The sequence below is a fragment of the Gobio gobio genome (genome assembly GCF_949357685.1).
Source record: "Gobio gobio genome assembly, chromosome: 22".
NCBI lineage: Eukaryota > Metazoa > Chordata > Actinopteri > Cypriniformes > Gobionidae > Gobio > Gobio gobio.
Window position 1 is genome coordinate 16,967,648 of NC_137118.1, and position 72,089 is coordinate 17,039,736.

At 37.9% G+C, this 72,089-nt stretch overlaps 6 protein-coding genes across 7 annotated transcripts in view; 3 read left to right on the forward strand and 3 right to left on the reverse strand.

The window, feature by feature from the left end:
* slc5a1 (solute carrier family 5 member 1) overlaps window positions 1-1,351 on the forward strand; it is an 18,599-nt gene extending 17,248 nt beyond the window's left edge. Inside the window, exons 14-15 of the mRNA XM_079804388.1 lie at window positions 1-62; window positions 366-1,351. The exon at window positions 1-62 is cut by the window's left edge and continues 38 nt beyond it. Coding sequence (XP_079660514.1) covers window positions 1-62; window positions 366-580 — 277 coding nt within the window. The 3' untranslated portion in view covers window positions 581-1,351. The remainder of the gene's footprint in view (window positions 63-365) is intronic.
* Window positions 1,352-11,112: 9,761 nt separating this feature from the next.
* Window positions 11,113-33,333, forward strand: rnf208 (ring finger protein 208). The gene is made up of 2 exons (XM_079803971.1): window positions 11,113-11,821; window positions 29,999-33,333. Exon 2 carries the CDS (start codon window positions 31,008-31,010, stop codon window positions 31,791-31,793), a length of 786 nt encoding a protein of 261 aa, XP_079660097.1. The 5' UTR covers window positions 11,113-11,821; window positions 29,999-31,007; the 3' UTR covers window positions 31,794-33,333.
* LOC307118358 (uncharacterized protein) lies at window positions 33,262-39,911 on the reverse strand. 2 transcript variants are annotated; one of them, XM_079803970.1, is made up of 6 exons: window positions 39,138-39,911; window positions 35,476-35,637; window positions 35,141-35,300; window positions 34,960-35,030; window positions 34,433-34,533; window positions 33,262-34,318 (listed from the first exon to the last, which is right to left on the reverse strand). In XM_079803970.1, exons 1-6 carry the CDS (start codon window positions 39,702-39,704, stop codon window positions 34,249-34,251), a joined length of 1,131 nt encoding a protein of 376 aa, XP_079660096.1. In that variant the 5' UTR covers window positions 39,705-39,911; the 3' UTR covers window positions 33,262-34,248. The 2 variants fall into 2 exon arrangements, with proteins under 2 accessions (XP_079660096.1, XP_079660095.1); XM_079803969.1 differs by having other exon boundaries at window positions 33,618-34,318; window positions 35,476-35,640.
* Window positions 39,912-44,261: 4,350 nt separating this feature from the next.
* cimip2b (ciliary microtubule inner protein 2B) lies at window positions 44,262-48,134 on the forward strand (the record flags this gene model as incomplete). Its single annotated transcript, XM_079805244.1, has 6 exons — window positions 44,262-44,326; window positions 46,602-46,825; window positions 46,903-47,057; window positions 47,502-47,634; window positions 47,721-47,933; window positions 48,031-48,134. The coding sequence occupies 6 exons, from the start codon at window positions 44,262-44,264 to the stop codon at window positions 48,132-48,134; spliced, it is 894 nt and encodes a 297-aa protein (XP_079661370.1).
* A 724-nt stretch (window positions 48,135-48,858) lies between these two features.
* Window positions 48,859-58,033, reverse strand: LOC307118714 (AP-4 complex accessory subunit RUSC2). Its single transcript, XM_079804435.1, has 11 exons — window positions 57,722-58,033; window positions 55,204-56,507; window positions 54,605-55,025; window positions 53,755-54,510; window positions 53,384-53,506; window positions 52,629-52,705; window positions 50,909-51,083; window positions 50,692-50,794; window positions 50,571-50,617; window positions 49,979-50,474; window positions 48,859-49,889 (listed from the first exon to the last, which is right to left on the reverse strand). Exons 2-11 carry the CDS (start codon window positions 56,377-56,379, stop codon window positions 49,739-49,741), a joined length of 3,525 nt encoding a protein of 1,174 aa, XP_079660561.1. The 5' UTR covers window positions 56,380-56,507; window positions 57,722-58,033; the 3' UTR covers window positions 48,859-49,738.
* Window positions 58,034-61,273: 3,240 nt separating this feature from the next.
* Window positions 61,274-72,089, reverse strand: part of atp8b5b (ATPase phospholipid transporting 8B5b) — a 22,274-nt gene continuing 11,458 nt past the window's right edge. The window contains exons 14-28 of the mRNA XM_079804110.1: window positions 72,059-72,089; window positions 71,769-71,934; window positions 70,423-70,611; window positions 70,212-70,327; window positions 69,954-70,118; window positions 69,702-69,813; window positions 69,453-69,558; window positions 69,045-69,186; window positions 68,732-68,915; window positions 68,307-68,530; window positions 67,781-67,864; window positions 67,427-67,672; window positions 66,619-66,757; window positions 66,407-66,537; window positions 61,274-62,104 (exon numbers count right to left, since the gene is read on the reverse strand). The exon at window positions 72,059-72,089 is cut by the window's right edge and continues 13 nt beyond it. Of these exons, the coding sequence (XP_079660236.1) occupies window positions 61,847-62,104; window positions 66,407-66,537; window positions 66,619-66,757; window positions 67,427-67,672; window positions 67,781-67,864; window positions 68,307-68,530; window positions 68,732-68,915; window positions 69,045-69,186; window positions 69,453-69,558; window positions 69,702-69,813; window positions 69,954-70,118; window positions 70,212-70,327; window positions 70,423-70,611; window positions 71,769-71,934; window positions 72,059-72,089 (2,293 nt within the window). The 3' untranslated portion in view covers window positions 61,274-61,846. The remainder of the gene's footprint in view (window positions 62,105-66,406; window positions 66,538-66,618; window positions 66,758-67,426; window positions 67,673-67,780; window positions 67,865-68,306; window positions 68,531-68,731; window positions 68,916-69,044; window positions 69,187-69,452; window positions 69,559-69,701; window positions 69,814-69,953; window positions 70,119-70,211; window positions 70,328-70,422; window positions 70,612-71,768; window positions 71,935-72,058) is intronic.

Consider the following 72,089-nt stretch of genomic DNA (forward strand, 5'->3'; position numbering starts at 1 on the left):
GGAGAGGATAGATCTGGAATTAGATGACTGGACTGACGACCAGGATTCGATGGAAACCGATGGTACGTCTGCATAAGCCACCAAATACATAATCATTGATAGGTAGCACAGGGAACACTCACCAGTTTTGTTTGCAACGTGTATCTCATGGCTCAGTGAATGGACTGTGGGTGTCTGTGGGTGTGCCGTCTGATACTGAGACTAGGTTATTATGGCCATGATTAACTGACTAGATTGTAGTTTATTCTTGGGAAAAACAAAGTATGTTGATCCAGGCACGTCTTATTTAAATCACATTGCACATATAGCATATTAGTGTTTAACAACCAATAACAACTGTTTCGGTTTGTCTCTTGACCCTGCAGAGGTGCGTGAGGAACCAGGCTGTTGTAAGAAGGCCTACAACTGGTTCTGTGGCTTTGATCAAGGCAATGCCCCGAAACTGACTAAAGAACAGGAGGCGGAGATGAAGCTGAAGCTCACCGACACCACTGAGAAACCTCTATGGAGAAACGTGGTCAACGCTAACGCTATTATCCTCCTCACCGTCTGCGTCTTTTTCCATGGATTCTTTGGTTAAAGATCACACCAGTATCACCTCAGTTAAGGATATTAGACCTGTTTTCTGTGGACAGAATTGTTACCTTATCAGTAACATCAAGCTCAATGTGATTAATCAGATTGTAAATGGTTCCTCTTGAAACACTCAATACTTCTTTATAATATCCTCAACAAAAAAAACTTTTCTTCCTTATAGCTACCTACTGCACTTTGATTTGATGACAGGAAGTACAATACAATATATATATTTTTTCTGTACTCTTAAATTAATGTACATTGTTTTTAGCACCTAAACTGACTTTCATTGTAAACCCAATACCAAAACTGATCCTTCATATAATCATGTGCTTGTTTTTTGCTACAGTATCTAATTTAACACATGCCTGGCAGTTTTTACTGTACATTCAACAATGTTTACTTGTCCATAACCGCATGTTCTTCCTTTATATCTTATGCATATTACAGAGTAAGTTTCAACTAATAATACGAAGTTCTACTCCACTTTGTTGTATGTTTCCTGCAAAGTCTTCTGATGCATTATGATCAAATCAATGCAGTCTCTCCTCTAACAAACTCCAAAGATAAGTTTTATTTATTAAGTTATAAGTTTTTAGTCTTACTATTTGGTAAGATTAGATTTTCTTGTAAGTTAAAAAAAAATATATGTTTTAGTCCGGGGCAAGGTAAGATATTTTATTTAATAATATTAATATTGTTGCCATGGTATGTGCTCTGTAATATATTAATTTAATATTTTCTGTCTTCATTGTAATAAAAATGAATGAATTTGAGTACTTATGTGTTTATTAAGATGCACAGGTGTAAGAGGCCAGAATCATGTTCAAAATCACTGAAATTACCACTGAAAACAAAAGATATAAACACTGATATAGTAACTTGACGTGAGCAGACCCGTTCAAAGGCCTGAGCACAGGAGAAAAGTTAATATTTAATTTTGTATGAAGATTCTATCAATACATCTGAAATCAAAGTCCAGGACCATTGTGGTTTCCTTCAGCAACACAAGACACAATGAGTGATCTATTAGTGTGATTCAGTGATGAATTTCCCTGAAGATGACAAAGGAAACATTCATTTGGTGGATGAGTTTCACATTTTAGACATTTGAAAACAATTCCACAAGTGTAGCAGATATGTTGAAAATTATTTTAATATGCAAAACTGTCACCCAATCATAGCAGTGGGCGTTTACTTGCAAGTCTTGAATGCAGCACTTCTATCAAAACACTTTCAAAGAGTTTCAAACTGTTTCATTACCCTTACTTAATTTAATTGAAGAAAGTTTTTACACACATTTTGATTTAGTTCATTTAAAACAAATCAGTTTTAAATAAATTGTGTAGTTGAGTCAACACAATTTAGTTGGTTTAGGTCAAATTAATTGATTCTAGTACTCTACAACTTAACATTATTACCTTTTTTTAAATTGGTCCAATTGTATATTTTTATTAAATTAGACTGTGGGGCTGTTGAATGCTTGCATCTGATTGGTTGGCGAACGTTCTAATAACGTTTTACAGAACGTTTTTTTATGTTTACCATAGTATTTACATAATAACGTTAAAGTGTTCAAATATTGGTAACGTTAGTTCCAACTTCGCGCTCATAGTTTTGATTAAAATGCATAACATCCGATCGCATACGGTCTAGCCGCAGAAGTTCAAATATTTCAACGTATCTGAAGCTCAAATTAGAGGTCTGCAAAAAACTGATCAGTTTTCTTGCGTCGTGGGAGTACATTTCCAAATCAAAGACTGTAGCGGTCGGTAACTTGAACTTGAAGTGAATAAAACTTTCTGCAATTGTGGCGTTCACACAGTTCCCAGTTCCCTGTCCTGAACCTGGGAATATATGTTCTATGCATCCCGTCCACAAGGGAGAACATTCAGCCTTTGTGGTCGGAATTTGGAGGAGAGACGTCAATCAGCAACATTCTTGCATGGATGTTTAAATTTTTTTGCATAATTTTTTTTACAGTTTTCGTTTATTTGTATTTTTGGCTTATAATTTTTAGTGACAGATTTAGCCTATTTTTTTTCCTGAGAAATGTTTATGTTGTTGACAGTATCATGATAAGACAAAAATAACAAATAAAATTATTGTATAGCCAACATTTTATATTTGTTATCCCACTCACTCTCTTTCTTTAGGGGAAGGGGGCTGTAAGGACCTTGTAGGCTTTTATTTCAAAGGTCCTTACAGCCTACAACAGCAAGAACCAAATCCACCAGCAACACTGAACAAGCAAATAAATAATAGTAAACAACTGTATAAAAACAACCATTTTTTTCTGAGTTTTTTTGTGTGCAAAAAAAAACGTTTTATTATGTACAGAAAGCATACACTCTCTTTCTGCTCTCCCACTCAAACGCACACACATACAGGGACACACGCACGGCTCTGACGATTTCATCAGTAAATAGTGTAATGTTAGCAACTTAAAAGCTACATGACATTTCTCACTAGCGAGGTAAGGCGCTGTTCTTACAGTTTCGTATTAGTAGGTCGCTGCTGCCAAACACTGTTGAAAGAGACGCACAGACTGAGGTAATTCGCGGTATGAGGTAATCTCTCTCTCTCTCTCTCTCTCTCTCTCTCTCTCTCTCTCTCTCTCTCTCTCTCTCTCTCTCTCTCTAACCCTAACCCTACTATTCTAAAACGATGTTTTGGAATTAGCAACGGAGGCTTGACTTTGGTTTAGATGCGTAAGAAAGGACAAAACCAAAATAAATCATCCAAACAATGTTTTGGGGGTGTGGTAACCGTAGTATAAGCGGAATAATTGACTCCAGGTCATTGAATTATTCTAAAAATAATGCGTCATGACCGCATTACCACCTCGGGTCAATTATTCCTTACTTTATTCATCTTAATTCATTATACACAATATTTAAAGGTGCCCTAGAATGAGTTGAAACAATATTTTAAATTGTTCTCTGATATCTACATAGAGGGTATGTGACTTATTGAAGGGCAAAAATTGTCCAGATACGGTTTTACAGGTCCATTTACAACCCTAGAAATAGTCTCCAGAATGAAATGGTCTGTTTTTGCCTTATTTGGAAGGGTCATGAATATTAATGTTTAGTTCTGCTCTGATTGGCTGTTTCACTGCGCGGCTAATTTCAGTAGCTTTAGTGACAGAAACACATACTGTCCGTCATGACAATGGAGAGATTATGCATCCAACCTTATATGTTTGATCCTGTTTCTGACTAAGATGCAGATTTTGAGGAACAAACAATTGTTTTGAAATTGGAAATGGACGCTTCTGAGTGGTAAGTTTATTCTTTATTTTCAGTAAGACCTGCAAAACGTAACGTTAACGTCAGTACTATAATTTCAGCCTACGTTAAATGTGAACTAGCATAACATTAACAGTCACAACTTTGTTTTCAGCATTGTACAAATATTTTAATCATTGTAATGCGTCACTGTATGATTTTACAATGATAACGTTAGCTTCTTCACTTTGAGTCACGAACTCTAACGTTAAAGCTACACTGTGTAACTTTTTTAGTCTATTCTTAGCTAAAAACACTTAGTTCTTTCAAAAATATATGTGCTCATTAATGTATATTTACTTCTTTCAAGTAATAAAGTATTCTCGTAAGTTTATAATATGCCATTGAAAATACATAAGGTAATGGGATCTAACGGTGGTCGCCATGTTGCCCCTCCATCTTGAAAGTACATTAGCCAAAGAGGGACATACCCGTAAATTCAAGCTTCGCCTTTCGCGTTTTAACCGGTTTTAATACTCGATGGCACTGTACAAAATTCTCTGCCTCGCGCATGTGCGCGTCAACTTGTTCAGACTTGTCTGGTGCATGTGCAGAGAGTTTTCATCTAAGCAGCGTCCAGTAACAGAGTTATACGGAGTTTTCCTGGCTTGTTTATTCCTCAAAAGTCTGTTTTTCCTTGTGTGGTATTTCTGTGCGTTAATAACTCCGTAAGTAATAATAGTTATTGTCATTGTAGATGTGTTTCAGAGTGTGTCATCGCGTAATTCAGTTGATGTCACATCAGAAGTATTTTTGTGTCAACATACAATAGCGTAATGCTCACCTATTTGAATAATCATTCAGTTATTTTGTTATCAACAATGTTTATTCGTTTTTAGAAAATATTTGCTTGTAATGTATGTTGATGGAAATATGTATCAGGTGTGATCGGCATATTAACAATTGTTATACAGAGCGCACTGCAGTGCTAACGTTAAAGCTGCGGCACACACTTTTGTAACCGGACACCGCTTGTTAGCAGCAGCAGCGGCAGCTCCGCTCCTTTTAATGCAGCAGCATTTAGCGCCTATATATGGTACAATAAGCTCTGGTTTACGGTTACATTATACAAATGTAACTTATAAGTATAGTTATACAGTTCTTAACTGTGTATGTATATTTACCATCCTTATTTGTTCTCTCACAGAAACCACATTTATGTACATATCCACGCAAACCTGTTTATGCCTTGCAATTGGATGACTGAATAAACATTACTATCATCAAAGTTCACTCTGGATTAGCTGCAGTTCTTTCTAGCCGAATAATTAGGCCAGTTGAGTTCCAACCATCCCACTGCGCACAGAATATCCCACAGGCACCATGTCGAATGTGGACGAGGTCGAACTGGAAGCCATGTTAATCTTGGACTAAATCGGCCACCGTAGGAGTTGAAACGAAATCGGAATTGAGAAGAACAGAAACTAAAATTCACTGGATGGTCATATACCTTTTCACCACTAGATGGGGGGAAATATCACACAGTGTAGCTTTAAACAGCGAACTGGGTAACGTTAAGGTTAACGTTAGCGCGTTAATATGTTGTTTGTAGCTAACGTTACTGTACAACAAATTGACTAACTTAGATGCCTTTTCAAATGACTAAGTTATCGTTTCAACTTAAGTGGTGGAGAAGGTGACATTAGTTAGAAGGATCAAGTGAGCTAACGTTATATCTAAACTAACATAGTTAGCTCCTGAGTTATGTGTTGTTGATAGGCTAAATTATAATTATATCCGATAAAAGAAATTGCCATATGTAATCACGGTTGTATTTTGTAGATTTATATGACAACACTGGCAGGAAATTATATTAACCGTTCGATTTGACATTTGTCAATCTGTTATGTGTGCTACTTGGAGTTTCCTACTGTACTAGAATCTTGCGTTGGCTCTGCAGCACGGGATATTATCGTTAATATTGTCTCACTAAGAAACTTTCAATTCAATCAGAAATTGTTTAGACAGTCAATAAGTGGATCAAATTAACTCAACTTACTGCTCGCGGGAATATAGTTTGAATTGCCGCTTCTTCGCTGAGCGAAGCCTGTTTGATATTAGTGATGTGTCGTTCATGAACGATTCATTCGTTCATTTTGAACGAATCTTTAATATGACTCGAGAACAACGGGTTGTCTCAGAGAGCGATTCGTTCATTTTGTGTTGACTGCGCATGCGCAACATCCCATATGTTCTGTACAGGAAACAGAATTGATTAGTTCATCTCTCGAGCTCAAACCCGAAGAAGACTCGAGAGATGAATTAATATTTTCTGTTTCCGGTGACTGCATAGCCTTGCCTATGGGGCTGGGACTTAATGAACGAATGACTCAAACCCGAAGACTCGAGAGATAAACTAATCTTTTCTGTTTCCGGATGCATGTATATGAGGCTGTCACGGCCCAGATCAGACATGATGACCGAACTAACGGCTCGAACCCGAAGACACGAGAGGTGAACTAAACTTTCCTTGGAACAGACGTGAATAAATGTGAAGTGACAAAGGAAAGAACGATTTGGATCGGGAGGTGAGGTGAGCTAACAGACTGCATACATAGCCTGAAGACCCAGCTTTTAGCAAATAATAATAATCTTTCCTTTTCTCAAAGTTTGGCCATGGGTGCATTAGCTTATAGTTTATTTTTTATTCCAAAAGTACTTAATGTGTTGGAAAATGTTGCATATAACATTTTAATTAGATTCTGCTGAAATAAACGACATGACTGGAAAAAAGATTCTTTCATTTTGCTGAACGAGATTCAAAGATCCGAGTCAGTAAAATGATCCGAACTTCCCACTACTATTTGATATTGTCCCAGCCAGGTTAGAAAAATTGTCCGTGGTGAAATGGACTAACATCTTTGAATTAAATTGTTGTGGTAACCGGTTATAGATAAACATCAACCATGCCAGTTGACAGTTTTGTTCTGTGGGAAGGGTATGAAAAGTCCTCACGTCCCCTGCACAGCCTGGAACATAACATTTATTTCCATGATCTGCCATTTTCATTGTCCTCGCGTGACGCTTGTTCACAATACCTCCAGAACTTCTGATGATTCGGCTGTGCAGTTCCCCTTGGCCTTGCTGGCATATGCAAATGTTGGGGGCGTACATATTAATGATTCTGACTGTTGCGTAACAGTCGGTGTTGTGTTGAGATTCACCTATTTTTCTGTGGTGTTTTTCACAAACAAGATTTACATATGAAGGTCACTGAATGTGCTGTCCATGTACTGAACTCTTGTTATTCAACTATGCCAAGGTTAATAAAATTTTTCATTCTAGGGCACCTTTAAAATGAACACATAAGAAAAGACTGTGGCCTATACCATGAATCCGGTGGCTAGCCAGCTATATGTTTCAGTTTAGTTTGCGCCAACCCTGGGTTTTGGGTAACATAAAAGTGGTTTGGAACTTAACTTATGCTCCGTGCCATGCTGACCTGCTCTGGGGGATATAATCTTCTGGATAAGAGATAATAAACCAAAATGTAACCAATCAGCTGTGAGCAAACTGATACAACACTGTACAAAACACAACTTGAAAAAAAAGTTGAAAAGACTGATTTTGTTTAGTTGGTTCAGTAAAAATCCACACTGTAAAAATCTTGTAAAACAAAAAAAATCTTAGGACTAATTTCCCCTAGCTTTTTCTTGTTGACTCAACTTTTGTAAATAACAGTTATACAAACTGAAAATAAGTTGTCTGTGACACACAAAAAAATGTTTAGTTGAGTCAAGTTGACATTATTTGTTTTCTGGAGAGACGCAACTATTCTGTAACAAATATTTTGTAGTTGAGCCAATTCAACATTTTGTGTCAATCGGAAACAGAAGTTCTTAAGAATAAACCGGTTCAGATGTAGATTTTTTTATGGAAAATGTTCCATAAATTGGTCACCATTTTGGTGATGAGCGTTTCCTTTAGTTGGGCAGTTTGACTCTTGACATTTTATGTGAGTTTGTGGTCTTTGTAACAGTGTTTAACAAAATGCATGATTTGTTTCAAAGAAAGCCACAACCAATGATCAGGTGATCTAAATAATAGCATTATAAAGGGGAGTAGTTTATTGATCAAAAGTAATTAGTTATAAATAATATATTTCATTACCAAAAAATGTTTTATGCAATAGATTAGTCATTCTGAATTTTGATTTTTAAATACATTGTGGGAACTTTTTTTGGACACACACACACAGACATCAAGAATCAGGATATGAATCTCAACAATGGTGACATGTTTCATGCCACAATGCATGCTGGGAGCCATGACATTAATACTATGTTGGCTCCCAGCATGCATTGCGACATGAAGCATGTCACCATTGTTGAGATTCATATCCTGATTCTTGATGTCTGTGTGTGTCAAAAAAAGTTCCTATAATGTATTTAAAAATCAAAATTCATTATTAAATACTGGTCAGAAATAATATTATTGATTTATTATGATTTATAAGGCTGAAAACTTGATAATCTTGGTTTCCTCTTAGCAACAATTTATGTGTTTTGCTAAACACTATTACAAAAACCACAAAATCACACAAAGAGGCTAACTGCGCAACCAAAGGAAACACTCATCACCAAAATGGTGATGACCAAATGATTTTGAATAAAAAAGATTTTTTACAGAATAGTTGCATCTCTCCAGAAAACAAATAATGCCAAGTTGACGCAACTAAAAAGGTTTGTGTCACAGACAACTTATTTTCAGTTCATTTAACTGTAATTTACAAAAGTTGAGTAAACAAAAAAAAGTTAGGGGAAATTGGTACTAAGATTTTTTTTTGTTGAACAACCTTACATTTTTTCACACAATAAAGTCACTCCCCCTGTTTTTACTCCAAATTAAAGGTCACCACACTGCAAATGATTTTTAAAGACAAAATTGTCAGAATTTTGCCAGTGCATATTTATAATAATAATTTTGTATGATTTACATATTATTATATAAATATACCCTTAATCCAATAAACATGCACAATTTTAGTTTATCACTTATTATTAAGCACAGTTTAAATACATTTAAATATATAAAGCTAATATAAACAAGCTTAAGAATCAAAAGATAAAGCTACAACCCCAAATCAGAAAAAGTTGGGACAGTATGGAAAACGCAAAAAAAAAAAAAGAAGTGGTTTCTAAATTTACTTTGACTTGTATTTCATTGCAGACAATATGAACACAAAATATTTCATGTCTTGTCTGGTCAACTTCATGTCATTTGTAAATATACATCCTTTCCTGTCATTCGGACCTGCAACACATTTCAAAAAAAGTTGGGACAGGAGCAATTTAGGGCTAGTAATGAGATAAAATGGTTAAATAATGATGTGATTTGAAACAGGTGATGTCAACAGGTGATTGTAATTATGATTTGGTACAAAAGCAGCATCCAAGAAAGGTATAACCTTGAAATTCAAAAAACAGTACAGAAACTGACTGACATACATGAACTACTGTATAGGCCTACCAACATATTTCCCTTTACTGAAAAACACATAAAATAACAATATTAGCATTAGTAAATTAAGTTATGTCCAAATTTGAAAAACAAAACTATTTTAGGACATTTTAATTAGGCCTAATTAAACTGAACAAAAGGTAAAACCCGAGTGAGGGGGTTAAAACAGGGCAGGAAATAGTCTATTTCTTCTAAATTAGGATGATTTATGTAAAAATATTGCTGTTCATGACCCCTTTAAAATCAAATCAGAATAATGGTAATAGTGTGCAACACATTGTAAACAGCAACTGCGCGGACGTTAGTGGCCTTTTCAAGTAATCAGGTTAATAGTGATTAAATGACATTTCCTTCAAGCTGACAAGTAAAAGCATAGCATTTGTGGCAATGTTAGCTGCCTCTTATATGGTAAATAAAGCACAACTCTTTCCTCTAAATTCCCGCATATGAAATCTGTTTAATGGTGTGTGTGTGAGTGTGTGTGTTGGCACGTGCGTGCGTGTGTATGTGTGTGCACGCGCGCGTGTGCTTTTCTATCCCGGGGGGGATTTCACCTCTCTGTTATGCATAGGGTTTTGGGGTAGTTTTAGTGTAGCCTAAATGGATAGAATATACCGTTACTACAGTATAAAAACCATTATGTCTATTGAGAGTCCCCATAAACATAGTAAACCAGACGTGTGTGTGTGTGCGTGCGTGCGTGCGTGTGTGTGTGTAAAGCTGAATGGTCTGCAGAAACATTGGACTGCATGCCTACTGATGTGCTGCAGGGGGAGCAAGGCTATAGCTTGAGCTGCTATCTGCTACAAATACAGCTGCCAGAAAAACCTTGTATGAGGGGATGTTTTTATTCTGTGAAACCATATACACATGACCTTAAACTATACACATTTCTTTTGTATAACCCATTAGAAATGAATGACACCTCAAAATGTGCAGCGAGGAGAGTATTCACGTGAGTTTCACCATGTGGATGCTAAAAAGGCAAGGAAAAATATCTCATAGACTTACACTGAAGGACCCATGTTATAGCTAGAAATCAGAGACTGGGAATGAAACTAATTTGACCCAGCGCACCCTAGCGACCACCTAGCAACCTCCCAGAGCACCCTAGCAACTGCTTACGACTTAAATGTGGCATGTTTTGCACCACATGTTCTGTAGACACAAAATCTTGATGTTGTTTGTGTATGCACATATACACAATTCCCCTCTTAGTGCTGTGGATTATCTGTAGGTCAGCACAAGGACATGCGTGAAGATAAAACTGATGAAAATCTCAGTCTGTTATATAACACAATCCCCTAGTCCCAGCATCCCCCATGTTGTTCCCGCTTCACACAAATAAATAATGCACTACCGCAGACCCACTACCCTCTTCAAACATCTTACACCTTTACGTTTGCGTACCACTTTTAATGACATATTATAATCTGAGTGTCAGCCTTTCAGCGTCATCATTTGTATTGTATGTTTTTGTATTGCATCTCTCAACCTGTCACCTGGTTGTTTACAACATCTCTGTGGGCTCAAAGCGTGAGAATGATCCAGAGCGAATTCAATGACAAAACACAAATGCTCTATGACCGCACGTGTGTAGTTGCATCTGTACACTGTTTGAGGCAGAGAGTCAGAGCAAAACAAAGAGATGGATGGAGACTGAGAGAAAGAGAGCTTGCAAAGGGAGGGGAGATGAGTTGGGGTCTCTGATTGGCTGGATTTTTTTTCCTGGTGAAAACGTGATCCAGCCTGCAGAGGCACTGCAGCAGAGAGAGATAGAGAAAGAGAGAGAGTCTGTGAGATACGAGATACTCACAGAAACAGAGGCAAAGCATGCACTTGTGAGTCAGAGAGTGTGTGTGCGGGTGTGTATGAGTGTTTGTAAAAGAGAGAGAGAGCGCGAGAGAGAGAGAGAGAGAGAGGAAGACAGGGAAAGACATGTGGCTCCACTGAAAGATATTGCAGAGAAATAGTATACAAGTGAGAATTTGCAGTAAGAATAGGATGACCAGAGCGTGAGAACGTTGAAAAGGAGGAGAGTGGACGCAGAGAGCCACAAATCCTCTTACACAACTGAATGACTGGGTGAATGAATGACTGAGTGAGTGAGTGAGTGAGTGAGTGAGTGAGTGAGTGAGTGAATGACCAGGACCATCACTGGACAAAAAGAGCCCATCGTGGACAAGAAGAAGAACAGAACGGTGCTTTGTGACGCATCTGACATCTCGTCCTCCATCTTTCCCGTCCTACACCCTTCCATCCATCCTTTTTGGAGACAGGCAGGGAAGTCTTTCCTCCGTCCTCTCGCATGCAACAGGAGCATCTGATGCGATTGGCTGTGCTCAGAGGGACGAGGTAGCCTGAGACCGCAGCAGAATCACAGGAACTTTGTGTCCCCATGTGAGAAAGACGTTGAGATCTTATGAATTGACCACACCACTCGTCCAAATCCAGAGACTCGCCACTAAATACGCACTAGAGGCAACTACTTACAGGTAGGCATGCTTAAAATGTCTTTTTATTATTATAGTATGCTCAGATAAGTTTGAACCTTTGCATGAGCATATTATCGGAAATGTAATTTAAATGTTGTACATTGTAAAACAAGAATGTGCAGTGTTTCCTTGAGGTATTTCTACCTAATACCTAAAAATTCAACAACATAAAAATATGTTGGTTTAATTTTGGTGTAACCTAATACATTCACACATTATATATAGTATACATATTTAATGTATGTATTTCCCCCCCGATGTTATAGGTTTATGAATTAAAGAAAAATATATTTTAATAAATATATAATTGTTTGTGTATATATATATATATATATATATATATATATATATATATATATATATATATATATATATATATATATATATATATATATATATATATATATATATATATATAACAACAAACCTATAACATCGGGGAAAAAACATACATACATTAAATATGTATACTATATATATATATATATATATATATATATATATATATATATATATATATATATATATATATATATATATATATATATATATATATATATATATATATATATATATATATATATATATATATATATATATATATATATTATTTTACTTTAATTTAAGTAATTATATATATTCTTTTTAGATGTTAGGTTAATGAAAGTAATAATATATTCTAATATATAATCTGCCATGTATATATATCAATTGAATATTTTTATATTTATATTATTTTGCATATGTACATTTTAAATATTGTATTGTAATTCATACATAATCTAAAAATATGCATATCAGATTAATTTACATAATCTAATAATCAATATTACTCTAAAAAATCACATTGACAAATAAAGAACAAAACTACTGAACACGTTTGAAATTATAGATAAATATATTTTGAGTGCAAAGATTATGAAGGTAAAGGTGTTCTGTAGTTTTGTTATTTATTTGTCAATGTGAATTTTTTTTTTCACATAGCATGTGGGTTTGTGCATCTCTGTGCATTTGTGTGTAACAGCAGTGTGTTTATGGGTCCCACATCCTCACGCAGGACTTGCACTTCAGTTCTTGTGTGGCCGTATTGACCGTGTTGTGGAATAGGGCAGGTTGCACTTCACCATTGCATGCACACACAAACACAGATTCCATCAATGACTCACATTATCCGAGTGGGCATTTGATCACATGGGGCTACTACACACCGACACACATGCTAACCAATATGTGTGGTTAAGACAGGGAAGGACCTGTGCTTGAGAGCGTTAGTGTGTGTGTTGCAAGCACAGGCGCTGCAGTCCGTGTGCTGCGTATGCTGCTCTGGTTGCATAACCGCCGCTGCTGGCACACCCCTCCCACGACACTGCACTAAAAACTGCTAACACAGATGCACACACTCCCAGAATACTAATAAGCACCAAAAACTCAACCAAACACCCAGAAGTCCCTGTCTGCTTCCTGAAGTGTAGATTCAGCCCCGTCACAATGAAGATTCAGCAATCGATACTGTCCATCAATATCTAAAAGGAGGAAAGCAGTTAAAGATGTGTCTGTGCACCTGAGGTCATGCCCACATCAGCCGAAAATAATGGCTTTGTATTGATAAATGTTATTGGCACTTGTTGTTGGTGTCGCCATTTAGTGATGCCGGCAAATTGTTTACCCCGCTTTTTGTTTGATATTAGGATTGATTACAATTTCTGATTCCTTTAAGAACTGGCATTCCTATAACTTTTTCCTTAGAATTCCCTTGTATCCAGTAGGATATATATTTCCCCCCATTATATTAGAAATACGCCAATTATAATATAAATTCCATGGTATTCCATTTCCATATTTGCAATAATCTTACAAATTGGTGTTCCTATTTTAATTATATTAGGAAGTGGCAAATTGTGGTACAAATTCCAATGGCATCCCTTTAAGATTTAGATGGAAGAAGATATTCCATTGGTAAAATTTATATTGTCCAAATTATTCTTGAAGACAGTTGCAATCTAGCCAGTCTATACTATTATAGTTTCATCCCATTAGGATGGCTTCCAAAATATGATATAAATCATTAGCATTCATTGTTAATTTTGCATAGCTATGTGGAAAAATCCATGTTATAGCTAGTGATAAGAAAACTTAATCATTAGCCATTTTGCGATGATTAAGATTCATTTATAGCTTGTTTGTCACTTTGCTAATACTAACCTTTCGAAGCCAATTGGTTGTTGTGTTCTCACGATCGGCCAGTTTCTAAAATTGTTAGTTATGACATTTGCGACGTCCTTTGAAACGGAGTAGGTGATCTATGTCAACAGAATCTAAAAGAACAAACAGTCTCTCTCGTGAATGAACTGTGGGTAAAATGGCTGACGCCTGCTCTGAATGACAGCCATTGAATTATTAAACACTGCCTCCTCCACGCTAAAACTAGCATGACCTGCGTTCTCTACAGCAGCTCAGCACACACAAAACAGCCATTTCATTGAGGATGCTAACATAGTCTGACAAAAACATGCTTATCCTACAGTACCAGAAAAAAACAACATCCATCCAGAATTTCATCATCCAGAATCATCTCACAGCTTCATCTCCATCTTGATCTGATGTTTGCAACATGATTTCTCACAGAATTTATAATACAGCCAAAAGACTCCATTAAATGTTATTGTGATCTGATTAATATAAGTAGGTACACTGGGGTTCTAACACGTGCATTTTAATATGTAGAGTAGTTGACAGCATCTGACACATATTAACAATTTTAGGGGTGCATATGTTACAAACTCTTTAGTTTGTAGAATTCATCGGTTTATTTTAATTTACCAATTTTATGCACTAATACATTATCGACCACCATGTTCTCAACAAGTAAAAATAAGGATTATACTTTTGTTATATCAGATAAAACAGTTGTTATTCTAAAACTCAAGATCAGACAGGATTCAATTAGTTGTTGCAAGCCCTAAACAAATATGAAATATCTATATCACTGTTGCCCTTTCCATAAATTCTATCATGTAACCATTAAATTCTCTTTTTGTCTTTAATGGTTGTTAAACTCAAGATTAGAGAGGATTATTAGGGGTGTCAACCCTAAACAAATACTGAATATAATGACATATTCATATAATCCAATCATATTCTGACATTTTATTTCTAAGAAAATAGGTAAGAATGAATCTCTCTTATGTAACATTGAAATGGTCTCTGAATGCCTTTGTAAACCGTGCTTGCATTTTCAATCATGGTTGTGTTTCTTGTAGTAAAATCTGAGGGCAAGTATTTAACGATAAATTAGAACCAGACAAACATTTGTGATTTATTTTAGGTACGCTAGAGAGACTTCAAATTAGCATACTGATGGTTCCTGTGATCCCATTGGTGGATTTGGAAACCAATGGTATTTTTTATTATTTATTTGTGTATAACATTGTGCAACTATAAAATCAATACAATATTGTAAATTTTCACAAAATCTACCAATTTATTTTTATTTATTTATTTATTTATTAATGTACAGGGACAGTGCATATTAATGAACATTTCTGTCAATATGCCAGAGTTAGCCAAAAGGCTATTTTCATCTGCAGTCCCTAGTCAGGTCAACAACAAAGAGTAACTTGTACTTTTCCAGTTGTAAAATCTCAAGGTCAGACTGGATTGTTAGGGGTGTCAGCCCTAAACAGATACGGAATATAATCACATATTCATAAAATCCAATCATCATATTCTGTAATCTTATTGCTAAGAAAACAGGTAAGGATAAACCTCATTGATGCGACTGTGAAATGGCCTCGGAAAGCTTTTGTAAACTGTGCTTGCATTTTCAATCATGGTTGTGTTTCTAACTCAAAGTATTAAAATCTCAGGGCAAGTATTTAGCAATAAATTTAATGACTAGGACCAGGCAAACATTTGTGGTTTATTTTAAGTACGCTAGGGAGAGTTTAAATTCAGTTTCTTTCAGCTCTCAGATTTGCATACTAGTAATTCCTGCGATCCCATTGGTAGAATTTGAAACTAATGGTATTTTGCTATTTATTTGTGTATAACATTGAGCAATAACGAAATAAATGCAATATCGCACATTTCCATAATATCTACCACAATGTAGCCAATAATTATAAACCAGCAAATACACAACATTATTCTTTAATAGTTGTTAAACTTAAGATCAGACAGGAATGTTTTGTTGGTCAGTCCTAAACACAAATGGAATATCATCACATATCCATATATTACAAACATCGTGATCTGTAAATTTATTTCCAAGGAAACAGGTAAGGATAATCCTCATTGAGGTGAGTTTGAAATGGTCTCGGACAGCTTTTGTAAACCATAATTGCATTTTCAATCATGGTTGTGTTTCTAACTCAGTTAAAGTTTTAAAATCTTAGGGCAAGTATTTAGCGATACATGTAATGACTATAGGACCAGAAAAACATTTTTAAAGTTTATTTTAAGTACGTTAGAGAGACTTTTTAATTCAATTTATTTTACCTCAAAGTTGCATACTAGTGGTTTCTACAGTCCCATTGGTGGATTTTGAGATCAATGGTATTGTTACTATTTATTTCTGTATAAATTTAAGTGATAAATAATTGCAAGATTGTTCAATTCAATATAATTTCCCATCATGTTATCAACAACAGTAAACCAATTACTTATAACTTTTTTTTGCTTGCCTCAGCAGTTGTAAAATGTCAAGATCAGACAGAATTCATTAAGGGGTTGCAAGCCCTTAACAAATATGGAATATAATCACATATTCATCATAGAATTCAATCATCACATTCTGTAATCTTATTTCTAAGAAAACAGGTAAGGATAAACCTCACTGATGTGACTTTGAAATGGCCTCAGAAAGACTTTGTAAACTGTGCTTGCATTTCCAATCATGGTTGTGTGTCTAACTCTGTTAAAGTATTAAAATCTCAGGGCAAGTATTTAGTGATACATTTAATGACTAGGACCAAATATTTGTGAAGTTTATTTTAGGTATGCTAGAGAGACTTTAAATTCAGTTTCTTTCAGCTTTCAAATTAGCATACTGGTGGTTCCTGTGATCCCATTGGTGGAATTTGAAACCAATGGTATTTTTGCTATTTATTTGTGTATAACATTGTGCAATAACAAAATAAATGCAATATCGCACATTTCCATAAAATCTACCACAATGTAGCCAATAATTATAAAACATCAAATACACAACATTATACTTTAAAAGTAGTACAATTTTTTCAATCAGATATGATTTATAAAAGAGGTGTCAGTCAGTCCTAAACAAAAACAGAATATAATCACATTTTCATAAAATCCAGTCATCACATTCTGTAATCTTTTTCTAAGAACATACAGGTTAGGTTTAACCTTATTGATGTGACATTGGAATGGTCTTGGACAGCTTTCATAAACTGTGCTTGCATTTTCAATCATGGTTGTGTTTCTAACTCAGTTAAAGTATTAAAATCTCAGGGCAAGTTTTTAATGATACATTTAATGACTAGAACCAGACAAACATTTGTGGTTTATTTTAAGTACACTAGAGGGAGTTTAAATTCAGGTTCTTTTAGTTCTCAAATTTGCATAATAGTGGTTCCTGTGATTCCATTGGTGGATTTTGAAACCAATGGTATTTTCACTATTTATTCGTGTATAATTTTGAGCAAATATAAAACAAACACAAAACTGCACTATTTAATGTAATTTATTCCAACAATAATAACTCAATGAACAATTACATTTACTGTTTTCTTTAGTAGCTGTATAAACTCAAGATCAGACAGGATTCTTTAAGGGGTTGCAAGCCCTAAACAAATATGGCATATAATCACATATTTATCATAGAATCCAATCATCATGTTCTGTTATCTTATATCAAAGAAAACAGGTAAGGATAAACCTCACTGATGTGTTAATGAAATGGCCTCGGAAAGCTTTTGTAAACCGTGCTTGCATTTTCAATCATGGTAGTGTTTCTAACTCAGTTAAAGTATTAAAATTAGTGATGTTCGGTTCTTGAACGAATCGTTCTTTTAAGCCAGTTCTCAGCAAGTAACCGGTTGAGCCGGTTCATGAATCGAATTGAATCAAACTTTAGTTACGGGTTGATGACGCAAGACGCAAAAGCCGAAGTAGCACGTCCGACTAAAAAAGAACCGAATGAGCCGGTTTAAACTTCTGTCGAAGTTTGCAGAGGATTGCCGAGGACTCAAAAGGAACAGAACGAGCCGGTTCAACCAGCTGTCGAAGTTTGTACAGGATTACCGAGGATGATTGAGTTGGTGACGCAAGTCTGAGGCACGTAGGATACTGGAAATATGCGTATTATTAATGTTATTAAATAACATTTTATTAAAACCTGCAAAAACCTTTCTGTTGAGAGATTTTACTGTAGTTTATTGTGAATGCAGATTTTATTTTAAGTTGTTAGGCGAAATTGATACGTTTATTCTTTCTATATATAGGCTTCTTTACAGTCCTTCCAGAAAAATGTGTTTTTTTTTTGTGATTGTTGCGGGCAAAAATCCTTGATTATGCGGCACGTTTTCTTAAAAAATGCGATGGAAAATGCGGGATATTTATGCAATTTTATGTGATAACATTGCGGGAACTTGCAAAAACTGCGGTTTGATTAAAAAGAGAAAAACACTACACAGAAAGTGCTGGGTTTTCTTGTTTTATTGAAGACCTTAATAAACACATGGCTCAAATTTACAAAAAATTTTGTCAAACAAGTTCTGTAGCTTTACAAAAGGAATATGCTACAACTTCTGAAAAAATTAATAAATAACTTCATGTTTTACAGAGGTAGCTATACAAAACAGATATTTGAGTGCTTCCAATGCACAAAGTCCAATCTCTTAAAGGGTTAGTTCACCCAAAAATGAAAATTCTGTCATTAATGACTTCCCCTCATGTCGTTCGACACCCGTAAGACCTCCGTTCATCTTCAGAACACAAATGAAGATATTTTAGTTGAAATCCGATGGCTCAGAAAGGCCTCCACTGGCACAATGCACTGTACACTCTCAAGACCCAAAAAAGGCACTAAAGACGTCGTTACAAAGTCCATCTCACTACAGTGGGTCTACAATAACTTTATGAAGCGACAAGAATAGTTTTTGTGCGCAAAAAAACCCTAAATAACGACTTATACTTTGATGACCGATTTCAAAAAACAGCATCATGAAGCTTCGAAGCGTTATGAATCAGTGAGTCGATTCATGATTTGGATCGCGTGTCAAACAGCTGAAATCACGTGACTTTGGCGATCCAAACCGCTGAATCGACTCACTGATTCATAACGCTTCGAAGCTTCATGATGCTGTTTTTTGAAATCGGTCAACACACCGGGAAACTGCTTTGTGCTGTCTTTTGCTGTTATTTTTGTTGGCAAATAGGAATTTGCGTGCTTCATCATGGTTTCACTGATATCTATGGTTTCACCACGGGGTTTGCAGCTTTCCGATGGCGTTCACGTCGGGTAATTACGTCACTTCAAAACGTTCCCATGGCAATAGGGGGAAATGGCGGCTCTTGTGTGAAGTAAACAAACATTTTTCAACTTTCTGCTAATATATATTACTTTTTTGCAACGCAAATGCAGGGATTATGAAATCATGCTAGCCCGCATATTTTTCACACAGAAATAGGCAATTTACGCGGTGAAAGTGCGGCGTATTTGAAAAAATGCGCCCCCCACATAAATATGTGGACTTTGGCTGATTATGCATTAAATCATGCGATCGCATAATCGCGTTTTTCTGGAGGGACTGACTTTAGACATGTAACATTTGTTGATCAGTGCCTGTAATGTGTACTGTAGTTGTGCAATTTTCAGTCGAATCCGACGTGAAGGATAAAGGAATTAACTGTGAACACAAACACCATTAACTTAAGTGAACGAAAGGCAATAATCAGCAAATGCACTTTATTCGATTGTTTCAATATGCATTGACACAGATTACTTTATTTGAATGTTTCCTTGATATAACATGACATTGAGAAATGCATAGTGACATCATTTAATGATGACGTCAGGAACCTATGAATCGGCTTTTTGAACCGGTTCATTGAGCCGAACTGTCCAAAAAGAACCGGTTTGCGGAAATGAATCCGACTTTACATCACTAATTAAAATCTCAGGGCAAGTATTTAGCGATAAATTTAATGACCAGACAAACATTTGGGAAGTTTATTTTAAGTATGCACTTTAAATTCAGTTTCTTTCAGCTTTCAAATTAGCATACTGGTGGTTCCTGCGATCCCATTGGTAGATTTTGAGACCAATGGTGTTTTTCGCCATTTGTATGTCTATAACTTTAAAATAAATACAAAATTGCACACTTCTATAAAACTTATCATCATGTTTCAAACAACTTTAAATCAACAACCAAATACACTTTTTTGTTTTCTTTAGCAGCTGTAAAAACTCAAGATCAGACAGGATTCATAAAGGGGTTGCAAGCCCTTAACAAATATGGAATATAATCACATATTCATCATAGAATCCATTCATCATATTCTGTAATCTTATTTCTAAGAAAACAGGTAAGGATAAACCTCACTGATGTGACTTTGAAAAGGTCTTGGACAGGTTTTGTAAACCGTGCTTGCATTTCCAATCATGGTTGTGTTTCTAACTTATTTACCCCCGGTTTCACAGACAAGGCTTAAGTTAGCCCCAGACTAAAATACATGTTTGAACTGGTTTAACTGAAAGCAACTTGCACTGAAATATCTTAAAATATGTCAATGCCATTCTTTTGTCTCAAGATACTCACCAGTAATGTTTTTTACTAGGGCACGTTTATAAAGGTACTTAGATGTCCTAATTGAACTAAGGCCTAATCCTGGCTTAATCTAAGCCCTGTCTGTGATACCGGGCCTTAAAGCATGAAAATCTCAAGGCAAGTATTTAGTAATACATTTACTGTATAGGACCAGACAATCATTTGTAAAGCTTATTTTAAGAATGCTAGAAAGTTTAAACTCTTTCTTTCAGCTCACAAATTAGCATACTGATTGTTCCTGCGATACCATTGGTGGATTTTGAAAACCAATGGTATTTTCACTGGTAATTTGTGTACTACATTGAGTAACTATAAAATATCTACAGCTTTGGACAACTCCATAAAAAACATTACCAAATATCCATTAATTATAAATCAATAACTATAATTAACATTTTATTTCTTTTAACAGTTCTAATAACTCAAAATCAGACAGGATTCATAAAAGGGGTGTCAACCCTTAACAAATATGGAATGTAATCACATATTCATCATAAAATCCTTTCATCATATTCTGCAATCTTATTGCTAAGAAAACAGGTAAGGATAAACCTCACTGATGTGACTTTGAATTGGCCTCTGAAAGCTTTTGTAAACCGTGCTTGCATTATCAACCATGGTTGTGTTTCTAACTCAGTTAAAGTTTTAAAATCTCAAACCAGGTATTTAGCATTACATTTAATGACTAGGACCGGACAAACATTTGTGGTTTATTTTAGGTATGTTAGAGAGACTTTAAATTCAGTTTCTTTCAGCTTTCAAATGTGCATAGTGGTTCCTGTGAAGCCATTGGTGGATTTTGAAACCAATGGCATTTTCATTATTTATTTGTGCACAACATTGTGCAACTATAAAATAAATACAATATTACACATTTCCATAAAATACTATATAAAAACACTTAAAATGTGTCTATTTAATTAAAAAGGGACAGTTTGACATGAAGGGTTTTCGGTGTGAAGTGGCACACAGACAGAAGCAAAAAAAAATTAATCACAAAGAAAGTAGAAAAGTTGTGATGTAATGGAAGTAGTGACAGATCATCTTTTCTGTATTAAGAGTAAAAAAAAAAAAAAAAAAAAAATAGGGTGTAGACATTGATCTATCCTTCGGTTGTTGATTGGCTGGAGGCAGACCTGAAGAAAGGGGTGGGGTTTATGAGGATGAAATGATTGGAGAAGTCCAGCATACATCAAATCTGAACTTTCACTAGAAAATCAAGTTACGGCATTTTGTTTAAAAATTATGAGGTCAAAAATTATTTTAAAACATGAAACTTATGTGTAACCCCTCCTGTATCCGGGTCCGCCGACATGAGAGTCGGACCTTCTAACAAGGAGGCTAAAGGCTGTAACCTCTAGCGCCAGTAGCTAGAGCGTCTCTTGAGATCAGAGGAGTGAGGTTTACTCCTATATAGTGCTTGCATATTTTATAGTCACATTTAGCAGATTACAGCTGGGCGGTAATATTGTTTTTAATTTTGTGACGATAAACAGTAAAGCAGTTAAAATGCATGCACTTTATGTACATACATGAATGAGATTGCCCTGTGACTGTATGTGTGATATTTACTTTGGCCGTAAGGGCAGGGCTCAGGACAGGCTTTGAGAGACAGAGGTGAACAGCTGATAGCATAGCTGGCACAGGACATGATGGCCTCTTGCCGACTGTCTCACTGCACAGGTGGAATGTATCCAGAGATAGAGAGACAGAGACGGGCTTCAGGGAGAGATGTGCCTGTGGAATGTGCTGGGTGGTACCTGTGTGTACTTTTGTTGTGTGTTGTGTGTATTTGTGGGAGTGAGTGGGGTATGAGGACTGGAATGTTCTGGATATTTTGATGACTGTGCGTCCATCTGTCTGCTTGCTTTCAGTGTTGTTTATCACATTCTGTTCATGATGGAAGCTAGTGGAGATTTTCTGTGATTTTTACTTCTGTAAGGTGACATTTTTGAGTAAAACAGGGCATTCATTCAGTGAGAATAAATGAAGGCAGGACTTGATTTTATCCATCAGGATTTGATTGGATCGTGAAAAGCAGACGTTGTTTATCAGAATCAATCCAGATCGAATGCGAGTTTGCTATAACCATCAGATAACTTTATCCAAAATTTGGTCTCTGTTGATTTCAGGTTTTGTTTAGATGTGAAGTGTTTCATTTACACCTCTAGAGTCAACAAACAGAATTGTAAATTGAATGACATTTTCAAACTGTTTTCCTAAACACTTCCCCTTCTCTGCCATTGGTCACCCAAACAGATACCCTCACGCTATTGGTTGTTGCTGTTGCTGTGTCAGGCTGATTCTCAAACAAACAGAGCAATGTTTTGATAGTGTGAACTTTTCAGAAAAAAATTACCCTACAAATGCTTTACTTTATAGTTGTCTCTGTATATTAAACTAGGATAGAAGAAAGTATTATAACCTTAAAAAGAAAATAAGAGAAAAAAAAAACACGGTAAGACAAATTACGTGTGTGTATTTGTGTCATGGTGGTGCCAGAACTTCCTGGAATGTGATTTCTTGACAATGTGATGAACTCAAGAATGCTGTTGACTGTTACTCAATGCATTCAGTTATTGAGCCTGTCAATGTGTCTGCTTTTAAACACATATTTCTGTATTTAGTACTTTAGACGGAAACGCAAGTATATGGAACTCATTAATGAACATTACAGACAGAGTAATATTAACTCCACATTATTAATATGTGAAGAAGCAATGAGATTTCACTCATCTACAGCGCGACACCACAGGAATATAAATCAAGTGACCAACAAAATGTCACATGGTACATGTAAAAACCTGTGTATGAGAATATAGGAATCATTTACTGTAATACTATGATATATATCAAAAAGAGTATCTGATATCATCAGAAGATCATAGAGACCACTGGCTCACAATGCTTTTGAGAAACGCAGCCCAGGTCATCAGTTATTCGCTGTCTCTTCATCAACCTCTCTGCCTCTCTTCATCATGTTTTGTGCTGACAGGGTCGGACACACACATGATTTCATTAAGTGCAGCAGTGCCGTGCTGACCTGCTTTAATATGTTATCAGCTGTCTGTCTCTCTCATGAGCCTCTTACATAATGGAGGAGCTTGTCTTATCAAATATGAAATCCTGTGTGAGATGGTAGCAAAAAGGCTGAACTACTCCTGACAAACAAAAAAAATGAATAGCAGTTAATCGGTTCACAGGGCTAAAGTGTTTCAGACATTATATTGACTGAAATTGTAAGATATACATAGACACTGGAGAGCACTTGCTGTAACTGGTTTCAAGTCACAGTTACAAAAATATATTTGTAACACCTTTTTTTTTCTTTTTTTTTCTCACAAAGGTAGCCTGATAGCACACACGTCTACAAGATGTCTGTTAAAGAGTGCTTTATCTGGAAAGCATCTGCAATGTACAAAGATCTGAGGGATGTTTTTAAGATGTCAGTTTTACATACATTCTAACCCTTTCATGCATGAATTATGAAAAACATTATCTAGATTTTTTTTAAGATTCTTTTTATCACTTTAATATGATGCTAAAATTGAAAATCATAATTTTTTTTACAAAATTCAGTTTTATTTAAAAATTATTCAACCGTCCACGTATGTGGACACCATGCAACAAAGGCGTAAAATGGGACAAAAAGCCACAGATGACAATATGGAACATTGTGTTTTTTTTTTTGTCATGTTATGCTATGTATATCAGCTCAGTTATTAAAAATGCTAATATTACAATATAACAACGATAAAACACCTATTGTAGGAACTATAATGGTAGTTACATATGTGGGGAAACCTAGTAGCAATATGGACTGGGCTTTGCAGGCCCATACTCCTCATCAGCGGTCACTGTCACTTCCTCTGTCCTCTGGGATATTCTATATTATTCTGTACTGAATGCTTGACCTGTGCTGTCCCTTTTTGGAAGGCAAAATGCAAATTTGTCTCGGTATGTATGTGTAAAGTTGCCATTTAATGCTGTAATATGTAATTTTAAATGGTTATTTATGTTGATATATTTGTTAAATGTCTGTTTTATTACAATATAAGACAATTCAAAACATAATTGCAAAAATAGAACAGATATACTAGCAGGTTACAGAAATCAGACTTTATGCAATCTGACTCCACTGTTGCATGACGTCCACATGCGTGGACAGTTAGTTTTTGGTGTATAAAAACTACATTTTACTCTAAATTTTAGTTTATAAAATACTAACTTATTCATCATACTATACTGTAAAAGCTAATATTTTATTTTAGCTCAATCGACCTCCTTGTATAAAAGTTTTTCACAGATATGCCTGGGGCATTTGGCACATGGCTATTGCTGTCAGCCATCTTGGATTAATGATGTCATCAAGCAATGAATATTTGGAATACAAGACAGTGGACACTGTTACAATATTGCTGTCAGTCTACTGACACTGCCCTCACATGGTTTGGAGAAAATTACCATGACAAATGAACTCTAAATGGAGTTAAATTAACTGTCCCCAAATGTGGACACCATGCATGAAAGGGCTAAATCATACACATCTTACAGACGTTTTCTAAATGTCTATTTAACGTCTGACTGGAAATGTTCTAGAGACGTTTTGCAGATGAAAAAAACACTCTAAAAAAAAAAAAAACGTCTTCCAGATGTTAACACGCACAGCAAATAGACATCTCTGAGATGTACGTGTACTTACACTATGGTATTTTGGGGTTCCATGTACATACAATTATTAGTAATATGGTATATGGCAAAATATGATGGAATTATAAATTGATACAAAGCGCTTAAAAGGTCTTGCGAGCGAACGCAAAGTTTCTCGGGGGAACTCAAAACATTTTGCAAGCGAACTCAAAGTTTCTCGGGGGGAACGCAAAGCGTTTCGTGAGCGATCGCAAGTTTTCTCGGGGGAACTCAAAACATTTTGCAAGCGAACTCAAAGTTTCTCGAGGGGGAACGCAAAGCGTTTCGTGAGCGATCGCAAAGTTTCTCGGGGGGAACGCAAAACATTTTGTGAGCAAATGCAAAGTTTCTCGGGGGGACTGCAAAGCGTTTTGTGAGCGATCGCAAAGTTTCTCGGGGGGGAAGCAAAGGTTTCGCGAGGGAACAGAGTTTCTCGGAGGAATGCAAAACATTTTACAAGCAAACACAAAGTTTCTTGGTGGAGCGCAAAACTTTTTGCGAGTGAACGTAGTTTCCTGGGGGAACGTAAAACATTTTGCGACCGAATGCAAAGTTTCTCAGGGGAAAGCAAAGGTTTCGCGAGGGAACACAGAGTTTCTCGGAGGAATGCAAAACATTTTACGAGCAAACACAAAGTTTCTTGGTGGAGCGCAAAACTTTTTACGAGTGAACGTAGTTTCCTGGGGGAACGTAAAACATTTTGCGACCGAACGCAAAGTTTCTCAGGGGAAAGCAAAGGTTTCACGAGCAGACACAAAGTTTCTCTGGGGAAAGCAAAACATTTTGTGAGCCAATGCAAATTTTCTCAGGGGAATACAAAACATTTTACGAGCAAACAGAGTTTCTTGGGGAGCGCAAAACGTTTTGCGAGTGAACATAGTTTTTCCCGGGGGAACGCAAAACATTTTGCGAGCAAATGCAAAGTTTCTCGGGGGAACGCAAAACATTTGTGAGAGAACGCAAAAACATTTACATTTTTTTCCTCCCGTCTCATAATTTTTTTCCCATGGAATAAAAAAAAAAAAAAATTGTTTTGCAATAATTCATTATGTTTAATTCATCATGCATTTTTAAATTGATATTATTCTATTTATAAGTCCCAGGGAGCCACTTTAGGTGGCCTTAACTACTATGTACTAACATTTTAATTAATCATTTGATACAATGCACTTATTGTGTACATGCATGTTTTTACATTGTACTTACATTTTTAAATATACCTGTATGTAATTACATCTGTAATTAATTTCTGTAGTTACATTTGTAATTACACTGTTGACCCTTCCCTTACACCTAACCCTACCCTTTAACTTACCCATACCACCACACCTGTCCCTAACCCTACCCATATCCCACCTCAATATCAGCAAAAGTGTTTTGCAATACAATATAAACACAGTAAGTATATTGTACTTATTTTGTGATGTAAGTACATAGTAGTTAAGGCCACCTAATATAAAGTGCGGCCAGCCCTAGTTTGTAACCATAACTAAGGGAAAAAAAAAACAAATCTGCATATGGTTTGAAAAAAATCTCCTATCTATGTCACGGATATTATTTTTCTCAAACATTAGAAATGCATATTTATTCATGACAATATACTGTACATACTTGCCATAATATTTTAGGAAGCAATTGACATTTGGGGGTCCATTGTATTATTATTATTATTTATTTTTGTTTAGATTATTTCACAGCTCTCACTATACTCAATACCGAACCAGTCAACCGATTTCTGTCTATGCTCTTGTCCCATAATAAATAATTCCAACTCAAATTCAGATTTCACATATTTGGTAGGATAATGTACAGTTCGCTTTGTGTTGGTGTCCTGATTACTCTGTTGTGGTTTATTTTGCGATAATGGATGTTAATTATATATGTTTGAGGATCTCCAAACAGAAATGTCTGAAAGCTTGACAATCATTTCACCCATCACATCTCACGGTTTCCAACGCCCATGCACCAGCTGACTATGCTGATGTCAGAAAGCTTATTCGCACCTTTGTGTGTGTGCATGTGTGTGAACCAGTGAGAGCGCGTGGTTATTTTTGGCTCTGCCTCACAGCTCTGCGGTGCCGTGGCAACTCGAATGAATGTGACTGACAGTTACTGGCTGATCAGTGCCTCTGTGACCTCCAGAAAATGGAGGACGGTTTGGAGCCACATCCTGTCTTCGCATCCTAATTAAATCATTGTAAACAACTAAACCAATGAGAGAGATGGGAAATAGAATAAACACAGCTTATAATGATGAGTTATTAGGTCTGACTCGTCACAACAGTGTCAAGAAGTGGGAGCAAAACAAGCGTTTTTGTGCACTCGCCTGCGCATGTTCCAATGTGTGGGTGGGTGGGTGTGTGTGGAGGTCTACGTCAGTGGTTGGAGAAGAGTGTGAATCTTCAGAAAAAGATGGATGGGGGAGGAAAGAAGAATGCAGATAGTGGAGAGACGGCATAAATAGACAAGGGTGGTAATTGCTGATGACGAGTTGTTTTGGATAGATCATTTGAACGTGCTCCTCCCAAACTTTGTTAATAAAACTTCATAAAATGATGGGTCCCATATCAAATCAATACAGAACGCGGTTTGTTCTGTATTTTACATAGGTCAACACATAGTTGAATAAACACATGATGATGCACAGTTTGCCAAAGAGCATTTTCAGTTAGGCCTACTCACCATGCTGCTAAAGGGCAAGGCCTTGTTTTTTAATTTGGATTATCTATTAAAATAATATTTCATACATTATCGGAGCTTGTTAGACAGATAATTGTTATATTTTTTAGACATTAGGCCTATTAGACAGATTATGAATTAATGGATTATATATTTTTTTTAAATCCTTTATATAGGCCTATATAAATAATGCTATCTGTCATATACAATTTATGATATTTAAAAAAATAGTTTATTTAGTTAAAAATTGTATTAAAAAAATATTTAACAAAATGTATTCTTACCTTTATAGTCCAAAAAGCCCATTCACGATAAACTTGTACAGTCTGCAATATACTGAGGATGTGCAATCCTAAAGCCTTTATGTAAATATATCGTGTTTATCTGACACTGCAAATATATATAGCAAACTCATTTTGGGTGGGTATCCCTTTAAGTGTTGATGTCACTACCATGTTGGTTGTTTTTATATGATATCACAGCAGGCTTTCATTAATTCCAGAGTTTCCAGCATGTAATTACGAGTCCAAAGACTGTTTTTTACTTATCAGAAACTAGTAATTATAGTTATTCCAAAATGACATGAACATACTATTCCCCTCTTTGACTTTGCAAGCGAGCAGAGCACTGTGATGCGACAAACTAGATGCTCTTGTGATAATCATTAAAGTGCTGTCACGCACTTGCAGTGTAAGCAGCTTTGTTCATTTAATGGGAGCGTTCTATTTTATCACATAAGATGGCTAGCACGGTGTGGATGTGGAGTAAAAACATGTTCTCTCGCTACCTTTTCTGCTGCATGTAGGTCAGCTTCCTTTCTCTGCTTCTTTCTCCCTCCCTCTCTTTTTTCTTTCTCTCTACATTCTCATCACATCTTGCACAGCGTGCAGAGAACTATTACAGATGTGTTAATGTGCTCACCACTCTTAATAAAGCAGACACACATTCACAAACCACACCTAAACATTATTTTCTCAGACGATAATTCTTAAAATGGTTACACATTTTCTCATGTTCATCTGTACAAAAACGAATTACATACTACAACTAAAATTGATTGTTCCTGGATGCTGACTGGTAAATACCGCATATGAAACTGAAAACACAGTATATTAGTGTCCGTAATATTATTAAAAAAACAATAAGATACTTATGCTAATACTGTGAATATCACTACTCAAGAGGTGCCTTATGCCTAACAACTCGCTTTAGCTGTGATTATATTCATGAACTATTCCCAAATATGTCACAGTATAAATATGAATCTAAGTCACTCTGGATAAGATTGTCTACTAAATGTAAATATAGCATTATTGCTTTAAGTCAACGTGAAATCAAAACATTAAACATTTTGGACTTAATAAATGCAAATTACTTTATTATTAAAAAAACAATTTACTGTTAGCCTAAATGTTACATAATCTTTCTGGGATGGCACACCCACTTTTCACCATACAATCAGTTTTGCTAAATAAAATCAAGTCCCATATCCTATATTATTTCTTGTTGACCATCCTGTTTCAATTGGAAATATGTCACATTATGGAAGTAAAATGGGCTGCGAATGCGAACAGCAGTTCTCATTGACTTTAAATAAGCACTGGCAGCCATTTTAGAGGTGTTGGCTTCTGAAGTGTTGTAATGCATGTATAGGTTTATAGCAGTAGGACAGATTGTTCTGTGGTCAGGCCCTCGGTCTCTTCCTCCACAGTGCCCATGCCCCACAGGGCCCCAGATGGCAGCTGGCAGATAGAGCAAGAGAGTTTTTTAGACTGGAAAAGATGCTGCGGGGTTCCAGATATCTGCTGTGAATGGACATGTTGCGCAGATCACAGTCTTTTGCACAGAATCAGCTCTTATATTTTTCTTCATCCAAATGTGCCCATTGTTTTTTTAGCTATAGATGACAGGACATTTTTTAGACACTGTTTCCAAGAACGCAGGCAAATGGCCTGGAAAAGGCTGAGCTGTGTCCTTGCATTAGCATCACCTGAACTGTTTTATTTTTTTCCTCCAGGAAACGAAACAACACTACCTATGAGTCTGCATATCTGTGCCACCCTGGGAAAAGTGTTGGAAGCAAGTAAGGTCTGGCAAGACTCCTGAGACACTCTCGGACCTGTCACGTCATTAAAGAGTGGACGCACAATCTGTCAAGCTCAACGCAGACCCCTTAAGGAATTCTGTTCTTTTAAGGACTGGGAGAACGCCTTCCAGATCTTTCCGATGCCACATGAGCACCTCCCTGAAAAGACTTTGCTTATCAAAACAAAGGTCAGGGAGGTGTAAGTGCAGTTGATCTCAAGAAGAAGCAAGAATAGTGCGGGGCCATACCACAACGGGGGCTTGAAACAGGAAGAAGGTTGTGACATTGAGGTGGATGTCGTTTCTGTTATGTCGCTTGCATCAGTTCCTTTCTGAAACTCATATGGACGTTTGGCTAACAACAGTATTAAACTAAACAGTATTTCTTAGTAAGATCCTAAGATTCTCTTCAAGGTACTCTGTGTTTAGGTCCTCCTTGTATTTATGTCCAAATAAATGTGCTGTAGCAGTGAAAACCCTGAAACAATTGCCAACATATCTTCTGATCTTGAGTGTGATGCACTTTGAAGTGTTCAGCCATTTATTTGTAAGAAATAATATCATTGAATATACATCAAACACTCATTTGTGCAATATCAGTAAACAGGGTGTAAGTCATTGCCTCGAAACTTTGTAAACCACTGGAGCCACAAGCTGCAACTTCTTGTGACATCTGAAGCAAGACACAGTCGTCTGTGGTCCTTCAGGGCTTTTTATACTGTGCACTGGCTATAAGTCTTTGTCCATCTGTGCCACATAAAGACTCAGGGTGACGCAGCCTGTGACCAAGGAGGGACTTTGAGACAGCAATGGACAAACCCATCCGTCCTCACGTCCCCTGCAATGGCTGAGTGTCCTCCACCAGTGCACTGAAGACGTTCTCTGCAGGACCGTACGCTAAACCCAGTTCCTCTAGCCAAGAACACCACGCCTAAGAGTGAATGTCCTGCCTCCGGCGCCAACCTGTGACCATCCCTATGGACACCGTTAAGATCATCCAGTCGGAGAAGTTCCCTCGGGAGTGTCCGGTCCCCGTGACCCAGCCTCGCTACGCACCACCTCCCCGCGTGGCCTGGGATGGAGGAGGCGAGGGCGAGGTTATTGTTAACCAGGCATGTGGCGACCTGACCATGGAGATCAATGGGAACACTGTGGTCTCACCCAGACCCCTAGTGTCTCCCTCTGCCCCCGTCCTCCGCCGTGAAGCCAGTTATCTTGCCCAGCGCAAGGCCAGCACGTCCGACATCTGCTACCATCAGTTCCACTACAAGATGGACAATGTAATCGTCAACCAATACGTGCTCCGCTCTTCCTCCACCTCTTCCTCCTCATCCTCCACCTCCTCAGGCCCAGTAATGCCATGTGAACCACTGGACTGCCCAACATGTGGACACACCTATAACTTTGCCGGCAAGCGGCCACGCATCCTGTCCTGTTTGCACTCGGTGTGTGAGGAGTGCCTGCAGATCTTGTATGAGTCCTGTCCCAAGTACAAGTTCATCTCCTGCCCCACTTGCCGCCGTGAGACAGTGCTCTTCACCGATTACGGGCTAGCCGCGCTGGCCATCAACACCAGCATCCTCAGCCGGCTGCCACCCGACCCGGCGGGGGCCGTGCAGTGGGGCAGCGATGGTGACCGCAGCTGCTATCAGACGGTCCGCCAGTACTGTCAGTCGGCTTGCACTTGCCACATTGCCAACCCCCTTTCCTCCTGTGGCATCATGTAGACCGGAGAGGGCTGATGACCGGCACAACTCATCCCAACAGCTATTCACCTGTGGCCACCATCTGAAAACCTTGAGTCACACACATTCACCTTCTCCGAAGGGTCACAGATGTATCTGTATATTTGATAGCACAGGATGCTATGTGGACTTGAAGTGAAAAGGACACTTGTGTGCAAAGACAAAGATATGAAATATCAGAGTAAATGTATTTTATGTATGAAATGATTTCCCTATAGCCCTCGATCTCTTGTTTGGATGTGTTCGTCATTGACATCTCTTTACATGGGAATGCCAAGGGAAGTCTATCTCCCCCCATACTGGGTATAATAAAGACTAATAAAGAATTTAAAGTCAAACTTTTTGTTTGGTCTAAACTCTCAGTAGCTAATTTAGGTGCTATAAGCAATTCAGCAATTTTGCTAACATTTTCTAAACCTTGGCTACATCCAAAATCACATACTCTAGAGTAGATACTATATTGAAAAAGTAATTACTTGTGACCATTAAAAAATATGTTCTTTATAGCTTTAGAATTCACGCTCGCTTTTCACTTTTGCTTTCGAATTTGCGATCATGAGTACTCTGTTTATTTATAAGATATTTGGGTTACACTTTATTTCGATAGTCCACTTTAAACATTCTACTAACTATAAGTAACTTTGCAACTACATGTCAACTAACGGTCATTAGATTATTAGTTGACTGATAGTAGACTGGTAGGTTATGGTTAGGTGTTAGGGTTCGGGTTAGTAGAATAAGTTGAATTGTAGTTGCCAAGTTACTTATAGTCAGTAGAATGTCTGTTTGGGGACCAACAAAATAAAGTTTTAGTAAATATTAAGCAGACAGTCTACAAATACTCTAATGACTGCTAGTTGACATGTAGTTGCAAAGTTACTTATAGTTAGTAGAATGTCTAAAGTGGACTATCAAAATAAAGTGTTACCGATATTTGTCAGGATCTGTTGTGCACAAAATCCTCTACAATCTTCCTGTCAGTCATCTTCCCTTACTAACTTCAGTGAATCAGTGAAATCTGATGTACTGTAATGTAACTGACAACCGCAGCAAGCCTAACCATGTCCCTTTAGGGACTCCGTAGAATGCGTTACTCATTCAGATTTAGGCTTCAGGCACGTCCCTGGTGTCCATTGGATGGGCACTTCAGAATCTCTGCACTGCAGTAGCAAGAACTTTCCTTTTTTTAAAATAACTTATCGCCTACTACATTTACTGTGAATTCGGACATCCTACTCTTTTTACATACTGTTAGACTATGTAGTAGAGAAGTATGCAATTTAGGATGCAGCCTTACTAACTGAATTCGGCTGCACTCATTTCTACAACCATTGCCCCCTCTATCCAAAACCACACCCTCCTCAGACATGCAAGCCAACCAGATGTCAAGAACCCCCCCCCAGCCCCCCCCCAACACACACAAAAAAAAGTTAACTCATAAAAAAATTATACGGATCTGAAAAAATATATTTAGTTTATGTGATGGAGATAACTGACATTTCAAATTACATTAAATATGCACATATTTACATATGTTCTACAAGCCTAGAAAATGATCCTGTTCAAAAGTTTACATGCTAAAGTTCTTAATATCATGTGTTACCTCATCAAGCATCATTGACTGTTTGCAGCCTTTTGTGATAGTTGTGTAAAAATTCTTATTGTGGATAAATTAAGTAATTATTTTGTATTGTGGAATATATTAAAAACTGTATCTCTCTTTTTAAAAATATGCAAAATATCCAATTCTGCTAGGGGAATGTAATCTTACTGTATGTGACAGGATGTAAACTTGATAACACAGCTGTATATTGTATATTTTATTACATTAAACAATTATTATTAAAACACTTTACACTTACAAAATAAGGTGAAAGAAAAACTGTTTTAGCAGCAAAGGCTGTAGTATTGAGATTGACAATGATCAATGATAATATAAATAAAATGAAAGGATCCAGCAATGAAAATGAAACAATTGCAATGATTTGCAGAGCAAATATAACAAATAAAAAGTGCATTGGCAGTTCTACAGAACAATTAAGTACATGATTATTAGTATTACTCAGTACTTTATATAAGTGCTTTATATTGATTAAAACACAAAGGCCCGGTTTCACCGACAGGGTTTAGATTAAGCCAGGATTAGGCTTTTGTTCATTTAGGGCATTTAAGTAACTTTTATAAACGTGCCTTAGAAAAAAACATTGCTGTGCATCTTGAGACAAAACAGGCTCTGACATATTTTAAGATATGTCAGTGCAAGTTGCTTAAACCAATCGGTTAAACCAGCTCAAACATGCATTTTAGTCTGGGACTAGGCTTAAACCTGGTCTATGAAACCGGGAGATAGTACACATAATAATGCCATAATCATCAGGTAAATGGGAGGTGTATGACTACTTTGAAACACCATATAGGCATCAGTGTGACCTGAATGTCAGAGACGTGTGCTCATCGCTCTGCTCCTGAAAATCTTTGGCAGTTTTGTTTTCTTCGTAGGCTGAAAGCTTTGAGTAAAGGTACATTTATGAAGATACACTTAATAAATCAACATTAACAAATGATAAAATGATACATAATCATTAAAACAGGGATCATATAAAAATGTTGTCAACTCTTACCTTTTACTTTCTCTGTCAGACTGTTTTGTTCCCTGCCTTCGAAATGATGCAAATTTCAGCTTTTGGATCGTACTTAGCTTTTTGTGTTCATTTTCTGGTAGCTGGTTTAACAAAGAGAGGAACAGTGATATTATAATAACTTCCAACATCCACATTTTCATGCTGCTTATACTACTATTATTATTAAAGGGATAGTTCACCCACAAATGAAATCCAGTCATTACACACACTCGTTTTGTTCGAAACTTGTATTAATGAGTTTTTTCAGTGCAGCACAAAATAAAAAGTTTAGCAGATCCATAAGATACCAGTCCATGACTTTAAAAGCTTTATATATTGCACTGTAAGTCTTCTGAAGCCATACGATAGCTTTCTATTCTGAAAAAAATAAGCTTTTTTTATCAACAACTAATTTCATAATCAAACAGGTTTGCGAAAGACAAGTAAATTATCGAGTTTTCATTTTAGGTCAACCTATTCCTTTAATATGTTTTGTTAATGTTTTGGTTCCCTCACTGTTCACTTACTGGATCTTTACCATCAGGCTCCTCGACTAAGATATCTGCAATAGGTTCGTCTCGAGCAAACCTTGTTCTCCCTGTAGGACAGACATTTATTTTTAACAGACATCCACTAATGCCAGAATGTCTCTTTTTAACATATTTAAGCTAGCACTGAGTTCATCTGTCAAAAACAATTGAGACTCACTGTGACGGCTGATGGCTGCCTGAGTGTCAGATACTGATCTGTGCCGAAACCCCATGGATTCCTTCAGGCGAGACGATCCACTGTCTGGATCTTCATGACCCAGAATCTGCAAACGTTGGCTGGCAGGATAGCTTGTTTCCTCCTTGTGCAAGCTTACACACTGAAAACATTCAGTTAGAGAGTTAATGTGCTGGAAATATGAGGCTTCAGTTTACAGGAAACAATAAGAAGTCATTTGACACCACTTTTGACAGACCAAATTGATAGAACGGGAATGTCTTTAGAGAGTTATATGACCTAAAACAGCAACTGTATGATATATCGGTGTCTCTAACCTCTATTTCAGCATGCTGACTCTTCAGGATCTCCACCTCCTTCTGCAGGCTGTGGTTTTGCTGCTGTAGCTTTGCGATGTTCTCCAGCATCCTGCACACCTGCTCCAGGTACAGCAACCCTGGAGAGAGCTTGTCCAGCCTGTATTGATCACCGTCTGCAAACTGCTGAGACAGAGAGATCAAGACCTGTATTCATTAAGATTCCCAGTGTTGGGAACAGTACAGCTTTTGTCGTCTAATTACGGGATATAAAAGGCAAAAACTAATCAAAGAACATTATTTGTACTGTATAAAATGTTCTAGATTCAGATTTCGCTAATTTTAGCACTAAATAATTTACCGATTAGGCTATAGATATGAACTTCTATACGGAGCTGATGAACAAATAAAAATCTCAACATAGGGAAGCTGAGCTTATGAAGTCCCTTTAAAGGAAGTGAATGTAAATAAAAATGTTAAAGCAGAAGTGCGTGATTTTGATACGCATCACAAAACGGATTTTTTAAAATAGGTAATGACTGACTGTTGTTAATCAGGTTTTCTGAACACTCCCGCTTTCAGCTATTGTTTAACTAAACAGATAGCCCAAAATTATGCAAATGTCTGAGATAATATTGCTGATTAAACAGAGTAATGTTTTGATAATGCCACAGTTGTCCCTTTACAGGGAAATCAACCGACAAATGGCTTGTAATTTACTCTGCATATTAAGCTGAGATAGAAGATTTTAACATAAATGATAGGTATTTTAACATAACAATTCAAAACACACAATTCACCATTAATAAAGAGCAGTATGCAAATCAGGGTATGTTTACACGACAGTGATGTACTAAAAACAGACGATAACGTTGCCCCCGTTCACAAGAATCTGCGAAAATGACAGGCTGTATTATGCATGCCAGGCCAGTAGTTGGAGATAATAAATAAATGTGTCTTTTGTAAGTAATAAGTAAATTATGTCTTTTGGAGATGCGTATTTCGTGAACAACATAATACGCATGCGCATTACGTTTTTTTGTTGTTTACATGGAGACGGTCAAAGTATTGTTTTCAAAACCTTGCACTTTGAAACCTGTTTTCAAAAGCTTGCATTTTTAGGCCACAAAATGATAGGCCAAAACGGATAAAAAGTTTTCCATATTCAGTCGTGTAAACATACCCTCAATGCCTATCTGACTTTATCTGAAACCAATTAAAAAAATTAAAATGCCTGAATAATACAGTTGACTTTTGTCTGAATGTATGTCAGTGTGGTTGAGAACACTAGCTAGTATAAAAATATGATGATTTTAAAGATAGGAATTCACAAAAATTATTATTTATTTTTTTCAGCTAGAAGTGTTAAACCAACATTCAAAAAACTGTTTGTCTCAAAACATTATAGTTACTGAGATAATGAGTTAATGAGTTACTAATTCACCACTGACTCCCTCAAGATTTTCCTATGGGTTTTTTTTTGTTAATCTATGAGTAAAATAAAGCCTGTGGTAAACATAACTTGACGATACTTTGAAATTTTATTCTACAACGTAAACTGCACACCCATATCAAAAAAACACATTTTTGAAGCAGTTTAGTCTACCAGGTTTTGACATCATCCCATGCACCACTGATCAATGATAATATACTTAAATAAAATGAAAGGATCCAGCAATGAAAATGAAACAATTGCAATGATTTGCAGAGCAAATATAACATGCACCTCTTCCTCATGTGACAACTAGCCCCTAGACTCCTCTATTTAATAAAATTGCGATAACTACACTATAAACACTTTCTGGTGACATTTAAAAGGATAGTTCACCCAAAAATGAAAATTATCCCATGATTTACTCCCCCTAAAGCCATTATAAAGCATTTAAGATCAGAGTTATATTAAAAAAATGTCCTGGCTATTCCAAGATTTCTAATGGATGTGAATTGGAGCCCAAAATTTGAAGCCCAAAAAAGTGCATCCATCCATTATAAAAGTAATCCACACGGTTCTGGGGGGTTAATAAAAGCCATATAGAAAAATATCCATATTAAAAACTTTATAAAGTAAAATATCTAGCTACCGCCAGACCGCTGTCCATATTCATGACATCCATATGACATCGGACATAGCGTAAATGTTTTGAACTGCGAGAGGTGTTACACTTTCTTCGTAAGTTGAATACGGAAGGCGGTATGGTGGAAGCTAGATATTTAACTTCACACAGTTTTAAATATGGATATTTTTCTTACACAAACCCATCAATTTGTTTCAGAAGGCCTTTATTAACCCCCCGGTGCCGTGTGGATTACTTTAATAATGGGTGGATGCACTTTTTTGGGCTTTGAGATGGCCACTGTCATTATAAAGCTTGGAAGCTTGGACATTTAAAAAAAAAAATTAACTCTGATTGTATGTGTCTGAATAATGTCTACACCTAGGATGGCTTGAGGGTAAGTAAACCATGGGGTAATTTTCACTTTTGGGTGAACTATCCCTTTAACACCCAATTTCTTTAGAAGTTATACAAGGAAGACATTTGTTATTTCCTTATTAGAAGGAAAAGATTGTTTTGGTTATGGTTCTATACATTTTTCTTTCCCCCACTGTTCCTGTCCAAGCGATAACGTTCAGACATGTCCCACACAAATCTCTACCATTCCTCTCAGCCTGCTGGCACCATTCCAGTCATTCCTCTCTCACCTGAACCGACCGGTTCACAGTCTTAGAGCGCTTGTTTAACGTCTCCTGACACAGATCCACAACAGAGACCATAAAAAGGATGTCTAGACTGTGTATGTGCATTGTGTGTGTTCAAGAAAGATTAAAACGCGTGTTTCAGTGTGGTTAAATATGTAAGAGGTAACCTGCTCATTATGTACTATATTATGATGCATTATGTACCTGAGCTAGTCATAAAAGGTTATGCAACTTGAGGACTGCTTGTCATTTCTTGACCATGGGGACTCACATGACACAGGCAAAGTGCATTCAGAGCTCTTTGCCTTTGACCTTGACCATTTCATCTGTTGTTTCCGAGGAGATTTATGTAAAAACAAAAAAACTAATTTTTCCTAATATGTTGAAAATGGCTCTGTACATTTTTCTTGTCTTATTTGAATTAAATAAATGCAGTCTTGGCAAGCATAAAAGACTAATTTCATAAACATTAAAAAAATTGCGTATATATATCAGTCAATATCATTTTAATGGTAAATTATTTGATATAATTATAAAATTATTAATCGCTATATAATTTAACTGATGCTAATTTTATGTTACAGAGGAAAAAAAATTACAAAACAAAAACAAAACCATACAGTACATGAAGCCTATGATGCATATGACAAAAATGTGTGCAAACATCAGGTAAGTAATTTTGGAGTGTCAGGAACGTGAGGAGTGTCTGATGTCAAGTGTGTGACATGAAAAATTAGCTCATGTCGTGTGCGTGTCAAGCGCATCTGAAGCAGCTCACAATGAGGTAGCAAAGCACGTGTTCACAGGTGGAGCAGCATGATTACATTAGTCATAAAAGTGAATTATTTTATGACAAAGAGATATGCTAACCAGTGTTCCTTATTACAGCTAAATGGTTTCAATGAAAAGTAAACACAAACACAAGTTAACACCATGAGGTATTAAAAACAAAGATCTTTAAAGGAAGTAGATTTTGACTGCTTACCTTCAACTGGCTGTCTACTGGTTGGCAATGCTGGTCGTATTGAAGAGCTTTTCTGTAGAGCTCAGCTTTCTCGGGATCTGGAGGTTGTGAATGTGTTCTCCTTGGGCGAGCAAGCCGATGATGGGGTCTGGAGCTGGTTGGGTGATAGTTTTTCATCTGGTGTGAAGGTTCTCTCCATGAGGGTGCTTCTGTCCTTCTCAAGGCTTGCTCCAACTTCAGACATGTCGTTTTTGGAGCCACAGAGCTGAGAGAGACACATGAGGATGAGGAGGAGCAAATAGAAGGAGACGGGGATGAAGGTCGAACATCATCCACTGTACAGCCGAAAACTGGGTGTGATGCTTCAGATGTCAGTGCACTACACTGGTGAGAATGACAGGGACTAGTTGTACTAACCGTCTCAAATCCTGAGTCCTCAGATTCTGATTTTACATTGGATAATGGGACGGAGTCCCTAGATACAAAGTCTAATCTGTCCAAACCATCTTCTGACTGATGGTATAAATCCGGGTAGCCTTCAGTCACCCAACTCTCAAGAAGATTCCCAAAATTTCTATATAGGTTCATTGATAATGAATTTCTCTCTTCCGGTACTCCGTTTCTATCCCCAGACTCTTGTAGTCAGTCAGGACACTTGAATCTCCTCGCAGCACCTTGACTTTCTCACAGCTGGCTAGAAACTTGCAGGTCGGTTTTTGTCACATTGAACTAAAAACACCTTTCAAGGGCCGCCCACATTTCGACTCCTATGCTTCTCAATCAGCTTCTGACAACAGCTCCACTTCCGGTGCCGTTCCTAAAATCCTGAGCTCATGTTCTTGGCAGATCTGTCAAGACATGTTGTGAGGGTGTTGAAACTTTCACAAAGCCTTTAAACAAAGAAACTGCTGGTATGCATCCTGAGAAGAATAAGCAAAGGTCTCCATAGCACTGAGAGGATCACAATTTAGGGCCACATTATGGGGAAGAAATACAGTACACCAACGATACTCATATAAGGGCAATATTTCATACTACTGCTATACTTAATTATGCACAGTTTTGTTTGTTGTTAGGATCATAAAAAGTTTTCAAAGTTTTAGGATGGTCTTCCTCTGTGGTCTAACAGCGATCAACAATGTCAAAATGACTGAAATGGCCAATCAAGAAGAATGCCAGTGCGATACTTCAGTTTTACTGGTAAAGAAGTGCAAGGCAAGATTTAAGTAGCCAAACATTTAATATTTGACAAGTGTTTTACTATAGAAATGGTAAATTGCCGATAGTAATATTACGTGATGCAAACTACCTTTTTTGCCACTTTGAATGTGACAAAAAAAATAGGCCTTTTAAGTGATTCATGTAATTCATAATTGAATGTGATGAGACAAGAAACATATAAGACAAAAAATGAGTTTGGTCCCTCACTGTTCAAGACAATGTTATGTTCTTGATCCAGCATTATATGATGGTACTTTGCGAATTCATAAATATACAGTACACACAAGAACTTAATAAAGTGTATTTGTAACATTTAATTTTAAGAATTGTTCATTTGTTAAGCGTCATTATTGGTCAACAGAACCAACTCAAGTTTGGAGAAAGGGTACTTCAGAGTCATTTTTTCACATAGCTTATCATTTATAAAAAAAGAATGCATTGATAGGACCATAGAGTTTCATTCATTTAGCAGGAGCCGCACAGAGGACTAGACATTCCTTTCTAATGATAACATCAGCATTCCTCACTGTGTAGGACAAATGAAAATATGCAACATCAGAGAAAAACGGTCAAACTGTTAAACACTAATAACGATACATGCAAAGTAAATGTGCAGTGCCCTCCAATGAAGAAATTGTATTCAGGATGAATAGGTTTATGGAATTATGTCAATATTCTGTGTTATTAACTTCATGCAATAATGATTGCACATACTAAAACTGAGTTATAGCCTACTGTACCTAAATAGGCCTATTTATTTGCACATGTTAAGGTGTCAAGAAGAAACTGGCCACCGCAACGTCAATGCATTTATTTGCATTGTGGTCCATTGATTAAGGGGATCCAGACCTCAGGCCTTCTGAGAACAATGGTTAAAGGGATAGTTCAACCTAAAATGAAAATTCTGTCATCATTTACTCACCCTCAAGTTGTTCCAAACCTGTATGAGTTTCTTTGTTCTGCTGAACACAAAAGAAGATATTATGAAGAATGTTTCAAACCAAGCAGATAGAGCAACCATTGACTACCATAGTAGGGAAAAATACTATAGTAGTCAATAGTTCCTCTTTCTGCTTTGTTACAAACAGTCTTCAATCTTCATCTTCTTTTGTGTCTTAAGTTGAGCAAGTACATAACAGCCAGTGATCAAAATATCTACTTACCTTAGCCAGATTCACAACGGTAAGCATGTAATAATGTGTTATAATTTGAGTGGTACTGGTGGATTTCTGCGGGAAATTCGAGCATGGTGTCTTTGCGTCATTACGTCACATCTGTATAAATAAAGAAGGAGTCCGGCTCGCATGTGAGGATGCTGCAGGTGGCGGATCATTTATAGCCTTTTCTCACAGCAGCTGGAATCATTTAATTGACCATTTTGATGGCGGATTGTAATCCAGGATGGTCCAAACGACAATCGTGACAACTGGAGATTCACCCGGTCAAAAACAAAAGATTGTAAAGAAGACATCTGCAGGTAATACACAGATAATACACACTAATACACGTAGTCATGCAATGCTGATGTTGTTAACATTAACAATTTGAGAACAAAGTATAGCAATAATAATAATTTGCTTGTAAATTTGTTTAGATTACATTTTATGGTGAAAATTCTTACTTTGGTCATACTTCCAAGACGTAGAATCTGTGATTCCGAAGAACAGTACACACAGTGTTGGGGAGTAACTAGCTAAATGTAAATAGATTAAGTAATTCAATTACAAAATAAATGTAACTGTAATCCGTTACAGTTACTGAGAATTAAAAAAAAAATTAAATTACAGTTAGGCTACTTATTAATGTTAATGATTACAAAGGGTATATGCCTGTTTGTATATGCCTGTTTTTGATGTGCAAAATGCCTCCTGCCAGTTAAAGGCCATTTAGTGAAGCAATGCTATTTTGATACTTTTGATTGGTTCTCGTTTGAATTTGCAGAGCACCACATGCCAATTACATCAACCCACATTGCCGCTGGAAGCTTAGGCTTCAACCTGTCTGAGAGTTGCCATCATAGTCAGTGATAAAAATGTGTTCCAGTGCTGGAAATTAGAAAAGTAATCAAAAAGTAATGGAATGTAATCAGTTACATTACTTTAATAAAGAAATTGAGATAGTTACACTAGGCCTACTTATTACATTTTCAATAGGGTAACTTGTAATCTGTAACCTATTACATTTCAAAAGTAACCTTCCCAACACTTTACACACGTGTATAATACAGACGAATGACAGCAAGCCGCACATACTATTCAAAACATTATTCATCCGTGCTGAGGAGCTGTGCCGAGGCACGATTCACGTAAAGATGACAATTCCACAAATAACTGCAATTGCAGGTTTCAAACAGAGATGGCGACAAAGAGGCAAAACTTTCGGGCTGCAGCTTTAAAGGGTTAGTTCACCCAAATATTTAAATTCTGTCATTAATTACTCACCCTCATGTCGTTCGACACCCGTAAGACCTCCGTTCATATTCGGAACACAAATGAAGATATATTTTAGTTGAAAGCTGATGGCTGAGAAAGGCTTCAGATAGGCCTCCATTGGCATTCAGTACATTTACACTCCCAAGACCCATAAAAGGCACTTAAAACGTCGTTACAAAGTCCATCTCACCACAGTGACTCTACAATAATTTTTCGATGCGACGACAATAGTTTTTGTGCGCAAAAAAAAATCAAAATAACACCTTAATCCAACTTGTTCTTGTTTTCCGTGTGTGCCTCCATGACGCATGCGCGAGAATATGACGTAGCGCCGGGGTTCGGGAATCCATGAAATGCACACTTTAGCCCGATTTTGAGAACTACGCCGAGACCTAAAGCACGATCAATGTAGAATTCAACAGCTTAGATACGCGCGTCTTCCTCTGATTGTAAACAAATCGCTTCTGGGTCATGTGTCCGAACGCCGGATCTGCGTCATATTCTTGCGCATGCGTCGTGGAGGCACACACGGAAGACAAGAACAAGTTGGATAAAGGTGTTATTTTTATTTTTTTTTGCGCACAAAAACTATTGTCGTCGCATCGTAAAATTATTGTAGAGTCACTGTGGTGAGATGGACTTTGTAACAACGTTTTAAGTGCCTTTTATGGGTCTTGGGAGTGTAAATGTACTGAATGCCAATGGAGGCCTATCTGAAGCCTTTCTCAGCCATCAGCTTTCAACAAAAATATCTTCATTTGTGTTCCGAATATGAACGGAGGTCTTACGGGTGTCGAACGACATGAGGGTGAGTAATTAATGACAGAATTTTCATTTTTGGGTGAACTAACCCTTTAAGTAATGCCATTATAAGAAAAACTTTAGTCGAGTCAACTTTATTGAAGTTTCATTTTTGGAGAACTATCCCTTTAATATCATATTTCCCGTCAGTAAAATGGCTAGGTTTTGTCCTCTTGGGTCAATTTAATAATTTTATGTATGGATAACGATATTTTCATTAGAGCCAAAATCCTTTTTGTGGCTATGAATAATGGCATACAGTCTATCCGGGTGCATTTCTCCTAGTACCCACAAGAGGCTGCAGCATCACAACTATGACTGGTCATGTTACGTTACTACCAGGTCATACAGTACAGAAGGCTACCTACAAGCCAAATGCAGCGAGCCCATGAGATTTTAAACCTGTCACTGTTCAGTATCGACGTTTAGAACAACTGCTGAGAGCAGAGTTTTTTTTTTTTTCAAACAATTGAATTGGACTTGAAAACATCGTTTCTGGTCGTTTATTAAATAATGGTTTTATTTAATGTAGGTGGCTGCACACTTTATCGAGTGCTTTAATTCTTCACGATGACCAGAGAACACCACACGTCACGTCTCTGACATAATAATGGCACGTGGACGGACGCTCGCCTTGACTCCCTCACTAGCAACCGTTACACAACACTCACAACTGCTGCGGGTTTGAAATATGGAGCAGTTTCCTCCCAAATTTAGTAAAGTTCTGGTGACACCTGACCCGCAATACATCCCAGGGTGAGTTCTCAGTTATTTCTCTCAATTGTTATTAAATATTGTGTTACTTATTTTGTTCCAGAAGTTGGCAGCGGTTGGTATTTTTTTATGAAAAGGTGCACTTATTTGAAAGATAGTTTATGTATGAGTTGAAATAAAACCTACAAACCTTTCTAAATGTAGCTACCTTCAAACGAGGCACTGTCAAATTAATAATTTCTACTGCCATCTGCCACTCATAAGTTCATGTCATTTCACTTTCACTGCTGGTCATTGTAACGTTAACCTATTTCTGTCTGCCCGTCTAAATGAACTAATCAATCAATTATTCAATATCATTGGAAATTCTAATATTGTATCACTAGGTGATTCTTCAACTTCACCGACTGTTATGTTCCATCTTAAATCCCCTAGGGATCATTCATTATAGCTTTATTTCCCCCAAAAGCATTTTTTATGTATTGTTTGTGTTTTATTTAATCTTAAACCATAAAAATACCATCCTAGACGTATTTGATTTTCTTTCTTTACACAAATGAAGACTTTTAGAAAAAAAATACATCTCTGTCCATGCAATGCAAGTTTATGGGACCCCAAAAGCTGACACTTCATAAATCACACAAAACGAACATGATGGTAATCCATAGGACCCCAGTTGATGAATCAATGTCTTCTGAATGATAGGTGTGTGTAAGAAAAATACTAATATTTTAAACTTTTTTTTAAAGTAAACAATCGCTTCCGGCCAACTCTCATACACGGGTTCATCATGAGAGAGTTGTGAAGCACTACGTCAAGCATGTTGTGAATTCTGAAGCTCACCTGAGAAGTGAAGCGGAAGCAGCATTGCTTCACAGTGTGCTGGTGACGTTTAAACGTCATAAAACATGTTTTTGGACTGTTGGCTGGAAGCGATGGTATATTTTAAATATATCGTTTCACATCAGAAGACATTGATTCATCAACTGGGGACATATGGATCGCCATTTTTGTTAGTCAAATTTTGCAAAAAGTGTGAAAATATAATGCAATTGTAGTTGTGTCTCAAATGACACTATTATACTATGCATTATGTACTCAACCATGTAACTTAGTGTATGAATTTTAAAAGGTTATTTTGTCATTCAACATTGGAGTCTGATAGCCCCTCCCCCTCTGCTATAAATATTTTTTTCAGATAATTAAAGGGTTAGTTCACCCAAAAATGAAAATTCTGTCATTAATTACTTACCCTCATGTTGTTCGACACCCGTAAGACCTCCGTTCATCTTCGGAACACAAATTAAGATATTTTAGTTGAAATCTGATGCACAATGCACGGTACACTCTCAAGACCCTTAAAAGGTACTAAAGACGTTGTTACAAAGTCCATCTCACTACAGTGGTTCTACAATAACTTTATGGAGTGACGAGAATAGTTTTTGTGCGCAAAAAACCCCTAAATAACGACTTATATAGTGATGACGATTTCAAAACACGGCATCATGAAGCTTCGAAGCGTTATGAATCAGTGAGTCGAATCATGATTCGGATCGCGTGTCAAACCGCCAAACTGCTGAAATTTGGCGATCCAAACTGCTGAATTGACTCACTGATTCATAACGCTTCGAAGCTTCATGATGCCGTGTTTTGAAATCGTCATCACTATATGAGTCGTTATTTAGGGTTTTTTTGCGCACAAAAACAAAAAGATGGACTTTGTCACGACGTCTTTAGTACCTTTTAAGGGTCTTGAGAGTGTACAGTGCATTGTGCCAATGGAGGCCTTTCAGAGCCATCAGATTTCAACTAAAATATCTTAATTTGTGTTCTGAAGATGAACGGAGGTCTTACGGGTGTCGAACAACATGAGGGTAAGTAATTAATGACAGAATTTTCATTTTTGGGTGAACTAACCCTTTAAGCGCATCATCCAGGTATTTGAAGTGCACTTTTTATTTTGGGAAATTACACACTACTCACACCATTTATACTAAAAAATGACATATAATAGTGCACAAGTACACAAATTGGGACATATCTTACAGTATGTGTATTTAGAATACATTATAAACAAAATTAGACAGAAGAGTCAGACATTTTTCCCAAAAAATATTTAAAATGTAATTTCTGTCGCAGAATGCTTTTTAAAACAATACATTATTTGAGACCCTGTGTAATTTACATTGTGATGGAAATGTGTTTGTATCCATGTATGTCCACTTGAATTTGTATTTCTAAAACAAAATGGTTTGAAAAAATCATTATATCCAAAACATAATCATCATTCCCAACATCTGCTGATGGTTGTGCGAAGGTATGCAGGCTACTGTCCTCAGCTGAAGTACCACATGGGCCAGACTTATGGTCAGTTAACAGCAAAGCTCCTGACTTCTCCGGAGGTATCTCGCTCACAGAGGCTTGTGCTCCAGAACGGTCGCCTCCCATCCACAGAGAATGACACAGAGCCCCACGATGAGATCTGGATGAGCCAGCATGGAAGCAGCAGGAACCTGCTGAAAATGATACCGGGATACACAGGTGATAAGCAGCTCGGGGGATTGCAGCACTTGGTGTCTAGTTTGCAAATCTGTTAACATATCTGTCTGTGCTCCAAGGTTTTGTTCCATTGCGCCAAAACTACTTCTGCAAAACATATGCAGAAACCTGTCGAGATGCACTATCGGAGTTCAGCCAGGAACAAAAGAAGAGACGTCGTACAGCTTCTGCTAACCTGTCTTTCGCTGTCAACAACAGCGCCCCAGACTTCAAAGTGAGCTGTCACAGTCGGTTTGCTCCTCTTTCACAGCTCCCCTGTGTAGGGTCACCCTGTTCAATTATACATGCTAAATATCCAGTATCAAAGCAGGTCGAGTGTCACATGCCTGTAAAAGAAAGGAAGTACTGTTACTAAACAAGCTCTCCAATTAGGACACCACATGATTTCAGGCAATTATCACCCCATTGTGATGAAACAAGCTGTGAAAGTCCCCTCCTCAGATAGATAGATAGATAGATAGATAGATAGATAGATAGATAGATAGATAGATAGATAGATGGATAGATGGATAGATGGATAGATAGATAGATAGATAGATAGATAGATAGATAGATAGATAGATAGATAGATAGATAGATAGATAGATAGATGTTTTCTCAGTTCGCAATATCTAGTTTTAAAATCAAAGTTGAATATAATGGTTGTCATTTGTTGTAGCCTAGAAGACCGAGCAGCCCTCTGATAGCAATTTCTAAAGATCCTGCCCCCTACGAGGCCCCGGCCCCCTGGAAGCCACAAGGCTCCCCGTACCTCATGGAGGATAGCAGCCCACATAAGTATTTCATCTCAGGTTAGCCAGAAATGGGCTTACCAAGAAGCAAATTACAGTATTTTAATGAATTTTGCGCCAGTGTGTAACAATTGTCATTTTGACAGGTTTTACTGGTTACGTTCCCAAAGCCCGGTTCCTCTTTGGTACTGGATATCCCATCATTACCAACAAGGCACTGATCCAGTTTGGCAAGAAAATGAAGCCAGGTCAGACCTCCTTCGACCTGCAAGAGGAGTCGTCCACCAGCTTGCCTCTGATACCCACAATATACCCCTCCAAAACAGGTGTCCTGCCCTGCTACACAGGCCACATACCAGGTATGTGAAGATGGTAATGACTGTATGTTTCTTTCCAGAAATGATGCTGTCTTTTCCAGTAGAAGAGCAATGGCAATTTGTAACTTTATTTCAACAGGGTACAGATTTCAATATGGCCATACGTTTGGGCAGCTCACCCGTAATGCTCTGAGTCACACTGGTACACTGAGGAAGAACACAGGGGAAAACAGACTGAGCTGAAGACCCAACCGAGCAACTGAAATCAGTGATCACACATAACTCATCTAAGGACAATTAAAGGCATGTGGGTCATCTAATAAGCAACATGTAGCTGTGGAGTGAATGTTGTCATATTTAATGAGATTCATAACATATTATACTTATAGTATACAAAATCATTCTTATTAGTAATCATACTATCATACTTGTATTAGTATGGTCATACTTCTTATCAGACTTGTATATTTATAATTAGTATATAAAATCATGTGATCACTAACAAGCTTTTCATTTAATGAAAAAAAATCTACACACACACACACAGGTTTGTTTTGCTATCTAAGTTTGGTTTTTATACTGCACAAACTGTACATTCTATCCCCCTACACTACCCCATACGCCTAAACCTACCCATCACCGGAAACATTCTGCATTTTAATTTTAATAAAACATTGTTTAGTATGTTTTTAAAGCTATTTTATATATGAGGACATATGAAATGTCCTCATATTTCACGTTTACGTCGTAATACCAGTGTAATAACTGTGTCATTATACAAATTTGTGTCCTAATAAATCACAAAAACAAACTCACCCCCCCCCCCCCCCCCGCCCCCCCCCGCACACACACACACACACACACACACATATAAATCTAAATATATTTTTTCAAAATATATGCTTTTTACGAATACTTCCTACCTTCTTCTGGTACACATACAAAAAAAGCACACAATACAAACATTAATAATGACTCAACAACTCTTTATTATCACAAGGTTACAATCAGGCACAACTTTAATATCAGGAAATTGAAAAAAAAAACTCACTCATAATCAAACCGTCGTCTTCAATGAGCTCTTGTCCATCTTTGCATCACTAACATCAGGGGTCACGCTTGGGCAAATGTGGTCATCTACAAATATCACTACTTAACTAGTCGTGCCGTTAAGTAAAATATAGCTACTCAGCATGCATATTTATCAAAGAAAATAGCTATATTTAATAGATCGTGCAAAAATGCAATAAAACCAGCAGTTGAAATGCACTGTATACGAAAAAGTAAAACTACTGTATTAGTTTGTCATGTGTATACATTTATGCTCTCATGCATTGAAATGGCTGGGTAATAAAACTATTTCGAATAGATCATGAAGAAATTTTATAACTTTTTATAAAGCCACATAGTTCAACAGCAGAAATGATATGACTAGATGACATGGCAGCTAATGACCTGAGACAGAGATAAAGTGCAGAGATTGGTTGGAAAAGACTTCTGGGGACCTCAGTTCCAGTTTTGTGCTTGATTGCTGACTGACAATATATACGTCCATGTTATATACTCTGCACTATACTTTGTGTTATAAATTTATACTTTGTGTCATTTAAAAACTTTTATATCATAATGGCTTAAAGTTAGTAAATATTTTGATACCTTTCAAAGACCAAGTTATAATAGAAATTCTCCTGATTGGTAAATCACTAAGGCAACATTCTATCCAGGAACAGATATGGTGTGCTTGCATTGGGTTGAACGGGGTGCGTCAGTTCACTGTGTAAGGTTAAAATCTCATTCATGTGATTTTTATTTTGGATTAATAGTGCTTATACTCTGTCTAGCTGAAATCAGACTCCTTGTGGGGTCTTAAGAGTTAATATTTCATCTTTATTTGCTATGTCTCTGTCATGGTTACCACTTTGCCATTTCCCTGTCCACACTGACTGTGCTAGCAGATCCACTTTTGATGCACCAAGCTTCAGCCATTCTGAGGGCCGCCTAGAAGGAAGACAAATGTTCTGACATAAAGACAACCGAAGTTAACAAAGTTCATTTATCTGAGGCTTTGAGGAATCACAGCTACTGACCTACTTCTCAGAGATCCACTAATGCTCTTTTGTGGCCCAACTGGGGTTCCAACTCCAGAGCCAAAGAGTCTGGCCCAACGCAGCTCACTGAAGTGTTTGTCCTCCAGAGGACTTGTGGAAGATTGTGGCATCTCAATGTTTTCCATTCCAGTTGCTTCATCTTCTTTCTTCTGTGTTCCACCCTCTGAGGTGGGTGTCTGATTGAGCCCAAATCCGTCAGTTACCCTTTTACTAACATCAGTGTTACCTGTTGAACTTCTGCTGTTCGTCTGGATAGAGCTCATCTGAAGAAACTGAGCTGACTGGGCAAGAAGCCGATGAGGCAGAGGTGCTCTGTGCTTTTCAATTCTTTGAGGTTCGGGTGGCAGATGGAGGTCAAAGGGGACCTGGGAGAGTGGCCGCAGCAAAAGAAGCAGGTCTTGGAACAGTGGTCCATAAATTGGCCCCTGGGCCAGAGCCAAGAAACCCCACTGGTGATAGTTTTCCGTCACAACATCTTGGAAAGAATTTAGTATAAATTGAGTATACATTTTAAAAGTATAAAATGTAGTATTGTGACTTTACAGTTGTCTCTAAACATCATAACACTGACCTACGCAAGTGTATAAATGATGGATCCAGAATTCCAAAGCACGCAAGCTAAAGAGCAATATGTTCATTAGCAAACTGTACTGTGGCATAACTTTAACAGATATGTTCAGCATTTGACCTACTTTAGCAGATCTATGATGAAGACACTGAGCCGCATGCGACTTGATAACTGGGAATTTTTTTTTACCACAGATACCAAGCTGTCTGGCAGTCGGGTAGCTGAGCCTATGGAGAAAGAAACATTGGCAATCATAAAAAAGTCAGTATCAGATCAGCTTTTGAGGGCACTTGAGAATGAAGGTGTTTCATTTGATTTTCCTCTGACTGGCTCCCACAGACCTGGTTGTGCCGTGGCCTCTACGATGTTCCATAGTTTGTTGCGTCGCTTTCCAATAATCAAGTCCAATTTAAACGCTTTCAACCCATCTTGAAGGATGGTCTGGATTGCGGGGTAGAGCTGTTTAAGGACAAGGACGCTTATTGTGGTGCACAGTGAACTGTTTCCCAGTCTGATCTGAAAACAAAATGACAAAACTATTTAAGAGATCTGATTGAGACTTCTTAATCTTCTAAAAGGACTTTATGTCTGTACATTAAAGGGGTGATGAATTGAGAAATCAACTTTCCCTTGAGCTTTTGATATATGAAAGGTCATGGTAATATAAGAATATCCTGTAAGTTTCAGAGCTGAAAACTTCCTTGTTAGTCAAAGAAAAGCTTTTATTGACATCAGGCCCAGCAAACGATCGATCTCAGAATATGCCAGGCTATTACGTCAGAGTGTAGTGAAGCACCGCCTCAACAAAAGAAGAACAACGTCGGATTCTGTAGCCCCGCCCACCGTCTCGTGCCACTAACATAACGCAGGTGTACATGGAGCTAAACCGGATAGAATTTCTAAACATACCGCATAAGCTTAATTCGGTTTTTCAATATTATGAATGCATGGATGAACTTTATTTTTAATGAATATCCAGCTCACGTGGGGGAAGACATTGCGCGTCTGTTCTTTCATTTCACTGGATTCGTTTGTAAACAAGAGACTGAATTTGCAGATGGGATGAGATTAACCACACTTATGTGAGTAAAAAGTGACAGTATTGCATTGTTACAGATCGTTTGATAACTATTGATTATTTGTATGTGTCTAACTGAACATTATCATGCTGTCAAATGCTGAAGAATCCTGTATTTGTGGTGTTGTTGGTTCATTGCGAATCGGGATCAGACTTGGACATGGAACGTTACGGGCTAGGGCTCGCAAAGCCCAACGTCCCGGGGTTATGTGTTTTTCAGACGGGCTACCAAAACGGGCTTTCTTAAATAGTGAAATAACATTCCTTTCTTGATGTGCGTTCACTCTCATGAATTGATATTTGAAGGAAAAATATGATCGCGGAAGTTTTGATCATGCAGTCTGCAACGTACTTGGTGTACTTTGTGTGTGTGTGATGCACGGTTCATGCTTATATCCACCGATCAGGCGTGCCAAGTAATAAAAAAATAACATTCCAATCAATCGCGGGTTGATGAGAGATAAATCATTGTGTTTGTTTGATAAAGATATTTTGCGAGGCCTGTGGGACGAATCATTTCGGTTGCCGTTTCTCACAGGTTTTCAAAACAATTCCTCGTGTAGCCTACTTACAGGGGAGTGTGCACACGTGTAACTCACAGGGGAGCTGAAGCTCTTTAAATATGCAAAACTGTTGTCCAATCCTAGCCGTGGGCGTTTACTTCCGAGTCTTCAGTGCGGCACGCCCATCAAAACCCAGTATTTCTTGAGAGAGCCTAAATAGCCTTTTACTTATTTATTATGATGTTTTTGAATGTAAAAACCATGAAAATGTCATAAGTTGACCTCAAACAACAGTATAAAAAAAAAAAAGCCAGACCCCTTTAAAATATATATACAAGACAATTTTTCCTGGCTGTCTAATTAGAACCCATGGCTAATATTTGACATTTCTGTTATATTCAATGATACATCTATCCAAAATATTTTGCCCCACTTTCCTTTTTTTTAACATTCTTGAATTTCTTTGACTCCTGACTCTACCTTTTCCTCTGGGTCTTGTCTTGAGTTGAAATTAGCTATTATTAGATCCACTGCAAAACTCACAGCTTTCAACATACCTGCAGAAAAACAGAAAGAAATGGGAGGGATGCGAGTGAGTAAGAGATTTAAATGAATTCTGTAAAAACACATTTTGCTGATCAACAGTGTTTCTGATCCTTCAACATTCGACCTAAAGGAATTTAAGACAATAAATATTTACACAATGCACATTTTTAGGTACAAATGCTGTACTTGTAGGTACTTCTTTCAATCCCTCTAAAGGACAAGAACAACTGTGAATGAAGATGAAACCTACTAAAAAGGAACATAGTAGTACACACATTTGTGCTCACATAGAAGCACACATACAAACATGTTGAGTGTGTTAGCCAATCCAAGGCAGTGAGAGTTAAAATTAGGTCACATTTTCCCCTTCAGGGAAGCAGAGGCAATGCTGCAGAGATCCACTCTGTATATTTCTCTAGCAGAAGGGATTTTTGCCTTCAATGGCAGTCTGAGACAGAATTGTACTTCACGTTTCTGAAGTGTTTTCTGCATTTGCTATTTCTATGCGGTACATGCTACTGTAGAAATGTTCATATCCATATAGGTCTCCATACATATCATGGGCACATTGCTATACTGAATCACAAAAACAGAACATCATATATTGGCAATTGATAATAATAACCACGTTAAAAATGTTAGGACATATGTGGGTTTTTATGCAGAATAGGATTTTTTTATCATCTCACTTCTCTTGTGCAGAAGATCCATGGAAAGAATATCTGAAGGGGCTTCTGGGGAAAGGCAGAACTCCTCGGGGGGTCTGTCAGTCATAGAGAATGAGTCACTGTGTTGACGCTCCCTCATAGCACCTGCAGAGATGAGGAAGCATGCATCAAATTGGACTTAAACACATAACTTCTACCAGATTCACAAAACATACACACATTGTCTTACCATTACACTGTACTCTAAAAGAGGGAGCATGTGCTTGCAATACTTACCCATATAGACCACATCAGAATTTTTTTTTTAGCATAGTTTAGGTGCAAAGTTGCACGTTTAACGCAAAACAGTACAGTAAGTAAACGGAAACAATAACATGATCAGTGACACTTACAAGGTGATCTCCTTGGCCCAAAGGTGTAGTGAGCATTGGTGTTGGGTTCTTCATTGGTGCAGACCTGTGATGCAGCTTCAAAAGGCCAAAGGGATTTCCATCCAGTGCCGGGTAGAGAGATGAGGGAGGAGATAGAGGTCAAGGGGGTGACTGAGGTAATGGCAGGGGAGGAGCTCTGATGTAAAGGGTGGGATACATTTAGAGGACCTGTAGTCTCCTCTGTATTTACAGGTGGAGTCCCAACAAGGGGCACCTGCTCGAGAAGACAATTCCGAGAAGACCAAGATTGATTTTGACTTGAGCCGGCCTTTGGACTCCCGTCTGTTTGCTCTGGGCTTTCACAGTTTCTTGGTCTCATATTTGGACTCATATGTGGATTTCTGCTCATCAAGTCCTGGTGAATAAGCCCTAACACTGTGTTGGGCTGGATACAATGGGGGCGGTTATGGGGCAAAATAGGGCTTGATGTGCAGGTGGAACAACTGTCTGAACTGGTCGCTGCCTCTAGGTGAATGTTAGAGGAACTTCCGAGAGGAGAGGGTTGTATATGGAGTGGATGTGCCTTGCTTTTGCAGGTAGCTTTGGATGGACCAGGCTTGCTGTACTTGTGGCTGATGTACTGATTGAGAAGAGAACCAAGAGTCTTGCTCTGTTGTTTTCCTGAGGGTGCCTGAAGCACAAAGGGCTGGATGGGGAGAAAGGTTGGCCTTTGTGCTTTTGTGTATCGCACAACTTCTGGGGATGAAGCACATGCACCTGCAAACACAAGAAGAAATTTGTGGAAAATCGGTTTCTCTGTAAAACGAAGAACTGATTGCACAATATTAGGGGTTTTCTAGGTTTTTTTTACCTGCTGGATTGGATTTATTACTGCTATCAGCACTCACAGACTCTGCTGTCATCTCTGAATCCTCCTGTTTCTGAATGGAGGAGAGATTACTGATGAAGTGTGAGCCTGATGGATCCTCTATGCTCTTTTTGATAGATAATTCTCCATTTCCCTTCTTATATCGGACAATTTCTGCAAAAGAGGTGGCGTGTTGCCTAGATAGAGGTGAAGATAAGCTTGTGTCTAAATGGCTGGGACAGCTGTTTTGCAGGGCTCCCAGCTTCGATAAGGCAGAGCATTTCTGGCTGCCAGTCCAGCTCATAGACTGAGTCTTGATAGAATTACAACTACCATCTTCTCTTGAAGCCGACTGACAAGTTTTTATGTGTGCCATCCTCTCTTTTGTTCCCTTAGATTGGTCCTTATCCTTCCCTTGTTCAACCTGTGAAAGTTTGAAAATGTGTAGTTTCACTATTGTGGATATCACTGAAGTTTTATATTATACATAAAGATCAAATAATTTGCCTATTCAAGGACAGTATATTTGTTACACATTAATCCCTTAATCAAACCCTGAATCTAGGAATTATCATAGGTATTGTACGATAAAGGGTTAATACCTGGTGTTCACTTTGGTCAATCTTTGGCTTCTCTCTTTCATCTCCAGCTGAATGTCCAAAAAGGAAATATTCTGAAGGGGGAGAACAGCTTCCGTGGCTTTGAGTCTCAGAGAAACTGGTCAAAGATGACCAGGGTGGGCTGGGTGAAGACTGGGATGATAGGTCACATGTCACCAGCTTATAGTAATTCTGGGTGGAACCTGCTAACCGTGCCTGACTCTGCAGACACGTGGTGAGGTCAGAAATTTCCATTGATGGGAAGCCATCAGAGTTGGATGGATAGATGTTGCAGTTTGGATCAATGCTGTGAGATGACCAGCTGGGCAAAGGGTTTGAACTGTCTTGTAACATTGCACCTGATCCATGAACAGGACTATCCAGGCTAAGTGGAGTTGCAGGAACTGCATTGTTGGTTTTGTAGTATATGGCACTGAAATTAACTAGCACTCCATCTGAGCTATTACAGGAAGAGTCAGTGATATAGTCTGTTTGGTTTTGAGTAAATGATTCAATAAGATTTTCAGTTGGAGCCCAGCTTCGAGGTTCCTCTAGAGTTTGCTTGCTAAATTCTTCCTCAACACCCCAATCCTGTTCATCACATTCCATTAACACAGGGGTTCCTTTGCTATCCCCACATGTATCATGCCCCCTCCCTTGTTCTTTGTTTTCTTTGGCTTGGCTAAAAGTATTCATATTACGTTGAGTCACATTTCCTTGTAGTTGGAGGGACGACCCCTCATGGTACTTATGCAAGTTGTCTCCCTCCGAGTCCTCATCCTCTTCATCCTCATTCACTTCTGATTCAGGGATGAAGAGGTTTAGCCACCTGGGATTACCTCTGCGATGGGATGGCTCTTTATTTAGTTGAGGACTGGTCGATGGAGAGTTCTCTGACAGAGCACAAAGCATTGGGAATGATTCATATCCTCTTGAATGTTCAGTCCTCTTCTTGTCTGCTGTTTCTGTTGAACTTGACTTGCTTTTGTGGCTTAGACTGCCATAGTCAAGTGCTTCCCTCGGCAGATCTCCTCTCTCAGGTAAGGATATACTGTGGGTTAAATTCAGAGAGCGTGGCTGTCTAGACGTCTGTACCGAGTTATATAGGTGCCACCCAACAGACTGGCCATGGATGTGGCACACAATCAGAGTTTCTCCTGACTTTGGGGAGACATCCATTTTCTAAGCACAGCTATTCAAAGCATCAGTCTTTGCATGGAAGGCTGGTTAAGTGACAAACACAGTGAATGCAAAGCTCAGCGGAATCTCATGTAATATCTGCATTTTCATTGCTTTCAAGCAAGAATCTAAAGAAGAAAATACGCATTCAGTGGATTAGCTATAATAATGCTTTCATATAAATCATGACTCCATACTTAACCAACTTAAAAGGGCTAGTTCATCCAAAAACTAAAATTTTGTCATGAATTACTCGTCCTCATGTTGTTCCAAACCCTTAAGACTTTTGCTCATCTTCGGAGGTTGAACCACTGGAGTCACATTAATTCATTTTAAAATGTCTTTACCTTTCTGGGGCTTGAAAGTGGTTGTTGCATAGGCTGTCAATGGAGGGACAGAAAGCTCTTGGATTTTATTAAAAATATTTAATTTGTGTTGTGAAGATGAACGAATGTCTTACGGGTTTGGAACAACATAACATGAGGGTGAGTAATTAATGACTGAATTTAGATTTTTGGTTGAACTCTTACTTTAAACCCACTTTTCTATATAAACCATAAATCACACACATTTGCTTGGATATCTTGATGTGTGCGTCTATTTTTAAATGAAACTTGTAATTACAATAGATTAACTCCACCCACTTCATTACCATTACTACTTCATTGCCATAATATATATCCCAGAACGGTCAGAAACACAAATGCAAAAACACAGCATGTTTGTGTATGTGTGTGTGTGTGTGTGTGTGTGTGTGTGTGTGTGTGTCTTTGTGAGGATCATCTATTTAGTTCAGTTGTTATTATGTTAATTTTATTTTCTATCCTCTAACCCCAAATCTTATGATTGCAGAAACGTTCAGATATTATTTAAAGCATTATTTAGTATGTTTACTATTCGGGTTTCCTCATGGGAACCATTGGCTAAACCCCATGTTAAACCTGAACACACACATACACACATTTACTTACACTATATCTAAATGCAATTATAAATCCTACTGACTAACCCTTAAAACCTATTGAGATTGTAAAAACAGCATTATTTAACTTTTGGTTTATGAATCGTTTTTCCAAATAAGGTCATGTCAGAGTGTCTCAAAAAGAAAAAAAAATCGTATTTTACTAACTTCTGGTTTACTTTTGTCCCCAAACAGCTTAGTAAAATAAACAGTGTTATTTAAAAGATACTGAACAATTTATTTGCCATTTTAGTAGATTAGTTAAGTTGTTGAAGTCCTTTAACTCTGTCTTCAAATTCCAGCCCTGGAATTCTATGTTTAGTTAACAGTAAGTTAGGACCCTGTGGTCAGGCTGTTAGCACCGCAACTGCATCAACTCACCCAGCCGTAAAGCTCCATCAATCGGAGTGCCAGCACATAGTCACTCTCATTCTGTCTGCACAGTAACTGGAGCAAACACACCGCATGATCACAACCTAATGCTCTACATCCACTCAGCAGAGACTAAGCAAAGAAAAATAAAAAATGAAAAGCAAGGAAACGGGTAACATCCCTCTTGTAGTTCCTCTTTAGTCACACTTCTTTCTGCTCTGCACTCCTCACAGCTCATCTGTTCCTCATACCTCCCCTCCTCCCCCTGTACAGTGGTTCTGAGCCCCACAGTCCTATAGCAACAGCATCACAGACCCCACTGAGCATGCTCAGTGGTTTGTTGTTGAGGGATCATATTTGAGGGGATGGCAGATTTGCCTCTGCTCTCAGCATGGGGTGGGGGGGGGGGGATTGAACACTGACTCATAGAAGACTTGGAAAATTGAGATCCTCAATGAGAAATGCATGTTTTAAAATTACATAGAAAATATGATGGTAGAAAGCCGATTTCTTTCGAGAGGCATAATGGAATAGTTCACTTAGAAAGGAAAATCTGTCATTATTTACTCACTATGACTTTCTTTCTTCGATGGAACTTCAGAGAAGATGTTTTGAAGACTGTGCCGGATGTCCTTTTCCTTGTAATTACAATTGGAGCTTACAAGCTCAGGCACTATATTCCAAATCTTTCCAAAATTGAAGACCAAGTCATTATTTATTGATAATCTTCCCAGCCATTGAGCTGTTAACTGCTGTGACCGGAGTTATTTATGAATCTTAAAACATTAATTTAGTATTTTTGGGGGAACCAATCTTTTTCTATTACATGACGTTTTTTAATACAGCATATCTTTGAGGTAAGTTACAGACTGGCTGCCACAATAATCATTTGTTTTTGGTTGTCCTCATCCACTCCTACGTCACTAATGAGTTAAAAGACTCTTGCCTTTGATTACGCATGGATATGGATAATCTCACAAACATCTGGTGTAGGCACTGATGGAAAAGGTGGCTAAATCCCTTCGCCTGACTGCCTCGGTCTTTCAGTTCAACAACCCATTGGGGAAAAGCTCATATTTGTTGCCACCATACACATCGTAAACAACAACAAGCTCATCAGATTATTTATCAAAAAGCTCACTGGTTTAATCTACTGACCTAGATCAGTATAACTATAAAATGCCTCAAAAATATTTTTTATGCCACCGTTTCAAGAACAGCTGTAGATAGCATAAACAAAATTATGCATGTGCGCAAAAATCTGCCACATGGTAGAAGCTAAAGGAAAATCGTATTCTAAATAGTATTTTAATGGTAAGACAACTAACAGTACAGTGAATATAATTGTCTGCATGTAATGCTTTGCATAGGTTGATGAGTACACGTCATTCAGAGCTTCATTGGGACGAGTGGCCTGTCACTCAAACCTCCTGTACATTTTCATCAAGCTCATCCAGTGCACTCAAGCAGAAAACAATGACAAAACAAGCCTTGTTTTTTCCAGGGGAAGTTTTTGTTTAGATATGGACATAAACGGAACATGATGATAATAAGAGGACTTGGCTCAATTAAATCTCAATGTTTGTCAGTCTTTGAGCTCAAAACTATATAGTTAGGACAAGCATTACAAAGTGTTCTTATAGATGGAGTTTCCAAAAGAGACATGTTCTTACAAACCTACAAAGAACAGCTGTGCACTTAATCCAAAAATTGTAATTGTACTTATTGTGTTCATTTTTCCCTCTGTACAAATGAAAACGTTATCAAAATTTTCGGAAAAAACTAAAAACGCTGTATTATGTATGCCGACGGTTAGGCGGTTATTTTGTAATGGAAAACGATGCGCCTACGCACATAAGTATTCAAACGCGCTTGCCTATAGACTAAACACGTAATGCTTACGTGTATTCCATAACCGTTCTCACAGATTCAAGTTTTTTTTTTTTTTTTACCAAAAAAGATAACGGTATCGTTTCAAAACTATTTCAAAACCTGTTTCAAGGTTTGCGTTCTCTAGCCGCCGGGTGCTGTTGCCATGCGGATGAGTGGCCGGAACGCATTGAGAGTTTTCTATTTTGGTTGTATAAGTGGCCCCAAAGTAAATAACTAATGATTTTTTACAACGGAAATTAATCAATCAAAAGCTTACTTTAGCTGGGCAATCTTTTTCTAGAGCTGATGTACAGCCAAAACAGCATCAACAGTGTAAGTAGATGTCATTAGACATTAATTACAGCTGTAAATGTTTTTACATAATGCGTGTACACTATGGGCCTTATTTTAACGATCTGAGCGTATGGTCTGAAGTGCATGGCGCAGGTGCACTTAGGGCGTGTCCGAATCCACTTTTGCTTATTTAATGATGAAATAAACGGCCGCAGCACCAGACACATTGTCCAAAAGGGTTGTACCTAATCTCTTAATGAGTCATGGGTGTGTTTTGGGTGTAACGTTTACATGCCGGAATTTGCGAGCGGAAAGACAGCGCTTCTCCAGAGCGGAATCCTTTTATTTTTAAAGGAAATGTATGTAAGATTGTGGCCAAAACTGGTACTGCAATCACTTTCAAATTACTGTAGAGCGGTGTATCCCCTCCCCCTGACTCGAGGTTGCCAGATACGCTGCAGGATCCAGCAGAAACGTATATAATGCTACAAGGAGCTTCCAATGGCAAGTGACGAGTCCTACACAGGTTTTTTTTTCCATTGTCACAACGGTTTTCTGATTCATAACGAGGTCTTTTAGGTTTCGTAAAGTTTTTTTTTTTATCCAAAAAGTTTGTAGTTGCAGCTGTGGTAACTAGAGCAGATCTGGCAACCCGGATGCCGAAACACTACTGACTTCGTGATTGGTAGATAGGTGGAGGGTGGTGCTTCAGGCCAAAACACAACATGTCAACATCAACATCAGTTGAGGGCTGCAACTTCACTTTTAAAATGACAATATCCTGGCCGGACTACTGTTGTCAGTGATATAATTATTTGAAATTAACATGATTTCTTAATGTCTAGTGACATATCAGGGCGATTTTATGATTAATTGAAATACATTTCTTACATACAGTTCCTTTAATATTAAAAATGTTTGGTGTACTGCTGCGCATTGTGCACCCACCTATTGGTGCATATTACTAACGCACCCTTTTTAATAACACTAAAAAATACTGTGCTATTGACTTTAGAACAGGTTTTTGTTGGTCAATGGTGCAGTCATTTTCAGTTCTTCAAAATAGCAACGCGCCAACAATGTGCCTGAACACACCTGGTTGGCGCGATGATGACAGATTTAGACAATGTGGCACTGGACATGAAAATGATAACTGCGTCGGGCTGAAACTAGCAAAAAACCCTGCACCGGGTGTATGATAAGTGCATTGTATCAAATGATTAAATGTTATTACATAGTAGTTAAGTAGAATGAACAATGAATTTGAATTAATTGCTTAAAATGTTTTGTTCTACAAACTCATTGAGCTCAGTACTGTGCATTTAATACTACAATATACTAATAAAATAGATTTGATCTGATTCTTGGTAAATAAAACAATCAGACAAATACAATAAAAATACAAAAGGATTTTCTGAAAGTTTATTGTATATCACTAATCAAGGCACATTTGCATCTTTGTACAAAACATGATAAAGTAGAATGTCAAATCAATTGCATTTTGGAGAATATTACATATTAATTGATTAGAAAAAACATACAAAACATCTACAAAATTGTCATACACAATTACAGCACTTGAATAATCTCTTGGCTTTATGTGTGGACAGACTAACATCAAGTTCTATGACACATCAAGATGAAAGTTTTGGTTAATAAGTCTTAATAAGTCTGGTCTTAATAGGAACCATATGGGTGATTTGAAGTGTTTGTGTGTGTGTGCAAGTGTTGTTAATACAGCATTAAGAAACTTCAAGTTTTATGACATGATTTTCAGCTACTAATCACAGCTGAAAACAGCATCTTCTTATTCAAAGCTTCACTTTATCTCACTTATTCCTATGTGAAATATTCACACTAAGCCCTGCTAAGAATACTTCTCCAAATACTCCTTTCTTTTGCAATATTACCGATGCCGAAGCTTGGCGGTAAGTCCTCACAAATGAATAGACAATAGAATAAGAGCCTTTAGGGGCTCTGAGCCCCCTCGAATATGGTTCGATATGTCTGAGGTGTGCTGTCAGCCACTGGCGTCTCACTCTGGGGGAAAAGAGTCGGTCTGGTCTTAACTGGGATACGCAGGAAGCGTCCAGAGGTGACAAGGTCTCCATAACCACGGGCGTGAGAGAAAGCATAACCAGATCGCCGTGTGCTGATTCGTCTCCGGGGGAATTTGCGAGGCAGCGGTGGAGGGACAGCTTTGGCCTGTCTGACTTTGTGTCGTACCTGTAGAGCGGAAGAAAGATATAAGAAGAAAATATACAGTGAGTGGACAGGAAAGAATATCATTAGTAATGAATAAGCAGAAAGAAGGAAAAATGAATGATTCCTGCTCATGAGATTATGACCCCACTGATTGTGGATTCCAGAAATAACCTTGACATTACGCCTCAGCGTGAAGCAGCCATGCCACTGCATCCCACAGCTCTGACTCATTCTACACATGCGTTCTACTCATAAAGGGAGGAAGATCTCACATTGTCATCCTGTGCTGAGTACTGGCGCATTGCCTGAGAGAGTTTTAATGTGCTCTTAGAAAAGAACTACTTTAAATAGTAAATATCAGTGCTTGACATTTTTTGCTTACCAGCCACTGTGCCTAATGGTTTCTAGCCACTCAACATTTTCATTGGCCACAATTTTGACATGCATACCATGGGATATCAGATATTTTTAATATTATCTTATAATTTGGCAGCAGGTATACTGAGCTGCTGTTACTTTGTTACTGACGTACGGATTCATTATACTGATGTAACCCCTCCTGTTTGAACTACCCGCTCCAAGCGGGACTCGAACCCGGGTCCGCCGGCAAGAGAGTCGGACACTCTAACAAGGAGGCTAAAGGCTGCAACCACTAGTGTTAGTCGCTAGAGCGTCTCTTGAGAAAAGAGGAGTGAGGTTTACTCGCACAGCAACTACTAGCTGGCCTCTGTTACACTCACCCCTAAACCTCACTCCCATCGGGTCACGGCACCAATGTAACCCCTCCTGTTCGAACTGCCCGCTCCAAGCGGGAATCGGACCTGGGTCTGCCAACATGAGAGTCGAAGGCTTTAACAAGGAGGCTAAAGGCTGCAACCACTAGTGTCAGTCGCTAGAGCGTCTCTTGAGATCAGAGGAGTGAAGTTTACTCGCACAGCAACTACTATCTGGCCTCTGTTACACTGATACACGTGCGTTTTCTTTCTCAACCGTTTACGTTCACTTAAACATACAGTAACTGGCTGTGTTTACGCGAATGTTCACCAAGACCGGCATTTTTACATTATTTTGTGTGTATTTGACCACAATAAACAGTGAAAAATAACTCAATTTAGTATTGAGAGGCGGCTTTATGTAAATCACACCTGCAAACTTGCCGCTTTTCGGCGACAATCGCCGTTTTCTTGGTCAATTGGGTTATTTACGCGAATTGCGTAGAACCGAAGAGTTTTTGTGTGTAACGTTACCGAACGGTTTCCGGGTGCAATCTTTAACAGTTCACAGTCAGCTTGTTTTAAGCGCGGAACACACTTCAATCCGAGTTCCTACACGAACATATTAAGTATTCAGTCCATTTTATCACGAAATTCAAACGATAAATGCCGTTTTGACGCTCTATGTGGCGTGACTGGTCACTGATCACAGTTCAAGCGACGCGCACGCACGTGAACACGATCATCTGTGAAGGCGATCGATCATCTCTTACTAAAAAATAAACATGAATGACCATCTGAAGGTATGCTGAGGATACATTACAACTTACTGTCATGTATATGTGGTGTAATCGCTAAATCAGTGTTTCAGCGGCGGAAAGACCTCAATATAACTGCTTATAAACTAAACAATGTCATGTAACGTTAGCATCACATTTACCTCAGGCAGTCTGTCACGGAGCGCACGCCTGTCACTGAGCGCGTGTCTTCACCTCTCTCCGGTCTCACACGCTCCTTGTCACCTGAGTTCTAGAACTGCAATTCCCATCATTCCCCTCTGCTATCATTTGTTCCCAGCCCTGTCTGGTTGTCTATTCAGTATCCTCACATCCACCTGTTTGTCATTATCCACCCTTTATCTGGACTGCCTTGTTCTTTGTTCTTTGTGAAGTGTTGTTTTGCCACGCTGCATGTTGCTACGCGTTTCCTTTGTGGTTTATGTCAGTGATTCCTTGTTTCATTACCTGATTCAATAAAGTTCTGCAGATGGATCCGCCTGCCTCTACTTCGTCTTTACACAGTCATTCAGTGTGCACAGAATTTTATTCACTAGAGAAATCAACTCTTTCACTAAATATATGCACTATATTAGCCTATATATTCATTATATTCTACTTAACCTGTTAGTGATGTCTTGATTATTTCATGCATGTTAAATAAACCTGTCATGAAAATGACAGCCACTGTGTATAAATTATTATATTTCAACAACGAATTGGAGAAAAAAACTATTTTATAATTAGATTTAGAAGTTAATGCAAAAACTGCCTTATGTGAAGTTTACATGTTTGCATACAATGTGTTATTTGAGTGTTGATTATTATACCTAAAAATAAATAGCAACTGAATTTAGGCTAATAATTTGGGCTCTGTTGTTAACCTTTAATATTAATGTGCAAGTAAGGGCTCCCTATTTAATTTACAGCAATATCTTCAATAAACTTTTAGATATAATTTAATTCATTCAAGGACAGACACATTTCTTCTTCTTCACTAAACCACTGTTAAATATGAAAAATAAATAAAAAGCAATTTTGTAAAACTGCTGTACCGAACTCGTACCGAACCGTGATTTCAAAACCGAGGTACGTACCGAACCGTCAGTTTTGTGTACCGTTACACCCCTACTGGCAGTCTTTTATTTTTTGTGTCACAACACTTCCTTGAGTTCCAGGCGTTTCTGTGTTGTAAATAAAATAATTTTTAAAATATTAAATGTGTCATTCTCTTTAAGTCATGCTCAGAAATGTGTCATTTGCATATTAAACCCCCCTGCGACACTGTCAACTTTTTTTACTCTGAGGAGTTTGCAGGTCTGGTAAATGCACTTTGGGTGTGAGCACAAGATCTGCGGGAATGAGTAAAATTATGTGCTTTACTCGCAATCCCATGCCGAAATTCAAGCCCTGTAAAACCAACAATATTTATCCGGAGAAAATGAAAAAACGTAAGGAGGACACACCGTGATTCAATGCCCAAGAGTGGGCCGCAACTGGATAATTAACATCTTTTCTTCTAATAGAAGTCTTATGCTCACTAATTCTTTGTTTTAATTGACGTGACGTTTTCCCAACATAACCCAAACCACAAGGACATCGGATCAAATAAACAACATACATAGAGACATGTGATCACAGAATTGATTCTATATTTTTTACCAGTTCTTGGATGAGAGAAAAAATATGTTTAAAATTTATTATTGCACTGAGCACAATTATCACATCGATAATTACCCTTCTGTATTGGACTGAGTAATCTCTGAGACGGGCTCAGAATGTCACTCTGAAAACGAGCATGTACTAAGTGATCTTTTAAATTCCTAGCCCATAATCAACGGAGGATGCTGAAAAAATAGCACTCAATTCAGGTGTCACAATTCACCAGTGTGAGTGCCTGTGATCACCACCAGAGGGCACTCCAACCCGGACTGTCATTCCATCAAAGACTACATTACCCATTATCCTTTGCCCGGACTCATCATCACTCATTGTTTGCACCTGTGTCTCATCACCTCATTACCCCAGCCTATATAAACCATGTTCACTCTGTCATTCACTGCGAAGTCTTGTTTGTCTGTTTATACTGCATTTCTGAGCATTCTCCCTGGTTTCATGTCTCTTGGGTTTGGATTTAGTGCCTGTTCCGTGGATTACCCGTTTGCCTGTCTCTTTTGTCTTGTTTGCCTTATTGGACTGATTAGATGTAATGACCTCTTGCCTTTTTGATGACTACGAGTGTGGATTACTCTTTAAATAAAGCTGCGTTTGGATCCTCTACCTTCTGTCTCAGAGCAGTACGCTACATCAGGATGAATGAGTTGTAATAAAAGTAAAAGAATGAGATTTTTGGATATTTTTTTATCCTCTTTTCCTACACACCTATCTATTACCAACAGGTGTGCGATGGTAATTGTCAATTTAAAAGACTACAATTGAAAATGTATATTATATATACTATTCAACCCGCCAAAGTGGTAGGAGTGACTGCATTACTGCTGAAATCCACCTGCATTTGGCTGTTTGGCAGGTTTTAATGTCAAGCCCTGGTAAACATTTAGTAAAAGGAGCGTGTGATGCCAGTCAATGGCCATTGCACAATATTCTTATGGAAAAACCAATTAAATTGAATGTCTCTGAGGTTCATATGGACATTTGGACTCAAGACCTCCTCTGGTCTTGACTACAACATTGCAATAATGTTATAGTCAAGACTAGAGGAGGTCTTGAGTCCAAATGTTTCAGAGCCCATGAAAATATGGTCTCGCACTATGGTATTGAGTACAACAACACTGATCAATTGTATTACTGAAGGAACTGGTAGAATCACCCACCTTGTCGTTGATAGTGGGCTTGAGTTGGATGAAGAGGAACCGTTTTGCCACCACAGGCAGTGAGCACAATATGGTGGTCAGTAAGATGGTCAGCCACGCATTCGGCTGGTTTAGGGAGTTTCTTGCAGTCCCTGAGAAAGTCATTTGAAGCCGTTTAAAACGCACAAAAACAGCAGGACGAGCAAATGTGGTTAGGATGAAGGGACACTCACCAATGAAAGGAAAAGATGAAGTGAAGATCAAGTACATGCCGTTGCTGTACATGGTGAAGGTGACAGCAAAATACACAGAGAGACTGCCCCACAGGAAGAACTGATTCACTGCTGTCCAATAGTATGTGTCCAAACCCAGCTTAAACACACATAAACAGTGTTTGTAAGCATGAGTACATTCAAAATTTGGGGTTTATATGTTTTTTTTTTTCTAAATTAATTTTTAGAAATTAATACTTATATTCAACAAGAATGCATTCAATTAATCAACAGTAAAGATTTTTATAATGTTACAAAAGATTTCTATTTCACAACCTTCTACTCTTCAGTTTTATCATGGTCGGTTTCCAAAAAAATATTAAGCAGCACAACTGTTTTCAACAGTGATAATAAGAAATGTTTCTTGAGCATCAAATCATCATATTAGAATGATTTCTGAAGGATCATGTGACACTGAAGACTGGAGGAATGATGCTGAAACTTCCGCTTTGAATCACAGAAATAAATTACTTTATATTTTTTATTTAAAAAATATATTAAAATAGAAAAGAGTTATTTTATCATATTTCACAATTTTTTATTGTATTTTTGAATTAATAGTATTTTTGAGTAATATAGAACACTTTTTCAAAAACATTTAAAAATCATATGGACCCCAAACTTTTGAATGGTACGGTACAGTGACCATAAAACAATTTGGAAATGTGTAACGATTAAATTTTTAAACGATCAAATTTTTGAGTATAAGACATAAATATGCGCTAATAACTGTTGTGCTTTTTTTGTATAGTGTTGAATGAGAATTTACCTGCACACTGACGGCAATGAGCAGACAGGTCTGCGCCAGCAGGGCAAAGGACTGATAATCGGCGATATCTTTGCCGTCATCTCTGACGGTGTCGCACATGGCTGCCCAAGGGACGAAGAAGAGGATGAGTGAGCTGTAGCAGCTGTGCAGCAGGATCCTCGCAAAGGCCTTCTTACTGAAATACTGGTTCAGCTGTCCCGGAGCGTACAGCTGGGGGTGCTGGAAACTCCAGCGGTCATTTACGTCCTGCACACGCACACATGTTCATGAATGAATTTACTTTCATGACGCTGAATGTAGCATGCTAATCCAAGGGTGGGGTATATTGATATGATATACTGTATGATGACATACTTGATCAAAGAGACTGAGTCCAATAACAGGTAAAGCCGTATACACCAGGTTGTAGAGCGTAATATACCACTCATCATACACCGTCTGCGGAGAGAGCAGAACACAAAAAAATTAGAATGTATGCTAAAATATTCTGTTCATTTTTCAATTCACACTTTCACTCAATTGTTTTGCTGATACAAAATTTTAAAATAAAAATGTAATTTATATTATAATGAATTATTTTATAAATATACATAATTATTATATAATTAGATTTTTTTAAATGTACATTTAATATAAATGTAATTTCATGCATTAAATTCATTTCACTCGGACTGTACAGTATATATAATATCATTTAAAGATATCAAATATTGTACACAGAATTGCTGAACTGAAAATCTGTAGATTTTAGAACGAACAGTGTATTATTTCGGCACAGTTAACAACCAATGTCAATAATCTCAAGTCACCAAACATCATAAATCACTAACTGTAGTACAACCAAATTCATGTGATATGATTTCAAAGATTTCCATCTCACCTGCGCAGAGAAGCCACAGAAGAAGCCGTACCAGAAGTGGACGAAGGTGAAAGTGAAGTTCTTGTAGAAGAAGTAGCGCAGGAACTTACACATGCGCAGATAGGACCAGCGGCCGTGTACCAACAGGAGGCGCTGGAGGTAACGGAACTGGGCGAAGGAGAAGTCACTGGAGAGAACCGCCTGCATGCCCTCCTGCCCACTAATGCCAACGCCAATATGGGCAGCTATAGAGGTCATAAGGAGTTGAAAGTTTGGATTTGTTTTCAAACAGACAGTCTTTAGTTTATATATACTGTTTATGTTGTAAAGTTTCCATTTTTGTCACTGACCCATTGTTTCTTATGAGCGCATATAATATTATGCTTCTCAGATCACTTTCTGCGCCTTTCACACTCATGCCATATCTCTTTGTGAGAAACACTCACTTTTGATCATGCTGACGTCATTGGCTCCATCTCCAATAGCTAGAGTCACAGCTTTCTTGTGCTTTTTGACAAGTTCCACCACTTGAGCTTTCTGAAGAGGGGTAACCCTGCAACAGATGACCGCTTGGCACATACATGCGGTCCTCAAAAGCTCCAATTCCATGTCCTTCTGCAGAGCAAATGCCTGGGCACAGAACATTGGGAGAGACAAAGATTTAAAACAGATTTCTACTAATCAACTGTTGCGTTTTATTGAACTTATGAGGAATGGATCCTCTTTACGATTAATAAACCAAGGTTAGATTTCTCTTACCAGACTGTGGCCATTAATTACCAGTCCGTACTCCCCATTGACCTTCTCGTCTTCCACTACCTGAGATTTTTTACCCAGAAATGTGCTCTTTTCCATGGGTGGCTCATCCCCTGATTCTGGTGACATCTTTTTCCTGGCATTTCTGAACATAGAGTATGGATCACTTAATTTCATATGTGATCCATCTGAAATGGTTTATAGCAGGGGTGTCCAAACCCAGCCATGGAGGGTTTAGCTCCAACTTTCCTCAACACACCTGCCTGGAAGTTTCTAGTATGCATTGTAAGAGCTTGATTAGCTGGTTCAGGTGTGTGTTTAATTGGGGTTGGGGCTAGACCCTGCAGGACAGTGGCCCTCCAGGAGCAAGATTGGACACCCCTGGTTTAGAGATAGAGAGATGAAACTCACACAAGCTCCTCTCGCACTTCTTCTGCTGTGTTGGCCGCCACTATGAAGATCTCTTTCATTTCCTCTCGGAGCATATTGCAAGCATAACCAATGTTCTCAGCCGTCTCTGTGGAAAATTATAATGGTTTGCGTGATGAGAGGCTGGAAACATCAACTAGACCAGCACCAATCCAGCATAGCATAAGCTGGTCTTTTGAGAAGGTTCATCGTTAAAAGCTACATTTGTGGTAAATAAATGAGTGAATTCACCCTGTTTGTCTCCTGTCAACACCCAGATTTTGATGTCAGCTTTGGCAAGTTGCTCAATGGTCTGAGGCACTCCATCTTGAAGTTTATCCTCAACTGCAGAAGCACCAAGGAGCTGAACGCACATATAAACATATACTTCACATAAGAATAAATACTCAGAAATAAGAGAAATCCCATTGGCTTACATTGAAGGAGGAACATCTACAGTAGTAAACACCCTAGCTTTAGCATTCCATGTGATGGGGATTTTACCAGCATATCCTTCTCGAGCTCTTCATAAATAGCATCCAGTTTTCCCTCGCGGTCATCCAGTGCCGTGCTGGCCTCATGATGTCGCTTTCTCCATTCCTCAAACTTGTCTTCATCTAAATCCTTATAGGCCAAAGCCAGTGTCCTCAGACCTTCTCCAGCATATTCCTGGGATTGTGATAGTCAAACATGAGTTACTCACACAGCACAATCTCATGGAATCACTCAGCACAATCTCATGGAAACACAAATTTAGCTCACGTTAAGGTGTTCTGTGGTGACCTCGGTGAGTTTGGAGGCTGATGGATGCAGCCTCTCGTAGATAATTGTGTCGGCTCCCTTACAGTACAGTGTCAACTTGCCCTCTGGATTACGAACTGAAGAAACCCATACGTACTTGACGATATTGTACTGGAGATTGTTGTAATTCAGAATGTTTGAATGTACTGCTCAATTCAAATCATGGTCTCACCAATAACAGACATCCTCTTGCGGACGTTGTTGAAGTCCAGCACTGCCAGTAGCTCGTAGGTGATGGGCACTCCCATCTCCACCACAGAGATGGTCTCTGGGGTACGAGAACGAAATACAAAGCCAAAATTCCTTGCTGCCGTGACCAGAGCCCCCTCATCTGGAGACTGAGCTTGGTAAAATAGCTCTCCTGTGGAGAAAGAGATGCCAGTCTTTATATATTAGTCAAAATAAATCATCTAAAATCTGGTCCCAATTTGATTTGAATTCAATAGGATGGATGATATATGAAATTCAATAATAGTTTTTTTTTAATAAGAAATGTACTATAAAGGTTATGATAATGATTATATTTGGAGGTTTCACACCTATATATGCACGGCAATAGCACAGCTGTACATAAAATATTGCACTTCACACAACATATCAGGAGTTCAAAAGAGAACAAATTGTTGGTGCACGTTTCACTGGCTCATCTGTGACTAGGACAGCAAGTCTTTGTGGTCTATCGAGAGCTATGATATCCAGGGTAATGTCAACATACCACCACGTAGAAAGAACCACATCGACCAGGAGTAACGGACGGCGTAAAAGGAAGCTGTCTGAAAGGGATGTCCAGGTATCCAAAAAACATAAAACCACAGCTGCCCAACTCACTGCAGAATTAAATTAAATTAAATTAAATCTTCACTGTCCCACATCCGTGGGAGTTACGGTGTGGAGAAGTCCCAAAGAGTCTTAACCCCCAGAGTGAAGCACAGGGGTGGATGATGGTTTGGGCTACAATATCATGGCATTCCCTACTTGCCATCACTGCCAAGGACTACCAAACCATTATGCAAGACTATGTGCACCTAATAGTTCAAACATTGTACCCTGAACGGGGTGCCGTTTATCAGCATGATAATGCACCAATACACAGCAAGATTTCTGACAGAGTGGTTTGATGAACATGAAGGTGTAGTAAAACATCTACAAGATCTAAATATCCTGAGCCACTTTGGGGCGTTTTGGAGGAGCAAGTCAGGAAACATTTTCCTCCACCAGCATCACAGTGACCTGGTCACTGTTCTGGAAGAGGAATGGCTCAAAATCCCTCTAGCCACTGTGAAGGACTTGAATATCTCATTCCCAAGATGAATTGATGCTGTATTGGCCGCAAAAGTAGACTCTATACCATACTAATTAATTATTGTGGTCTAAAACCAGGTTTCAGTTTCATTGTCCAACCCCTGTATATTGAAAACACTGTTCCAGATTTAGTTGAATTTATCTGTCTTTAAATATGTTGAGAATCCCTTGTGAATAGCTAATAGTGTTGTAGAGCGTGCACTAGATGGCACTCACCTTCTGTTTTTTCCTCAGGCATGACAGTGTGGCAGAGCGCCAGCAAACGGAAGAAGGCCTGGACCTCTGGAGAGCCCAACTTCACCGCTTCCACCAGCTTATGGTCATGGAAAGAGAACTTTGGGTCGGCAAGAGAGTTCCAGGAGAAATCAACCTTCTCTGTCTTCTATAAATGAGGAGGAAAAAGGAAAAAAGGAGTAAGAAAAATAGATATTTTTTCATTCTTAGGGAAGTCACTATTTACTCAAGCAAATGTTTATGAAAATGTTTTCAACTTTGTAACCTCTAACCTCAGTGACTTCAACCCTCTGCCCGGCAAAG

Excerpts from the sequence above, each read along its gene's own strand:
- rnf208 (XM_079803971.1), top strand. The coding sequence starts at position 31,008 with ATGTCCTGCCTCCGGCGCCAACCTGTGACCATCCCTATGGACACCGTT.
- LOC307118714 (XM_079804435.1), bottom strand. The coding sequence starts at position 56,379 with ATGGATGTCTCCCCAAAGTCAGGAGAAACTCTGATTGTGTGCCACATC. Across the intron at positions 53,507-53,754 it reads TGGGCCAAGGAGATCACCTT|GTGCTATGAGGGAGCGTCAA; the intron begins GTAAGTGTCACT and ends TCATCTCTGCAG. Across the intron at positions 49,890-49,978 it reads AGTGGATCTCTGAGAAGTAG|GCGGCCCTCAGAATGGCTGA; the intron begins GTCAGTAGCTGT and ends TCTTCCTTCTAG.
- LOC307118358 (XM_079803969.1), bottom strand. The coding sequence starts at position 39,704 with ATGAACCTATATAGAAATTTTGGGAATCTTCTTGAGAGTTGGGTGACT. Across the intron at positions 35,031-35,140 it reads GGCAGCCATCAGCCGTCACA|GGAGAACAAGGTTTGCTCGA; the intron begins GTGAGTCTCAAT and ends TCTGTCCTACAG. Across the intron at positions 34,534-34,959 it reads AGCCTGATGGTAAAGATCCA|CTACCAGAAAATGAACACAA; the intron begins GTAAGTGAACAG and ends TTGTTAAACCAG.